The 59686-nt window shown below is 37.8% G+C and overlaps 6 protein-coding genes across 6 annotated transcripts; all 6 read right to left on the bottom strand.

The window, feature by feature from the left end:
* Positions 1 to 3977: 3977 nt before the first annotated feature.
* On the bottom strand, positions 3978 to 4904 carry LOC308258044 (olfactory receptor 4P4-like; the record flags this gene model as incomplete). Its single annotated transcript, XM_080688273.1, has 1 exon — positions 3978 to 4904. The coding sequence occupies one exon, from the start codon at positions 4902 to 4904 to the stop codon at positions 3978 to 3980; it is 927 nt and encodes a 308-aa protein (XP_080544399.1).
* A 7281-nt stretch (positions 4905 to 12185) lies between these two features.
* On the bottom strand, positions 12186 to 33915 carry LOC308233767 (uncharacterized protein; the record flags this gene model as incomplete). The annotated part of the gene is made up of 3 exons (XM_080640712.1): positions 12186 to 13157; positions 14165 to 14263; positions 32944 to 33915. The coding sequence occupies 3 exons, from the start codon at positions 33913 to 33915 to the stop codon at positions 12186 to 12188; spliced, it is 2043 nt and encodes a 680-aa protein (XP_080496838.1).
* Positions 23469 to 24380, bottom strand: LOC308258056 (olfactory receptor 4C11-like; the record flags this gene model as incomplete). Its single annotated transcript, XM_080688304.1, has 1 exon — positions 23469 to 24380. The coding sequence occupies one exon, from the start codon at positions 24378 to 24380 to the stop codon at positions 23469 to 23471; it is 912 nt and encodes a 303-aa protein (XP_080544430.1).
* Positions 33916 to 43039: 9124 nt separating the features above from the next.
* On the bottom strand, positions 43040 to 43966 carry LOC308258042 (olfactory receptor 4C3D-like; the record flags this gene model as incomplete). Its single annotated transcript, XM_080688271.1, has 1 exon — positions 43040 to 43966. The coding sequence occupies one exon, from the start codon at positions 43964 to 43966 to the stop codon at positions 43040 to 43042; it is 927 nt and encodes a 308-aa protein (XP_080544397.1).
* Positions 43967 to 49587: 5621 nt separating this feature from the next.
* On the bottom strand, positions 49588 to 50541 carry LOC308233768 (olfactory receptor 4A15-like; the record flags this gene model as incomplete). The annotated part of the gene is made up of 1 exon (XM_080640713.1): positions 49588 to 50541. One exon carries the CDS (start codon positions 50539 to 50541, stop codon positions 49588 to 49590), a length of 954 nt encoding a protein of 317 aa, XP_080496839.1.
* Positions 50542 to 58089: 7548 nt separating this feature from the next.
* LOC308258059 (olfactory receptor 4A16-like) lies at positions 58090 to 59001 on the bottom strand (the record flags this gene model as incomplete). Its single annotated transcript, XM_080688309.1, has 1 exon — positions 58090 to 59001. The coding sequence occupies one exon, from the start codon at positions 58999 to 59001 to the stop codon at positions 58090 to 58092; it is 912 nt and encodes a 303-aa protein (XP_080544435.1).
* Between the last annotated feature and the right edge of the window lie 685 nt (positions 59002 to 59686).

Raw genomic sequence — 59686 nt, forward strand, 5'->3', positions numbered from 1 at the left:
ATTCATAAAATTAAAGATTAAAAAAAAAAAGATCAAAAGGCAGTCAATCCCAATCAGAGGAGCCCAGAGTCTCCTCTTGGTTCCTTGGAAAAAGATGACCAAGAATTGTGAGAACTCAGACTCTGCACAGTTTCAGTGGGGTTGAGTCTGGTCAACAACACCATTTTATTTCATAGAAATATGATCACAACATTGACTACCAGCTTTGCAGTTTTAAAATCTTGTTGTTACAAGATGGAAGAGGTGACTTTGATTAGAGTCTTCACTGATGAAAATAAATGACCTTTCTCATTTTCTAGATGAATAAATTAGCTTATGCATAGTAGAAAAATTAAAGCTGTGTCTCCATGTATCTTCTAATCAGTGATTGTAGCATAAAATATTTTCAACATGTTTCCATGCACTGCTCAATTTAATATGTAAAGAGAACTTTGATGTGCATGTCTTCATATGGCATCCCTTTGCTCATTTAAACATATTCAGGAAGTTAAAACATTTATCACATGTCAGAGTCACCAGAATGTCACCATTTATATAGTATCTGAGAGGGAAAGCCTCATTTTGACAATGTGCTGATGTGTTTAGCTCCTGCATGGGGACCAACTGTTTTTTTGGATTTTTGTTTGTTTGTTTGTTTTGTGTAATGGCACCTCATCACTTTAATCAAATCTTCAAAATAGTCTTTATTCTACAGTTTTAGTATAAAAAAATCTGCAAGTCGAGTATACAGCATAGAGAGATACAACACTGAACTTCCATAATAGTCAATGGTATAGAACATGTACAGAACACAGAATCTCAATTTCAGCAGAGACTAAGATAACACTTCTATTTTCCATGTGAAAATAAGAGCCACATGGAGTACATTGGAACCTACCCTGCGGTCTGCAATTAAGCCTAGTCAAGCACAACCTAGATCAGCTAAACCCCAGCTTCCCCAACGACACAGGAGCAAGAATTAAATGCTTGTTGTATAAGCCAGAAGTTTTGAAATGGCTTGCTACATGGCATTATTGAGCTGGCTGATCCAAGAATACGATCAAACTATAGAAGTGGAAATTGGCACAAGTGGAATGAGACACATTCTTCAATTAGTAAAACCTCCAGTATATTTAGTGTTGGGTATTTTGAAAGGAGCAGTAGAAAAAGCCAGCGTAGAGGGAGTGGACATGGAAGAGGACACTTAACCTTGGTTATGTACATAAAGCACAAATTCGAAATACCTTTACACAGCCAATCTCCATCCCACTATTTTGTCCATGGAAAACACATGGGAAAAGAAGACACAATATCAACCACCCTTAGATAGATTCCTGTTCACCCCTCCTTTGTTGATAAATTATAAGAAGAGAGTTAACAAAAGATTAATATGAGCCATGTTCAAAAGGCCTGTCTTCTTTGGGGAGAAACCAAATAGCAAATTTGTCACAATAAGCCAACTTAATTCATTATGTGGACATTTAATTGATTATGTGGATGAAAAGGGGCCACATGCTAACCTGACTAGTTCAGGGAATGCCTGCGTGGCAGCCTTGCAAACTCTAGAGACCTAAAGTAACCACAAAGGATGGTCTGAAATTAAAACTTTTTTTAACTAAAAGCAGTTAATGGCAGATAGACATGTCCTAGACAACTAACCCTGTCTGTTGTCTTTTGCATCTATGATAGCATATCATTGGAATGTCAGGGTAACTTGTAACTTCCCTTTTTCCAGACCCCTCAGGGCACAACCAATGCACCAGGGCACCAGTATGGAGACCACAAATTTCTTCATTGTTATTGTTATCATGTTAATTGTTGACTGTTATCTATCCTGTACCTACCTATGTAAAAGAAGCATGTGTCTATCATTTTACTTTTTTATCCAATCCCAGAGGTTTCCCTGCTTTGCTTTCTCCCGCCTCCCTAATCTATCACAAGTGGATTTCATGTAACCCACTTATGTCTCCTCCTTTGATTATGATGTATAAAAATAAGTGAGAGAAAAAAAAAACAACATTCTCCTGAACATTATCTCCATATGTTGGGATTCTGCTTCCCAGCAATTATCGACAGTTTGGCTCAAATAAACTCAGAAAAATTCTTTACAGGTTTGAAAGTTTCTTATGTTAACAACTAGAGGCCCAGTGCACAAAATTCATGCATGGGTAGGGTCCCTAGGCCTGGCTGGCAATCAAGGCCAATCAGGTTCCCCGTCTCCCCGCCTACCCGACTACTCCTTCCCTTGCTCCCTCAGTGCCCTGCCGCCATCTCTTGTCAACCACCATGTTTTGCGCCACCCCCTGGTGGTCAGCACAAATCATAGCAAGCGATCAAACTCCCAGTCTCCTGGTTGAACTCCTGAGGGGACACTTTGCATATTAGCCTTTTATATACATAAGTTACTATAGAATGTGGCCTAAATACACATCAATAATGGGTTTATTAAAATAAGCACCAGAAGAAGACACCTGCCCATGCAGCTATAGACATTTCTGCTCATCTTCACCTTTCTGAATTGGATAATTCCACCAGGAGGTATTTGCCACAAGGTCAACATCAAAATTAAACCTTGACTTGATCTGCTTTTATCTTTATCTCCTTCTCAATATACTTCATTATTTAATTATTTTTCTTCCTCCTCTTTGGCTCTAAGCTCCCTAATTTTTCAGGCAGTACACATGTCAGGGTCCTTTGGGGAGAAACTATTGTTAAAATCTTCATCAACCTATGGCTAAGCTCTGCAAATGCAATCCTCGCCTGAAAACTTGGATTCCTGTTGCACAGAGGACAATAATACATTAAGTATATACAATACAGTTCCTTAGTGGGGACTGTGGTGAAGAGGACGAGCATGATAATATATAAGGTCTGTGTCTCTCATATTTGAAATCTTGGTGCCCCCACCCCCTAGGCTGAGTTCCTCAGGTGTACATTGTCCTAATGGATGACCCTAGTTAAAGTCAGAAGTTCATTCCAATTCACAAAGCTGGAGGATTCTTGCTTAAATTAAGGAACCACATCAATGTACCAAAAAATGATCTTGGCCTACTCCTGTTTTCAGTTGGCTATACCTGCTTCTTAGTTCAATCTTCTTTATTTCTTCCTAGTATCAGGGCCTGCCTGAGTGGAAAGGAGACAGATTTGCATTGTTTTAGAAAATTTCAGCATATTCTATTTGCATAAGGAGCACCGAGGATTAACAAAATGCACCCAGGAATGTTCATCCCTTTAGCATCATGCCTTCTTAAGCTCAAGGCCTTACACAGGATGGAACATTTTTCATGTTGCTCATTTATAAAGAGCATCAATTTGTACACTTGTGGAGAATTTTTAAAATGAGGTTATAAATACAGTCATAGAATTACATCTGTAGGATTGAAAATAGATGTTCATCATCCCACTTGAAATTCCCGATTACAGGCCTACACCGCTGATAGGGTACTAAGAGTTAATTACAATTACTTCTGTAAGTATAGTGCAAATAGTATAATTACATTGCATTGCACCATTTTAGAAGTGTGATTTGTTAATGTAAGGAGTTAATTTCACAGCAACAAGTGAAAATATTTTTATTTCAATGGAAACTCAAAAAAAAAGTGTTTAGGACCTCTGTCTATCTGTGAGAGGTGTTGCAGTCAAGATAATCTGTTTCTGGAAGCAGTGCACAACTACCAAACCATGCAGTCTTTACAATTTTCCCTGATAAAAGTGTTGTCATGCTCACTATGTCTGAGATTATGATGGGCAGAATATTCCAATTGCCCAACATAAATTCCAGAATGTCAGAGCTGCAGGGGACCTGGAGATTGCCTGATCCACTCCATTGAATTCAGGCTTATAAAGGTAAAGGAAGAGGAGAGTGGCTGAGGGACTTGTCTCTTCAAGCCTGCAACCTTTGACGGCAGCATACCAGCTCTGGGTACCTGCTGTATTTGCTGACATTAACAATTCTGTACATACAAGGAGGTCTGCAATGGGCTCACACACCACAGGATTCATTTTCTTTCCAATAATTTGTCTCGGCACCATACTTTCCTCATGGCATTCTTCATGTCCGTGTTTCTCAGCGTGTAGATAAGAGGGTTAAACATAGGGGCGATCATGGTGTAAAACAAGGCAAAGACCTTGTCATTACTGACGGAATCGGCTGTGGGGACATAGGTGAAGAGGATGGGCAGGAAGAACATGAACACGACAGTGATGTGCGAGCCACAGGTGGAGAGGGCTTTGCGGCAGCCCTCGGAGGAGCGTGTCCTCAGGGTGGACAGGATGATGATGTAAGAAATTACCAAGGCAACAAAGGTCAGAATGGACAGCAACCCGGTGGTGGTAATGATCACAATAATCAACAGGCTCGTGTCGGTGCAGGCCAGCTTCAACAGGGGGAATACATCACAGAAATAGTGGTCTATCTGATTGGGGCCACAGAAGGGAAGTTGGACAATAATCAATACATGCAGGATTGAATGGATAAATGCCCCGATAATAGAGGCGATCACAAGGACATAGCACGCCTTTCTGCTCATGATGACCATGTAGTGAAGGGGTCTGCAGATGGCTACATATCGGTCATACGCCATGGCCACCAAGATGAAGATCTCAATGGCACCAAAAAAGTGTGCATAAAACATCTGGGCCATGCAGCTGTTGTAGGAGATGGTCCTCCGCTGGGCCAGTAAGTCTGTGATCAGTTTGGGGGCCACCGTGGAGGTGAAGCAGACATCCATGGAGGACAGGTAGTTGAGGAAAAAGTACATGGGCTTTTCACTGAGGCAGCTGCCCCTGATGGTAACAAGAATGAGCAGGTTTCCTGAGAGAACAGCAATATAGCACAGTGAGAAGAGCACAAAGCAGGCAACCTTTGCATTCTCACCACTAAAAAGTCCCAGGAGGATAAATTCTGTGATGTTGTCCTGTCCCATGGCTTCTGTGGATTTGACCAGATAGAGGGAGGAAGTTAATATACCTGAAACACTCAACTTTCTGAAATTATTGACTTAAAAGTCACTGATCTAGCCAATAAATATGCATTGATCACTTATTATGATGCAATCACTATAATTGGTGCTAAGGGTAAGCAGTGTACAAAATATGATTTCTATCTATGAGTGCAGTTTACTAGGACAAACAGATGGTAACAATAAAAGAACAAATAACCAATTAATTGCAATCATGATAAATCCAAAATCCCACATGTACCATGAACAACACAATAAATACTTAAAAGATGAAAAGTCCTTTTTCTGGAAAATTTTGAGATGCAATTTTAGTATTATTCCTTAAGAGTGATTTTTAAATCTGTTCTTCAAGGGCTATGAAATCACTATAATTCTCAGTTCTTTCCAAGGACTAAATCTGCTAACTCCTGAAAGTTCAATATTGTCCTTAGACTTCAGTGAACTAATAATTTTAAATATTGGACATCTGGGTGACAATTTCAGAAAGTGCATATAGAACCTTTACACATTTTTCGAGGTGAAGGCCTTAAGCAAAGAAAAAGAAAAACCTCATAGACACAGACAACAATGTGGTGATTACCAGAGGGAAAGTGGGGTGGAGGGAGGTAGAAGAAGGTAAAAGGAGGATAAATGGGGATAGACGGAGATTTGACTTTGGGTGGTGAACACACAATACAATATACAGATGACACATATGTAGAATTGTACATCTGAAACCTATATAATCTTATTAACCAATGTCAACCCAATAAATTCAATAAAAGTGTTTTTAAAAATAACCTTTTCATTTTTTTAAGTGGAGAGACAAAAAGAGCAACAAGCAGGTCTTTGGGGGGAAGTGTTGCTGCATTGTAGGGACTTTTAGTGCATTTACGGCTTCCTGAAATTGACCTATTTCCCAGTTCACTTTCCAGTCTAACCCAGGAGTTCTCACCATTTTTGTCCTTCAGTCACCCTTTCTGATGCTTGCTTTTAAGACACACTCTTGGAGGAGCAAATGCATCCAGAAATCCTTTTTCACTCCATCTGTTTCACTATCCTGCAGCTCCTTGAATTGAACCACTTTTTTTCCTTACCAGGCTTACTGCACACTCATTGGCCCAAACCCTGGAATATTTTAGTTACAAGGAAGTATTCCTTTGGTGCAAAATATTATACAACATCTCTTACATCCTCTCTGCAACCTGATCTGAAATGTATCACAAAATTGCTAAACTCAAAGCTCAGTTTTACAAAAAATAATCCTACACATTGATTAGCCTGTTTATGAAGGGTTATAATGTTAATTGAACAATGTCTTTTACTTCATCTGAGTCCTATGAAATTGTTTTAGAAAAATGAACATTTGGCATACAAAGAGAATTTTAATAGGATTTTAGGGAGTTCATGGATTTTTTTATTTGAATTCCATCCCTCAACCCCAATACCCTGTGATCTAATTTCTTGCAAAATCTCTGGAACTATCACAAAACTCCAATTGCAATTATCCTGAGCTGTAGTACAATTTTTTAAAAATAAACAATTAGCCAAAACCGGTTTGGTTCAGTGGATAGAGCGTCAGCCTGCGGACTGAAAGGTCCCAGGTTCGATTCCGGTCAAGGGCATGTAACTTGGTTGCGGGCACATCCCCAGTAGGAGGTGTGCAGGAGGCAGCTGATCGATGTTTCTCTCTCATCGATGTTTCTGACTATCTATCACTCTTCCTTCCTCTCTGTAAAAAATCAATAAAATATATTTTAAAAAAATAAACAATTAAAAGTTATTTTTAACTGTGAGTTACCTATTCTAGCCTGAAAAATAGAATCTCTTATTTGAATATAGAATTATATTTAAGTATATAAAAAGATTGCAACTGTTAAAAGATATACCAGGTTTATGGCTAAGGAATAGCAATATAAAAAGATGTCAATTCTTTCTAAATTAACCAATACAGTCAACAATTAAAACAAAAATTCTGACAAAATTTTTTGTAAAATTTGAAAAGTTGGTTCCAAAATTCAGAAACAGTTCATATCCAGAAGAGTTAAGCTAACTTTTTAAAGGAAGACAGAGAAGGTAGACATCCCTTCTCAGAACAGAAATATATTATCAAGCTATGGCAACAAAAGAGTTGTTGGTAAAGACACAACAGTGGACTTAAAGGCAGTCAATAAATAAACACATAAATATACTGGAATTTATTACATGTTTAAGTTGGGATTTCAAACTGATGTGAAATAATGTACTTATTGGTAACTGATGTTAGGACTTGGAATCTCCCTATAGAAGAAACAAATATATTTTTCAGAAGGCACACACAAAATTATGTTCTAGATGGCTGAAGATGCAAATGTATCAAATAAAATGAGAAAATATTTAAGAAAAATTTAGAATGGGTTTATATCTTAAGTAGGAACATTTCTTTAAACAAAGCACAAAAGGCAAATTTGTAAAATATATGTAATACGTCTAAAATTTCTGTATGACAAATTCCATTTGAATCAAAAATTTTAAAAGTGGCAAAATGGGGGTAAGTATTTATGAATCCTGCAAATCAATAATATATAAGTAAGTAACCTGTTTTTCTAGAACAGCAAAACCTTTGACTAAGCAATATACAGAAAGGAAATTCCAACTGGCCAAAAGCATATATAAAAATATTCAGGAAAATGCAAATCAAACAGTAATGAAATACTATTCTCACTCATCAACTTCATAAAAGTACAATTTTAAGTTTGTTCATATAAAACTTTATGAGCAACTGAGCAAAACTATCCAGAAAGCATTCAGAAATGTGTTTATTGCAGACTCATTTAAATTTGGAAGATAGAAGTGATCTAAATACCTGACAATAGAACAGAAATAAGATGTGGTATGTTCTTGTTATGGAAAAGTAGACAGAAATTTAAATGTTGGCTCCATATGACATATCTACCATGATACAAATCACTGAGATCTATTTTGAGTGTGAAAACAGATTTAGTCACAGGAAAGGACTGAAAATTATAGTGCCCTCATCACCCTGAAGAACAGATGACCTCAGTGCTATTTTATAGAAACATGGATATCTATTTCCTCTCCAGGAAATAAGAACGTTAGTATTCGTGGATTCTTCCAGTTGCAAATAACTAATGTTTTTAAATCAAGTGATTTACTAAATTATTTATTAGTTAATTTATCAAAGTCATCAATTAATTTTCCATGTTCTTACAATATTTATTCTTTGTATTATTGCTGTCTTTGTCAATTATGTGGTCATTTTTTCAAACTTTTATAGTTTTGTATCATTGCTTTTCTATCTGGAGTACAAAACACCACTATTTCTCATAGCCTCCTGTCCTAGCATCTAACAATCTCAAGTTTCAAGCCAGATTTCAAGAGAGCATTCCCCTTGTTCATTTCCTGTTAAAACAGACCTCTTAAAATTATCTTGTAAACTATTAAAATGCCAATTTTGACATGAATTAGGAGCCCATAAAAGTTATAAAAGAAATAGTTACCAAGGAGATGCATTTTTAGAACACATACTAGTATTTATGGAAAATATAATTTCCTAAGAAAAGAAGCAGATAAGGATAGATTATTCCATAGCTACTCAAAGAACTAACTTTACATAGACTCAGGCATGCAAAAGCAAAAAAAGGAAGAAAAAAAGATGGAAAAGGAAAAGAAAAAATAAGAACTCACATATTGAACATCAGTTAATTCCGGTCAATATCTGAAGGGAAATCCTTGTCTTCTTGAACTCATGACAACAGACCAAAAAAAAAAAAAAAAAAAAAAAATCTATTCTAAATCAAATAGATCTCTTAGGGGAGAAAGGCAATGAAAAAAGTCTCATGCTTTGTATCCAGCTTTCAAATTATATTTAAAATAAATATATTTTGAAAATTAACTTTCTGTATACACATAAAAGGAATGAGCATTATATCACAAACTGCAGGGGAAACACCCAAAGCTCTCATCTTTTTTTCCCTCCAACGCAGTAATGAGCAGCAAGATCCAGCTCCCTCAATGCACGGGGCTTGGAGGCACCTAGGGAAGCTGCAGTCAGGAGTATTTAAGGGCATGAGAGGACCTGGGTGCCATCTCACAGGCAATCCCCGTGGTGATTCTTGGACAAGACCAGTAAAAATAAACTGGTGATTTTAATTTGCTCTTGCTTCGACTTTTCAGGTGTGCTGTCAAATAAATCCTTTTAAATTGCTTCAAATATGTGATGTTAAATATTAAATGTAAGTTTTATGGTCAGTGACCAAATGGTCTTAAAAGTAGCTTTATTACTTTCTATACAGGGATAAACTCTAATACATTTATTATAGTTCTTAAGAGCCTCCCTCTGCTTCCATGTCCAAGGCTAATATTTATTAACTAGAAATTCATGCACTGAGTAGGTGGTCCCTCAGCCCAGCCTGCGCCATCACACAGTCCAGGAGTCCTCAGGGGATGTCCTACTGATGGCTTAAGTCCACTCCCACAGTCTGGCCTCCCTCTCGGGAGGCAAGGACAGGGGATCATGGGACAGTGCCACCCCCATCACCCCACCGTTGCCACCTGGCCTCCATCTGTGGGAGGCAACCAGCCTGCCCAATCAGGGCACGGTGATGCCCCGCCCCCATGGCCCCTCCGCCGCCTCTGGTCACTGCCCCCCCATCTCCTTTCCCTCCCTCTGGCACTGGCACACACCTTGCCTGACCTGGCGCTGCCTGCTCGCTGGCCCCACCCTCCTGCCAATTGGTCTTTCTGCCGTTCGGTCTTTTTGCACAGTATGCTTTTATTATATAGGATGTTGACGGTGCTAAGCTTTTTCTTAACATACTTAAGATCAGACTTAAATGTCCCTATTTCCACAAGCCTTTCCTCATTATGTTGCTTTCCTATAACCAAATTTCATACCCCAAGTTATCCCAGTACCTAAATGACCCTGCTTTCCATTTTCACAGCTTTCTACTCCTACACAGAGAAATTATTATCTTTTTCTCATGGTAAAGAAGTTCTAAAGTTCCTGGTATGACAAATTTAACACAGATTTAGTAACCTCAATATAATTTAGTAATTTATAAGTAGAACTAGAAGTTCAAAATTTAAAACAAATAGGCTGACTTTTCTATATAGATAAAAATGCAGGTAGGAAAACATTGAAATCAGAAAAATTCTTAGTGATCATGTAATTAGAGACAACAGATACTGACAGATAGTGACAAAATGTTGTATCCCTCTCCATTGCATTAATATATTTTTCATCCAAATATCTCAGTCTCTCTGAAGTCACTGTCTTTTCTGGATTCTATTAAAACTCGCTAAAAATAATTCATACCTGTGATGTAACTATTCTGCTTTCAAAGCCTAGAAATCCTCCTCTGGTTATAACATTTTTTTGTCTTTAATTGGTTATTATTTTTAAATTCCCTACCATCAATTACTGTCTCCTTTACTTCTAACTCACATAAATATATCTATCTTAATTTGGGCCATTATGTGCCAATCATAATAACTTAATGTTATAAACAAATTATCATAATTGGTATGATTCAAGAGAAAACTTAGCACTTCCCCAAACTTCAAAGGGATCATTTTTGGAGGAAATAAAAGTATTTTTTAGAAAAATAATAATGAATGCAACCTCAATAGTCAAAAGCTTAAAAAAAAAAAAAAAAAAAAAAAAAAAAAAAAAAAAAAAAAAAAAAAAAAAAAACTCCTTCAGAAATGTGAACTTTCTCACCATGTTCTGACACTATACTAGAAGGATCTAGGTAAACATGAGAAAATTTTAAAGTACTATCCCAAGAAATAGAAGGGAGATTAACTAGATTATATACATTGTCCCTTAAAACATGAAGATCCTACTATTATTATAATATGATGCTTTCATCTGAGTCAGGAAGAACAAGCAAGTTGAAGGTCTATGCTTAGACATTCAGAACACAGTGTTTAATAAATGAGACACTGGAAGGAGAGCCTGATAAACAATGGAAGGAGAGCCTGATAAACAATGGACATAAGTACATAATGTGTAAGTATAAACAGAGAACACTACAAGCCAACATGAAGCAGGACAGGGAAAAAACCAGGTCAAAATCACAGTGACAGTAGGCAGGCCAGAGCGGCAGAGACACAGCAGGGAACAGTGATGGCTCTTTGTTCCTGGGCTGTATCTTCTACTTAAAATTTACTGGAGTCCTAGCTGGATAGCTCAGTTGGGTGAAGGTCATCCCCATACTGTAAGGTTATGGGTTTGATACTCAGTCAGGGTACATAAAATAATCAACCAATGGCCCAGCCAGCATGGTTCAGTGGTTGAGCATCACTGTTCAATTCTCATTCAGGGCACATGCCTAGGTTGTGGTCTTGACCCTCAGTGTGGGGCATGCAGGAGGCAATCGATCGATGATTCTCTCATCATTGATGTTTCTATCTTTTTCTCCCTCTCCCGTCCTCTCAAATGAATAAAAATATGTATTTTTCAAAAGAATCAACCAATGAATGCATAAATAAATGGAACAATAAATCAGTTTCCTCTCTCTCTTTTACTCTTTCTCTAAATCAATAAATAAAAATAAAAATCTCTACTAATAATATAGGAATATGCAAATTGTCCAGGACACCATCACAGTAACAGTAATAACCAGCAGGCTGCCTGGGGCGACAAGGCCGGCAGGGGGGTTAGTGAGGGACGACCAAATGACTGAGCAGCAGGCTGCGTGGAGCAACGAGGCCAGCAGGGGGGAGTAGTTGGGGGCGACCAGGCTGGCAGGGGGGCAATTGGGGGTGACCAGGCCAGCAGGGGGGCAGTTAGGGGCAACCAGGCCAGCAGAGGGGGCAGTTGGGGGCAACCAGGCCAGCAGGCAGAGGTGGTTAGGGGTGATCAGGCTGGCAGGGGGCAGTTAGGGGTGATCAGGCAGGCAGGCAGGTGAGCAGTTAGGAACCAGCGGTCCTGGATTGTGAGAGGGATGTCCAACTGCCGGGATCGGGCCTAAACCGGTAGTCGGACATCCCCCGAGGAGTCCCAGATTAGAGAGAGTGCAGGCTGGGCTGAGGGGACCCCCCCATGCACGAATTTTGTGCACTGGGCCTCTAGTATATTAATAAATATAACTGACTTGACACCACCCGGTATATGTGTGCACATTGCCTTTCTTCCTGAAGAAACTAATTCTAATGCCCCAAGTTAGCATTATATTAACTCCACAATAAGAAGATAATATTCTCTATGTGCTTCTTCTAGATCAGTCCAAACTATGAAGAAAAATATGCAAGTTCCATTCATCATTTGTCATCCGAGATGAGCTTGTTGCTCCAGAACTTCCTCATGGCATTTTTCACCTCTGCATTCCTCAGTGTATATATCAAAGGGTTGAGCAAAGGTGTTCCAAGTGTATAAAACACAGCTATCATCTTATCTATGGGGTAAGTGGTCGCAGGGCGAGTGTATATAAAAATGCAAGGACCAAAGAATAAGACGACCACGATGATGTGGGAGACGCAGGTGGAGAGGGCTTTTCTCCTCCCTTCAGCACTGTGGTTTCTCAGAGAATGCAAGATGATCACATAGGAGAACATCAGCATGACAAAACTTACTGTACAAATGGCCCCACTGTTGGACACCAAGAGAAGATTGATCACATAAGTGTCTGTACAAGCAAGTTGCAACAAGGGCTGCAAGTCACATAAATAGTGATCAATTACATTGGAACCACAGAAAGGTAAACTCAAGGCCAGAAAAACCTGAGCTAAAGAATGCACACAGGACCCCACCCAGGCCACAGCCACCAACACGCCACAGACCCGCGGACTCATGATGGTCATGTAGTGCAGGGGCTTGCAGATAGCCACATAGCGGTCAAGGGCCATGAGGATCAGGATGAAGATCTCCAGGCAGCCAAAGAAATGGAATGAAAAGACTTGGACTATGCACTCATTGAAGGAGATAGTAGTATTCTTTAAAAGGGCGTCCACAATCATTCTAGGGGCTATGGAGGTAGAGAAGCAGGTATCAGATAAGGACAAGTGGAAAAGGAAGAAGAACATTGGACTCTCAAGTGTCCGGCTGGTCTTGATAGTAGTAATAATCAGAAAGTTCCCCAGCAACGTCCCCAAATAGAAAAGCAAGAAAGTGGCAAACACTATTTTCTTCCTAACAGGATCCTGGGTCAATCCAAGCAGAATGAATTCAGTCACATTATTATTCAGCTGCATGATTTCATGAAAGAGTACAAGGGTGAGTGTAAAATATTTTATCTGCAAAAATAATAATGATAAAGGAATTAATTCATGACATAATATGTGATTTTATGAAATATCTTAAGAAAAATAAATATTCCTCATCATGGACATTGTAGCTGTGGTTTCTTATTATGTCATCTCAACTCTTTGATCCTGAATTTGTATGACTACTTTATAGGGTCCTTATGAGTCTCAAATAAGCTTGTGAATTTTGTACCTTCGTACAGTACCCTTCAAATACAACTCTCCAGCGGCAGCCTTTGGTGATCATTTTGTGAAAAAGGGAATTCTCTCTCCAGTTCTCTAAAGGTTCACTTTGCAGCTTTTCTTATATTATTACATACTATGCTGAAATTCAGTTATATGTGTAATTCCTTTAGCTTCCTTTTTGGAATAAGAATCTTTGGAAACTACATATTCTCAGAATTATATTCTCCATCATGCCAAACCCAATGTCTTGTGCCATGTAGGTGCTTAGAGTGTTTTTACATTGAACTTTCTCTATTACCTCTTAAAATATCATATCTGATTGTTCTGGTACTATTATAATTACAAAACACATCCATATCATTAATCTAATGTGGCCTCCTTCTACCTATTATGTATAGTAGACAGATAAACATGCTCCCAACTTATAAATAATTTTTTTTAAAAAAAACCTGAGATCAACTTTAAATAAGTTAGTAAGTCAGCTCCACACCCTGGAGAAGAATAGCCCACACAGCCAAGTAAGACTTGGGGATTTGGACACCCAGAGAAAGGATTACCTTAAGCATTTGACGTTGTTTACATAAATCCTTGGCCTTGAAAGAATGCAAGGAGAGCTTTGACACTGTTCCTATCTTCCCGACACTGATGTTCGTTTTAGGGCTTGTCTTTGTGGATGACCACATTGACTATTTCCAGAGGTGCATTAACACCTTTCATCATTGGGTTCTGAAAGGAACTTGTAACAAAAATGGGTAACAATGATCTGGAGGCAACACCGCACTAGCAAAATAGCACATCTTCTAATAACTTACCTGAACTTTCCAAGCAAGTTTAGCCAACTTTAGAATAACTAAGTATGTTGAAACTATGATAAAAAGACCACCTGTTGGGTTGGAGATAATGAGGAAGAGCTTAAAGTAAATAAGTGGGAAAAGGTGGAGAATAGATGAGGGTGGAACACAGAGTGGTAAGTGGATCTTTTCATCCTAAAAGTCCATTTTTATTGCAGAGGCCACAGTGAGAATCAGTATTTTCCTTAAAGACTCTCTCTTAAACTACTCAACCCACCCTGACTCAGTTCTACTGAACTTCTATCTTAGGGAGAAACCCATACTCATTTTATTTCTATGAAAAATTTAGCATTCTCTGTGGGAAAATTAATAGATTGTACCAAAATTCTTTATCCCTCAAAATCCCAGATTAAAGAATGACAAAGTCTCCCTCCCATGCATATGACACATTACTTTTCACCTTCATTATAGTTTTTAACCTTCACATTGTCCTGGTTTCTCTAAACTTTCCATGAGAAGCAGTTGTTCAGCTTTTCAAACTAAATCCCAAATGCACATCAACTGCAAATATGTTCTTATGATACCGTATTAGCAGCATGCGAAGCATAATAATTCCAGACTGTGATTTACAATCTTCCATTTAAAGGAGATGGAAGAGGTAGCATTCTCTAGCAGCTATGTCAGGCCCCTACCTCTATTAACAGTTTCTCTAACTTCTAACTAGACATATTATCCTCTAACTTGTAATACCCGTAATGATGACATATCTTGCTCAGCTACTGAACATGAAAAGCATTGTAAACTGTTCTGCACTCTGCCATCTCAAGAAACTTTAATAAACCTTAAGGCACGGAATTCATTTTTTTCTCCCCACACAATGATGGCTTTTCACAGACTTAGTGCTCATAAAACATTTGTTGCATTCAAAAGGTTGTTTTATACCAAAACTTATTTTCATCCTACTTATTTACTACATTAACAATAAACTTTTTAAAACATTTTTTTTCTTTTCCTGTCTCAGAGGAAGTAGGAGCAGTATAAGACATATAAAAATAAATTTTCAAATCATGTTGGATTGTTCTGTAATAATACTCCCCTGACTATAAAGATGTCAATCATCTGTCACTTACCTGTTAGAACACTCTAAATCAGTGTCAAGTATGTTCATCCCCTTTGGAAAGCAGGAATAAGAAACAACAGTGTCTTAGGTGAAAGAGGAAGTAGAACGTCAAGAAACTACTCTGCTCCCATCGAGTGCCCTTAGCTGTTGCTCCATGCATTAGGAGACAAAAACTCTTCTTGTTCTTATCATTTATTTGCACATATAATCCAGGGAAGGTGGTGTGGTGCCTGAAGCCAGAGGTTCAATTCTTACCCAATTTATCTGTATTATATTTGAAGAAAACTTTAGAACACTAAAATAGACTGGTGTCCTGTGAGAAGAAGAGAGTTTCTTTAAAGCAGAAAGACTTTCCCTTATGCATTTAATAGTATTAAAATATGTGACCTAGAAAGTTAGGTTTGAGGTACATGATTATGCCTCTATTAAAAAGAAGTATACTTATAATAATGTTTCCATCTATATCTACATACCTATGTTAATTAAAGGTGACTTTCAGAGGTTAGGAGAGCCATGAAAATAAAGGATCTTAGCGTATTACATGATATCATAAAGTTCTTCGTTCCCCAAAGTTTAGCCTGAGCTCAAAAGTCTAGCCAAGTAAAATAAGATCTTCTGTTTGGAAAGTGATCATGAGATGTATCATCTTTACTCTCTTATTGATTTGTTACCCCCCTATATATAGAGATGAACTTCCAGAATCTTGAGCCCCAAGTGGATGTTATCTTCCAATGGCAGACCTTGTCTGCAGGTACTTTTGCCTATAAGAAATTACTTAGAAGTGAAGAACTGAAAAAAGATGGCCTAATTAAAGATAGATTTACCTTAACCCTATATTGTAATTTAATAACCCAATATGAACATGTGGGGGGAGGGGAGATGAATAGGTGAGCACAGAGGATTCTTAGGGCAGTGAAACTACTCTGTATGACACTATAATGATGGATGCGTGTCATTATATACTAGTATTTGTCCAAACCCATAGAATGTATAGCACCAAGAGAGACCTCTAAGGTAAACTATGGACTTGGATGATCATGAGGTGCCAATGTGGGTTCACTGAGGGTAACTAATGTACCACTCTGATAGGGGACATTGATGATGGGGGGAGGCTATTCAGATGGGGGGGCCACAGGGTATATGGAAAATCTATGTACCTCCTGCTCAATTTTGCTGCTCAACCTAAAAATGCTCTAAAACATAAAGACTTCCATTTAAAAAATACAATGATTTATTAGCTGATGTATAGACTTTTACACACATATGACAAATATTTCTCTAAGGTGTAATTTTGGGGGGTCATAGCTATATTGAGGTGATGACAATGATGTATTCTTTAGGTCAGCCTTAGTTACAGATGCCTTGGACTCCAGCTCTGCCTTTGGCTCATGAAGCAGGGATGGGAAAAGTGTATTCCCTGATGTACATGGGAAACTGTGGTCAGCATCACCTTCCAACATGGTCTCTTGGTCTCTGAGGCTGATGCAATGTTTTAATTATGTAGAATGCTTGGTGCCAAAACCACTTCCACACTAACAGGTACTTTTGTCTATCCACTCCCCAGTGATAACTTCTAGCAGCCAATGGTTCTTGGCAAGAAGCTTTGGCAATAAATCTTACCATTGAGCTACTGAAAATGGCTCCTACTAGCAGACACAATTCCTCAACATAGTGAGACAATTCTCTAAAGACATTACATCAGCCACCTTGAATGGCATCTTTGTCCAGTACCCTGTCCATCACAAACTGTGGCTGAGGCCTCTTTCCTTTTCTCTCCATCTATGAGTGCATGCCAACACTCTGCCCTCACACAGAGCATCTTCCTAAGATCACGCTCCACACCCTTCCGCATTCTGAGGATGAGCACAGCACCAGCTTCACATTCAAAACCTGTGGGTCCCTTTGAAGTTTCCATTGTTTATATACATGGCACATAAGAGTACCTTGTCAATGTGTGGACAGTTGTTTCTCAAATTTGAGTATCTTGCAGAAGCTTTTAATAAAAATGCTGTGAAGGTCACCTTTGACTTGGTGTTCATCCAAAATTATGTATCAGCCTAAACTTCAGCATTTAAAAGACTGAAGAGCCCAATGCCTACATTAGTGTCATTTCTGACATCTCTGCCTATCAGGGATATGATGGCATAGGTTACAGTCACATCCCATCTGCAATTCCACAGTCCACGTATCTTGTTCTAAAGTTAATAAAAGATGATTAGGGTGGTTAGTGATAAAGGACCACATGTGCTAGAGGACTATTTCCACCTTTTGTTTTCTCTTTAAAATCCCAATACCTTCTTCTCTTTCCTCATTCTCGACCAATCTCTTTCTACTTCACAAAGACACCTTGAAGCAATCAGAAAAGAATTTCTACAAACTTGCATCACATTCTTTGCCCACCCTCCAGCATTTGTTGCTTCATATTCAGACTCTCTACCTGTTGTGGTAGAATCTTGATCCCTATAAGCTAGCTGTTCTGTGACCTAAAAGCAACACTCCTCTTGGAAAAGTTGCTATGGAGAGAATTTTCCTCTCTCTGCAGAGGAGAGATTATTTAACTTGAGCACCACCTCATTGGAAGATGAACTACTTTTTCCATTTACTTTTCCCCTTGATAGTAAAGTATGTTGGAAGAATTTCACATTTTCTCTTATTTATTATACTAGAGGCCTGGTGCACGAATTTGTGCACATGTAAGGTCCCTCATCCTGGCCTGCGGGATCAGGCAAAACTGGCTCTCTGACATCCCCCGAGGAGTCCTGGATTTCGAGAGGTTGCAGGCCAGGCTGAGGGACCCCACTGGTGCACAATTGGGGGGAGGGGGGACACGGGAGGTTGGCCAGCTGGGGAGGGATTGCGGGAGGGCTCCAAGGCATGTCCAGCCTGTCTCAATCAGCCAGACCCTAGCACCAAACTAACCTACCAATCATAGCATCTACCCCCTGGTGGTCAGTGCACATCACAGCAACTGGCTGACTGGTCGACTGTCTGCTCCCCGGTGGTCAGTGCACATCATAGTGGTTGAGTGGCCTTAGGATATCATTAGCATATTACATTTTGATTGTTTGAACGAATGACCAGACGATGGGAAACTTAGCATATTAGGCTTTTATTACATAGGATTATTTTTCAATTATCGTTTGTATTCAACATTATGTTGTATTAGTTTCAGGTGCACAGGACAGCAGATAGGCATTTATATAGGTTACAAAGAGTTCCCTCCTATAACCCAAGTACCCAATGTGGGTAGGTCCTAGCATCATAGGTAGTTACTACAATATTGATCCCCTGCCCATTCAAGGTTCCTTTCCTCCCAGTCCATCTAAACCAATACCAGGCAGGTTTCTCCAACATTCCACCTTAACAAACTTCCTGTGAATATTGCAAATGACCTCTACATTACTAAATCCAATGGCCAGTTCTCAGCCATCATCTTACTAGATCAGTATTAGATTTACATATCATTCCTACTTTCTGGACATTCTTTATTCACTCAGCTTCCAACTTACCTTAGCCTCTTGGTTTTCCGCCTATTTCACAGGTCACTCCTTATTCTCCTTTCTTAGTTCAGGTTCTCCTCTCTGACTTGTTAAGATTGTTCTACACCAGTATCAGTCCTAGGTTCTCTTCTTTTCCTCTGTCCATGCATATTGCCTCAGTAAATGCATCCAAATCACTTGACCTTAAATGGTGGGGAACTGCTGAAGACCTACAAATGTATATCTGCATCCCAGACCATGCTCCCTAACTCCAGACTCATATAACTAACTGCCTGTCCAAATATACACTTTGTTGTCTAATCAACATCTCAAATTCAGAATATATAAAAAACTGAACACCTGATTATAACCCCTCAACCTTCACACAACCATGACCACCATGCTCCTTTCTCAGTTCATGGCAATTCCATCCTGTCCATTTCTGAGACCAAAAATCCTTTTAAGTCTCTCTTTACTTCTTTCCTCACACAATCTGACACTAAATTCTGCTGGTTCTCCCTTGAAAATACATCCAGAAGCCAGCACTCCTTGCTAGTTTTACCAACACCAAATAGTTTTTACCTAGAGCATTGAAATTCACCTATAACATTCAGCAAAATGTTCCTCTGTGAAAATGCAATGTAAATACTTGTCAGAGAAACATGTATATATTCTCTAAGTGGGATATTTTATGCTAAATTCTTACTATACCACTCTTTTTCCCAAAAGCTCTGCATGTCTCCCACCTCCCTCCCAACTCTGAATCTGTTGCAGGTTTGTTAATGCTAAAGTGGGACACTGCTGGGTGACTGCAGTCCTAAGAATTACTTTGCTTGTCAGCTTTTTGAGCTATTACACTTGCTTCCAAGAATTCCAATTTCTGCAGAATATTATAATCAATACTTAAACTATTTAAAATGACAAAAGCTGAGTTATTGCCGAAAATGAGAAGTAGCAGGAATTAGAATCCTATATAATAAAAGGCTAATATGTAAATAGACCGAATGGTGGAACAACCGAACTACCAGTCACTATGACATGTGCTGACCACCAGGGGGCGTGCGTGGAACATGGCAGGTGTCGGCTGCGGTGGGATGGTGGAGCAGGTGAGTGGGGACTCCAGACCAAGGCGGGGTGCTGGTCACTGTCATCAGGACGAGCCTCTGGTGGTTACTGAATATTCTTTGCTCCCGTGTGCCGTGGTTCCACCACCCCCTGGCGCTTGCACCTCATGCCAGTGCCAGCCCTGCTCACACCCGCTACCAGCGATGGCCCCGCTCGCACCTGCTGCCGGCACCAGAGCCTCCACTCTCACCCACTGCCGATGTCTGGCACCGGTCCCGATAACTCAGCACCATCAGTGGGTGCAAGCGATGACTCCCAGCCCCGATCTCCCCTGAGGGCTTCTCCACTTACCCCTGCTCCTGAGGCAGCAGTCACCACTCACACCCGCTGCTGGTGCCTGCCCCAATCGTTCCACACTGTCAGCGGGTGCGAGCAAGGCTGGCGCCATCAGCACATGGGAGCAGCGACAGCAGGAGCGGGGCTGCCGGCAGAGAGGGGACCAGGGGCACAGAGGATGGGCCGAGACCTACCCTTATGCCCACCACAGCCTCGTGGCCCACAGTTCCTTTCAAGGTGCACAAATTCGTGCACTGGGCCCCTAGTGAGAATATAAGATTCCTGGCTTCTTTTCATCATCTGAAAGTCATGTACTGCCTACGAGGCTTTAAAGTTTTCTCTGACCACAAGATAAGGTTAAAATGTAAAAACTTTGGTCCATAAATGTGTGTGTTTTTATTTCTACTTTTATTTTTATTTATCTTTATTGCTGAAAATATTACAGATGTCCCCCTTTTTCCCTTATTGACCCCCTCCACCCCACTCACACTCCCCCCATTAAATGTCTTTTATGTGAGTAGAAACAAATGTTTCTCAAATCAGAATAATATACAATCCCTTTCTAAATAAAAGTAATCTTGAAGTCCAGCATCAACACAAATTATTTATGAATTAACATTTCTTATATAACAAGCTGTCAAAGCTAAAATTTTGACTAAATACAATAGCTGTGAAGTTACAAAATGTGTCCAAATCATGTGTGCCTATCTCCAAACCAAAGGAAATGATAAACATAAGTATCCTACAAAGGATATATACCTGGTCAGAGTATAAAGTGGGAGAGTGGTTTTGATAACAGCTTAGGGGAAATCACCCCAAACTCTGTGTGTGTGTGTGTGTGTGTGTGTGTGTGTGTGTGTGTGTGTGATGGAGGGGGATTTCAGAGTGTTATTCTGAGAACTTAGCATGTTCCTCCATATTGCTCAGCCCAAGGAACTGAAAATCAATGCAGGAAGAGAGACTGGCTGACTTACAGGTGGATTTAGGTGAGGGTGGCTAGTGGATATCAGCCTACATCAACAGTGTTTCTACATTAATAGCATTCCTAGGGCAGAGATACATGATCCTTTCCCTGTGGAATGCCACAGAGGAGCCATAGGAGGTCTTCTAGGAACCAGCCCAATAGGGCCACTTGAAATTCCAAGTACAGTATTTTGAAGATAACCACTGGCTTTCTAAGGACTAAGAATCATAATAGACATTTTCCAACTATGTCAATGGTACTAGAATTTAAAAACCTACAAAAAGTCCCCAAAAGGAAGGGGAATACAAAGCTTTCAACATTTGCCAGGCAGCCCAGTAACAGTAAGCCGCTTGTTAAGATACTGGGTCAAGTAAGACCTTTATGTCCCCTGACTGCTCCTCCCACCTTCTCTAATTGAGCCCATATCTAAAATCTAAGAGAGTCTGGGCTCTGTATTACCTAATAATGAGAAGAAAATTTCTGAAGCTTTCTGAGTTTTCATTTAGGCACAGATAAATATTTCCTTACACCATAATAAATTTGAAGGAATAATGAGAGATAAAAATTAAATTATTTTGAGTATGTCTTGGTTACTTAAGAACCAATTGCACTTAAGTATAATTTCATACGAACAGATTCAAATGCTTTCAAAACAGAACTATAAGACATAAAATTAGGAAAATTGTTCACTCGGAAGAAGTATGAAATTAAGTTGTCACTTGTGAATATGGTATTGAGAGCTCTGACAAATGTCCCATTTGGGACTCAAATATTTATTCTGCCACTGCTTGTCTAAACCAGGGCTATTGGGAAGCTTTGGTGAACATAACATTTTGTCCTCAATTGATGGAAATGCTTTACAGATTTATGAATTCATTGTGTTCCTTTCTCATTAGCCCATATAACTAAAAATAATACTTTCTGGTGCCAATTGGATGGTAATTATAAACTTGAGTGCTGAAATGGCATGGCAGTACTTGATTATGAGATTAGAAGGTGGAGGTGGAGGTGGTAGTGGTGGTGGTGAGTGTGAATTATACATATAGATTATGTTCTCAAAAATGAAAACACACATTTTATTTTTTAATTTCAATTAATGTTATATCTTTTTAAACATATTTTTATTGATTTCAGAGAGGAAGGAAGAGGGAGAGAGAGATAGAAACATCAATGATGAGAGATAATCATTGATCAGCTGCCTCCTGCACACCCCCTACTAAGATTGAGCCTGCAACCTGGGCATGTGCTCTTGATCAGTATTGAACCCGGGACTCTTCAGTCACAGGCTGACGCTCTGAGCCAAACTGGCTAGGGTGAAAATACACGTTTTAAAACATTCTTATAGAAAACTAAAAGATCAAAGTTAAGAAATAGTAGACCTGACTTTTGATCCCAGATTCTTCCAAAAAATCTGATTTTTTTAGTTTTGAGATAGAAGAAGAAAAAAGCTTATTTCCTGTCTTTCCTGGTACCCAAATAAACTTAACAGCCCACGAAGATCAATGATAGAGGAATATCTTGTGTTTTCAGTTTTTCTTCAAATGTTCACATACTCAAAAAATGATGCTCGAGAAGTAAGGAAGATAAAGCTCCTTCTCTTCCATCTGGACAAAATCTCCACTTTCCTTTATTCTTTTCTCTCTCCTCATCATGCATTGCTCTCTGTCCTCCCTTCCCCCCTGTACCCTTCTTCTGCATATTCCTGCTGCCAAACTCTCTTACTGTCTCTTTCCCTCCTTTGTGAAGACCCCAAAGAGCAACTGACTGGCTGGTATTGCCTATCTCATCCAAATATAACATTACTTCTTGCTCACCACTCACAAAATTAACTTTGAGAGATTTCCCAGGGACAGTCTAGAATGTTTCTAGCTTTCATTGGAGTTAGAGGGTTCACCAATATAGATACCCCCAGGGAAGTAGGCTCAGGCACAGATTTCCAGAGCAGCATTTTCTCAGACATGTTCTCAAATCTTCAGGTTGTCAAGACAGAAATCTTGACTCTGCAAGTGTCCAGACATTCATTAGCACAAGAATGAAACCTATAAAAAAATGGTGCATACACACACAGACTTACTATATCATTAACCAGTACTTTTCTTTCTGAATAAAAATTTGTATACAAAGCCAAATTACCTACTGAGTACGGGCAGATGTTGATAGAATTCAACTAAGGATCATCATAGATTGTTCAAAATAATTATGGACTTTAAGTAGTAATCATATTCTAATGCAATTTTCTCAGATTCCTTAATTGTTTGTTTCCCAACAAGAATATTTTGCCTTTCTTATCCATGAAACAAAACTAAGCTGTTAAGGCAATATACATTAGAATCCCCATACATCATTTATCAACTGGAGTCATCATTTGCTACACCATAATTTTTTCATGGCGTTTTTCACTTCTGCATTCCTCAATGTATAGATCAGAGGGTTGAGCAAGGGTGTCCCAATTGTATAAAACACAGCCACCATCTTGTCTATTGGAAATGTGGTTAGTGGGCGTGTGTATATGAATATACATGGGCCAAAAAATATGACAACCACAATAAAGTGGGAGGTACATGTGGAAAGGGCTTTGTGCCTTCCTTCTGCGCTGTGGTTTCTCAGAGAGTACAAGATGACACCATAGGAGATAAGCAGGATTACAAAACTCACCATGCAAATGGCCCCACTATTAGAAACAACTAGCAAATTTATCACATAAGTGTCCATGCAGGCAAGTTTCAACAAGGGCTGCAAGTCACAGAAATAGTGGTCAATCACATTGGGGCCACAGAAAGGCAATTGCAAAGCTAGTACTATCTGTGCTGAAGAGTGGATACAAGATCCCACCCAAGCGAGAATCACCAGTACACCACAGATGCGCTGGCTCATGATGGTGGTGTACCGCAAAGGCTTACAAATGGCGACATAGCGATCAAAGGCAATGAGGAGGAGCACAAAGATCTCCATGCAGCCAAAGAAATGGGCTGCAAAGACCTGAGTCATGCACTCATTGTAGGAGATGGTCTTCTTCTGAGAAAGGGCGTTCACAATCAATCTGGGGGCTGTGGTTGTAGAGAAGCAGGCATCAGCAAAGGACAGATAGAACAGGAAGAAATACATGGGACTGTCAAGGGTCCTGCTTGTTTTAATAGTCACTACAATGAGAAAGTTCCCCATCAGTGTCGCAAGGTAAAGCATCAGGAAGACCCCAAATATTGCTTTCTGCTTTCCTGCATCCTGTGTCAACCCAAACAAAATGAACTCAATCACACTGTTATTCATCACCATACTAGTAGCTGAAGAAGGTAAGCTGCAGTTGACAAAAGTTTAATCTGCAGAGAGAAGAAAAGAAGTGTCATGTTGAGAAGATAAGTGAGCTGAACTCTGAATTCCTTGTTTCTGCTCTATCCTGTTACCTCCAACAGCCTTTAATCCCCCATAAATCTTTGTAAATCTGTGATGTCCAAGCCTCTCCCAGATCTACCTGTTGTTCAGAAACTTATCACATTGGACCAAAGTAGCTGAATTTGGGGGATAAAACAAATAAATGTCCTTTAAAAAGTTTGATTCCTACCAAGACTGAGAACTGCACAATTTGTACTTTCCTTGGGCAAGTGACTTAGTTACCTCTTTGAAATTTAGCCTTCCTGTGAAAAACATAGAGGGCAAATACTTGTCCTGCCTTATTCCAAGTTTTCCTAAAATTTAAAATATATATATAAACATATATATAATATACCCATACATATGCACACACATCCACATTTCATGTATTATACCAGTATATCTTATCTATGAGTTTTGAAATCTGATCAACTATTCCAATATAATTATCATTCAGTTCACTCATTTTTGTGTCCATTATCCCAGAACTCTTCGGGACACTGGTGAAATGTGCTTTATTTTAAGTCTTTTACCGATGCCTCTTGTGTAGAAGATGCCAGCTTCATTGACTGTCTTGATATAACAAATGTCTTGACAATTCTCTGAAGTTGGTATAATTTGGAAAACCTTTTTTTCCTGCTTTTTCTTTTCTTCTGTTAATCCTCACCTTAGGATATTTTTTCCATTGATTTTTAAAGAGACTGGAAGGGAGGAGGAGAGATACAGAGAGAAAAAACATCAATGTGAGAGAGACACACATCCTGACCAGGGCCAGGGATCCAGCCTGTAACCTAGGTAGCAAACTAAGCACATGCCCTTGACCGTAATAGAACCCAGGACCCTTCAGTCCACAGGCCGGTGCTCTATCCACTGAGCCAAACCAGCTAGGGTGGGGAACTACTCTTTATTTACTCTACTTTGAAACTTATCCCTTTAGAATATTGAGCCTTTCTGCTGATGAATTTGACCTGACATAAAATTTCTAATATGCCTATAATCTAAGTAGTGTTTTTACTTTTACATATTCCTCTTTACTCTGAATTCCCTTTGATAAAGAGTCCAGCCCTAACTGGTTTGGCTCAGTGGATAGAGCTTTCGTCTGCAGACCAAAAGGTTCTGGTTCAATTCCCATCAAGGGCACGTACCTCAGTTGCAGGCTACTTCCCAGCCTGGTCCCCTGGTCAGAGGGCATGCAAGAGGCAACCAATCAATGTGTTTCTCTCACATCAATACTTCTCTCTGTCTTCCCCTCCCTCTTCCACTCTCTTTAAAAATCAATAAGAAAATATCCTTGGGCAAGGACTAAAAAAAGAAGAAGAAAGAAGATTCCATAATCCCAATATACAATTTTATGATTTTTTTATTTCAGGTCCTTATTCATCACATATATAGTTTGTATGATTAAAATCATCATATAATATCATTTTGTGTTTTCATGTTGGCTTAGAATTGTTTTAATATTTCTTACCATGCTATTATATTTTCCACAGTTAATTGTCAATTTAATGATGTTAAAATGTATAAATTTGTCCATTGAGATACTTATGTTGCTTCCAGTTGTCACTCATAAATAACAATTTTATAAACAACTTTAGAATAATTTCCCCAGTATGATATTGCTGCCCCAAATGCTAGAGACTATCATTGCTATTCATAAGAATTAAATTTTTCAGTATTTTATACCCTTTTATTAACTATATTTTTACTATAGAATAATCCATGACGATGATAAAATATTTAAAGAAGAAGAATGTAAAAAGAAAAGATTAAAATCTCTCCCAAAATTATTTGAATCTATAATCTTAGTCTCCAGAAATAACTCCTTTTGGGTTTTTGTATGTCTTTCAGAAAATTTCTGTAAAGTTATTTGCATGTGTTTATTTATATGTCCTTTTTTTTATATGCAAGTATGGCCACTATTTGATATTGATTATTTTGTAGAAAAGCTAGTGGTGCACAAGCAAAAATAAATAAATAAACAAAACAAAAGCAGGTTATCTCGTATCTTGTGACATTATCTTATTATCTGACTGACTTGGTTAATAGACATTTTTACTATATTTATATAAATTTTTATTAGCAGACATGTTTAGTTTTTAATCCTTTTTCCTTTGAAGGATGTTTTTACCTTTTGTCGGCTCACCTTTTGTGATCTTGATATTTTACCTGGTATAGATATTAATCTATAAAAATCACTTATTTCTTTGCCTGCGGGCATCCCAAAGATGATGGCACAGTGGCTCTGACTTGTCACCTCTTTTCTTAAAGAAGTATCAGAGTGCTCGCTCCCAATTAGTTTCATAAGGGCACAGCAAAATTATACATCCCCCCTCAATAGGGTCATCTTCTGTCATCATCAGTGCTGTTAAGGCTTCATATTTTAGAGCAGTTTTAGGTTCACAGCAAAATTGAGAGAAAGCTACAGAGATTACCCATATGGTCCCTGCCTCCATACACGCATGACCCCCAAGTACACACCACTAACAACATCCCCACCAGAGTGCTATAATTGATGGATCTACAATGACACATCACAATCACCCAAAATCCATAGCTTATCTTGGGCCTCACCAGACTCTCCATTCTGAGTCTGGATAAATGTGTAATGATATGGGTCCATCATTATAAAAACCTATAGGGTATTTTCACTGTCCTAAAAACAGAGCCATTTTTATATTCACAGAACATAGAACATAATTCCTTTCACACAACACCTAATACTGGTACTCGATAAATTCTAAATAAAATATCTCACACAAGTTAGTAGAAGGAAATAACACTTTGAGTGAGCTATCTGTGTGAGTTTTCAATGTTAGATTTATTAGCTCATACATACCAGACAGTCAGACTGGTATTTCATAAATGTCAGTATTACTAATGGCCAATCCTAGAATTCTTTAAGTGAATCCTCACATGCATCCTCTCTCTTTCTAAAGAGAAAAAGACACAGAAAAGACACAGTTTCAGATATGCCCTCTTCTCCTCACTCTTCCTGTCCTCTCCTTCTTCTCACCTCCTCATCACCTCTTGAAAATAAAACGCTTTAAAAATATAATGAATCATAAATGTAATAAAATGGTTACTATGGTTTTCAAATGCAGTGGCTGAAATACTGACCATGGCTTTCAGAGCCTTCTAACTCTTGCCATCTATTGCTTCCCCCTTTTCTTCCCCAGTATTTCTCCTTATGCATGTTTCAGCCACGCCTGACACTGCCCAGACCATCTGTTCTCTGAATTTTCTATTTCCCACAGTGGCTAGCGGACCTTCCACACATATAACCTCCCTCTCCATCGCTACCTGTATGCAGAGTGCCTAGCTGAAATGCCATCTTCTCAGAAAAAAACATTTCCTGGTTTTACCAGTTGAATCACTTTCTTGCTAATGGCCTTGCAATGTTAAATGTGTGTGTGTGTGTGTGTGTGTGTGTGTGTGTGTGTTGAATCATGAGATTCTAATTGTAGCCCTTCTCTCACTTTTGCTTTAATGTCTTTTGTTCATTTGATTTTACAATATCTCATAAGGCAAGCTCACGTTGTCCTATTTTGTGAACTTTGGGCTAAGCTGGGAGGCAGAGGTTAGCAGACAGCAGACAGCAGTCAGAAAGAAGCCAGGATCAGAACTCAAGCCTCTGTGCTCCATGACAATTCGCTGACAACCTGCAAACTTCAGGATGGGGCACAGAAATCAGCATTTAATATATATATGTGAAAACCGATAGTGAGGAGGAGGGGATAGAGAGGTTAGAGAATGATGGCAGGAATCAGAGCCAAAGGGGGAAATGTGCATGTGGGGAAATGAAGGAGGAAGGGGCAATTAAGGGCTGAGACAGAGGAAAGAAAACCCGCTGTGCAACGTGAGCATAAACCATGTTAGAGATAAAGAGAAATTTGCCCTAGGATTTCACTGGACAATTTTGCTTTGTTCTCTCCCACTCCTCATATTACCCCTTCCTCCCACCCCATGAAGAGGATGTGATTTGGGGCTGTAAGTGGGGTGACAGTGGGTCCTAGACAGCCAACGTTATTAACATTAATATTAGAACAATTGACATCATGGTATTATAGAATCAGAGTATCGATCAGTATCAGTGCATACTGATTGCCTATTATCAGTATGAACCTCTATTATTTTCCTGTCCCTACGCTTTGCAAGTCAGAAATCTGCAGGTATAAGATACTATACCTCTACTCCCTTCGATGTACTCTGTTTGCAGTAAGAATCGGGCCTAAGACAGTGCTGCCTCAAGCAGCAGCCAGAGAAAGCTGGGGAGCCCTGGTGTGTCAGAATCTTCTAATCACCATCGGGAACATATTCCTGGAACTCCAGGTTTTTCAGGAGACAGGACTGCAGGATAGCAACTGCCCTAAAACCCAGTCCTGAGTGGGAGGCAAGAAAAGGGAAATGGTGCAGTGCGGCTTGAAGGCTCACCTTTAAAAAAAGAGATGATATCCAACAGAGGGCTCATAGTTTTCACTCTTCCAGTTCTAATCTATTTTACATGTGTTTGCAACATGTAAATTGTACTTCAAATGGATCCGCTTGGCTTTCTGCTGCAGGATCTATGGGGAAGGGATGTACTCCATGATGGCCAACCCTTCCTAAAAACGTGAATTAGACTCTCCAAAAGGGTCTGGAACTCCAGCAGAAAGTTTCTTACTTCTACTCTTGGAATTTCCTAGAATAAAAAGGAAATATCCCTTCTATTCTGTGGTAGAAACTTTTCTAAAGCCAGATCTAGTACTCCAAAACATTCCCCTGCAGAGCACATGAATTAAAGAATTCTTTTTCTTCCACCGGATATTTATAGGGATTTCATTAAAATTCACAAATGCCCAGCCTTTGGAGAGAGGAGGACTCCACCCTTCCCACCCAAACCTGATCGATTGGCTCAGCGAGTTAATCAGCTCAATTAATCCTGGATCACAGCAAACCATGAGGCCAGTTCATCCCAAACAAGGCTGTCCTCAGAGCTCCCCTCCCCTCCTACTCTGCCCTAAGGGACTCTTCCCATTTCAGTTATCAAATGCTCCACCCATGCACCCTGCTCTATGGAAAAACCATGCTTTCTAAGTCACATGGAGGCAAAGACTACTAAAAGTTACCCAAAGGCTCTGTCCTTCAAGTCAAATCTTTTCTGATGGCAGACAAAGCTCTGAGCCTAGGTGAAGGTTCAAACAGATGAGATATAATTGACTTCTAGCTCCATCATTTGTTTCTTGACTTTAGTCAAGTTTCTTCTCCTAGTTTCCTATTCTAGAAAATGTTATCATTAGATATAATAATTATGACAAATCATAATGATATTGATAAAATATAATGTGAATAATTACAATGAAAACTATTAATTAAAAGTTCTATCATTTCTAAAATAATGTGAAGTAAGTAAATCAGTAGGTAAAGGAAGGAAGAAGAAAGAGAAAATTATAAAAACCTTTTTTACATATTTTTATTTATAAATTGATTTCTTAAGTATAATTTATATACAATAGATACACTATTTTAAAACAATACGAAATGAGTTTAGACAAATGTATACACATGTATAACTGTCACCACACGGTAGGAGTTTATCGATTTCATTCTTCTATTCAAAGAAGCAGATTTTAGCTTTTTGTGTTCTCTTCATATTTATATATTTGTTTGTCTTCTGCTCTTTATTATTTGGTTTTATTTTTTAATAGTCAAGGTTTTTATTTAGCAGAATGCTAGTAGTTGCCATCTTACCTGTTTTCTGTTTTCTTAATTAAATTTATGGGGGTGACATTGGTTAATAAGGTTATATAGGTTTCTTTTTTTTTATAGACACATTAATTTTTTTAACCAAATAAGTGGCATAGTGAATTTTTATTTTTTTATTTTTTATTAAATTTATTGGGGTGACATTGGTCAATGTGATCATATAGGTTTCAGGTGTGGAGTTCTCTAAATAAGATTATATAGGTTTCAAGTGTACATTTCTATGACACATCATCTGTATATCACATTCTGTGCCCACCAATCAAAGCCAAATCATCTGTCACTATATATTTGACCTCCTTTACCCTTTACTACCCCTGACCCCCTACCCTCTACTCTGGTAGCCTCCATACTGTTGTTTGTGTCTATGAGTTTCAGTTTTATATCCCACATGTGTGTGAAATCATATGGTTCTTAACTTTTTCTGTCTTATTTCACAGCATGATATTCCCAAGGTCCATCCATGTAAATGGCGGTATTTCATCTTTTCATTTGGTTTTATTACACAGTTCCTTCTGAGGACATGAAGGCAGTCTGTTCCAAGCCTCCCAAGCTTCTGGTGGTATGCTGGCAACCCCTGGAGTTCCATGGCTTGTAGATTCATCACCCCAATTTCCACCTTCATCTTCAAATGGCATTCCCTTGTGTGCTTGTGTCTCTGTGTCCAAATTTCCCCGTTTATAAAGACACCAGTCATATTGGATTAGGGCTCATCCCAATGACCTTATCGTAAATTGATGGTCACATTCACAGCCATTGGGAGTTGGACTTCAACATCTTTTGCAGGGATGCAATTCAATCTATAGTAAAAAGCACTCTTCAAAAATTCATAATTTCCCAATCCCGCACTCCAGAGGTACCTGTTAGTCCCTTACATATTCTTCCAGGGTTTCCTATTTAAAAAACCAGATCATTTTCCATCATTTCTAAAATTACAGCAATATAGCACAGATTTTGAATAAAATTCTAAATTGGAGCATTATCCAATTTACTTAGTTAATAAATTTAAAATTATGATGTACTTTTATTACTAATTTAGTACAATGTTCTTTTATATTTTTACTTCTTACACATCATCTGTTTGAATTATGTGTGATGAACTAGAGATGTTATAATAATTACAAGCTCTGATTGGCAGTTCCAGTTATCTATGATGACTATAAAATGAATAATGAAGTAATTATTAATTTCAATAGCTTAGGGTCCTAACAAAAGACAAACAACAAAAGGAAGGAGCTTTTTGCTATGAAGACAGGAGTTAGGTCAGAAGAGTGAGCAAAATATCATAAGAGGAAAAACATGTATCGGTTCAGGGAAACATGGAGATGATCTCCATAAAAATTACACTATTATTAGATCAAAAAGTTGTAAGAGGTAAAATTATGGACATATATTGGGCAACCATGAAGACCAGGTCATGCAATTCTATTTTGTTTTATTTTGGATAAGCAAAGAGAAGACTTGGGAACATGAAAAAGCAGGAAAGCAGGTCTTGACAAAATATATGTATTGGGTCAGATCAACACTACCTCGGAGTTTTATCATTGAATTCAATCATTATTTCCTAACACTCTTGGACTATCCTAACTCTCTCATCTGAGTGATATCCCAGTAATAGAGAATGCTATTTTCCCTTCTTTAATTCTTACTTTTACCTGCTGAAATCTAAAACAGTTCAAATATATTCAATACTAAAAATCTTCCCTTTTTTTCCAAGATAGATATCTCCCTCTATTTCCTATTCACCTATATTACTGTGTGTTATTAAATAAATATTTAATTGAATAACACAATTCTAGATTACATATTATTCTTGTATAATCTTATTATTCAAACAATTTTCACTTTTGTTATTTCAGTTGACCTGCACATTATTTTGCAAGGTAAGTATACCTTGTTCTTTCAATGTACAAAATTTGACTTGTGATACAGAAGGTTTTTCTAAGCATTCTAAAATTAGAGTGGGATGCTACTAGATAGCCTCTATCCCTAGCATTCACCATTCATGTCACATAAAACATCAAACCCTGATCACATAGATTGCACCATAGAAAAGATAAATTCTGAGCCCTACTAGGAGGATGCCAATGGATGCCTAAATTTTCTGTTCTCACTCCAAAATCAATTCTGTAAACTGCATAGTGAGGCAAATATCAAAGCAGAAAATAGATACCTAAATGACTAATAGTGAAGAAAGGAAAGAGAAGAGAAAGACACTGAAGTTAGAGCAGGCGAGAGGAGAGTGAGAGTGAGCAGGCCCAAGGAAATAAGAGTCAGGGAGTAAAATACAGAAAGACAGAGAGAGGGGAGAAGAGGAATATATATATTAGGGAGAATAGTTTGATCCAAAATTTCACCACAGAATTCAGCTTCTTTCTCCATGTCCCATTATAATATCACTAACCCAAAACCAAAGAAGGGCTATAGCAAGGGTTCCCAAAGATCTTGAAAACCCAGCTGTGGAAAAAGTACTGCCTTGTCTTATACTCTGCCCAGAATCTCTTCAAGTGAGGGGGCTTCCCCCAAGACAGAAACTCTGCCAAGCTGGCCTCAATGCCATGTACAGTTTATTGGCCCTTCTGTGAGCAGAAATGCTTTTGAGAGTGCTGAGGCCAGGAAAGACTTAGGGACCCAGGACCACTCTAATCCTTCATTGCTGGAAACACTCTCAGCAGCTCCATTCCACCTGCAAGTCACACTGAGTGTAGATGCCATCAGATCAGTCTTATCTTTCATTACAAACCACCATTATTCTATTCCACACTTTCCCCATGGCATTTTTCACTTCCTTATTTCTGAAGGTATAAATCAAAGGATTGAGCAAGGGCGTTAGGATGGTGTAAAAAATTGCCACCATTTTGTCAAAGGAGAAAGCGGATGGAGGTCGGGCATACACAAATATGCATGGGACAAAGAACAAAACCACAACAGCAATGTGAGATCCGCAGGTGGAGAGACCTTTCCACTGCCCTTCAGCACTGTAGGTTCTCAGCGAGAACAAGATGACACCATAGGATATAAGCAACAAAGAGAAGATGATGACGCAGATAAACCCACTGTTGGCCACCACCAAAAGGCCGAAAACATGAGTGTCAGTGCAGGCCAGCTCTAGTAATGGGTACAAGTCACACATGAAATGATCGATAACATTGGGGCCACAGAAGGGCAGCTGTAAAGTAAAGAGAATTTGTATCGTGGAATGCAGCAAGCCCCCTGTCCAGGCCACCCCCATCAGAATGCTGCACAGCCTCCAGTTCATGATAGAAGAGTAATGCAAGGGCTTGCAGATGGCCACATAGCGGTCATAGGCCATGACTATGAGGACAATCACCTCCACTCCAGCAAAGAAGTGTTCAGCAAAGAGCTGGGCCATGCAGCCTTCAAAGGAGATGGTCTTTCTCTCATAGAGAGAGTCCACAATCATCTTTGGGGCAATGACGGTGGAGAAGCAGGCATCCAGGAAAGCCAGGAAAGCCAAGAAGAAGTACATGGGGGAGCCCAGGAGTGCTGGGCTGCTGCTGATGGTCACCACAATTAGCAGGTTGCCCCCAACAGTTGCAATGTAGCTGAACAAAAATATAACAAATACCATTTTCTGAACATTGGGATTCTGTGAAAGCCCCAGGAGGACGAACTCAGTTACAAAGCTTTGGTTTTGCATGATTTCCAAGGAAAAGCTAAATGTTACCACAGTGAGCATATAAAATCTGCAATTATGAGAAAAAGAAAAGTTCACCTGGGACCAGTTTATGATACCATCATAGCACAGTCATCAAGTTGCCGCATCCATATGAAAAGCTGATTATGTGCTTCTGACGTAATTGGGAACACAAAATTAGAAATTTGTTAAAGGTGGTAGTGGGAGGTCAGACAGAATTCAGCAGGAGATAAAGTATTAAATACTTCAAAATGGCCAGAGCTTTAATATAAGAGAAGGGAAGTATTCACATATGGTAGGGATGAAACACAGTTTTTATCTCAACTGCCAACTCTGGTCATTTAGAAGTGGTTTCCCGGAGTGAATTGTTGAGGAAGATTCTGAAGCCACATCCAAATTCTGAGGATGAAGAACTGTAACTTATTGGCCATCAGGGATGACTTGCATGCCTCCCCTGATCAAGAAAGATAAGTATCACATGATTTCACTCATATGTGAAATATAATGAACAACATAAACTGATGAACAAAAACAGATCCAGAGACAGAGATGCATCGATCAGACCATCAAAACTCAGAGGGAAGGTAGGGGAGGGAGGGGGTAAGGAGGAGAGATCAACCAAAGGACTTGTATGCATGCATATAAGCCTAACCAGTGGACACAGACACCAGGGGGGGTGAGGGCATGAGTGGGGGTAGGGGGATAATGGGAGGATAAGGACACATATGTAATACCTTAATCAATAAAGAAAAAAAAAGAAACTACCTTACCTACAAAGAGAAGAAATAACCCCCAGTTTACAAGGCACTTGAAAAAATCATAGCTACGTTTCCAATTATTTTTTTATTTCTTTTCATTGTTGAGACTATTACAGATGTCTTGGGCCTTTAAGATGAATTAATTCATTCCCTAGGAAAAAAAAAAAAAGATCTATGTAAAAGTGCCTACTCTATACTTACACGTAACAAGTAAGCATGTATTGGGTTGTGTTCTTTCTTTATTCATCATTTAAAATAAGAACAGATGTTTATGATAAATAATAATACCTACTGAAGATTATTGTCATAGTGACTAAGTTAAATAATGTAAAGAAAGCAACTATTTAGGAAATAGTGCTTTGGACAGTTCATGTTATATCTTATTATCACTATTTTACTGGTAGGCAATTCACACTTAAAGAGTAAAGGTCAAACAAATTACAGATGCTGAATCTGGAATTTAAACAGAATCTCTGGCTCCAACACTTAAGTATTCCTAATGGATCAACAGAGAAAGGAGCAGTGAGTTTTCTTTTTAGCAAGAACTTAGCAGGGCTGGCCTTTCTACTGTCTCCATCCACCCGTAAAAATCAAAGCCTTCTGATTCCTTTATCCATGTTTGAATGAGGACTCCTGATGAAGGACACAGAGTAAATGATATAGATTCAGAAAGTAATGGTCCAATTACTACAGATACAAACTGGAAACAACCACATAGGTAAGGAATAGAAACAGTATGTTGAATACAGCTAGAGTCTTGAGACTTTTTAATTATTTACTAATTATAAATACCGTGTGGCCCAATCTGATCAAGTACAATTTGCCATTTACATGACTTTATTGTAAGGATGTTCATCTATAACCTACCTGTTCATCTCACAGGATTATGATGAGAGTCAAATTGGCAAAATGTAACAATTGCTTATAATAAATGCCTTCACCAATTGTAGTCACTATTCTCTCACTTAGCAAATCATCCACCTTACCCAGTGAGTCATCCAGATAATTACTCCAACTTTTGACTTTGTTTTCCATAGCCAGACAACAGTTTCCAAAAATGATTGTGTCCTTATCTATACATATAACAGAAATTTGTCAAATGTGTATGTATATATACATATAATCTGTTAAACAGGTGAGTAAAATAATAATGTTTACTGTGAGAATTAAAAATAATCTGATTTTGGTGAAATCCACTTAGAGCTAACAAAAACAATTTACAATAAACATACAATTGTGTATGCTAATATGCATCTTTATACTTACTTTTAAATGACCATCTCCATTATATTCCCAGTGTACTAGACATTCTTAAACAGAGCCTGCACTATGAACACCATATTCAGCTACAAGTTGTCACCAAGAAAACAAGAGTATAAAGCAAACCTATAAGGTCATTGGATCAGCCAACAACCATTAAAAAGTAAAGAATATCAATATATGACCCAGCAGTTATCAGCTTATCTTAGAGTCAAAACCGGAGAGACAATAAAATGGAATGAGTAAAAACACCAGTTCCAATACACAAAACAGAAATAGACTCTTAGATATAGAGAATGAACTGAGGGTTGCCAGATAGGAGGGGAGCTGGGGACTGAGTGAAAAAGGCAAAGGGATTAAGAGGTACAAACTGGCAGTTATATAATAGTCATGGGAATGTAAAGTATAGCATAGGGAATACAGTCAATAATGTTGTAATAACGCCCTAGCTGGATGGGTAGAGCATTGGCCCAAGGACTGAAGGGTCCAAAGTTCGATTCCAGTCAAGGGCAGGTAACTCAGTTGCAGGTTTGATCCTTCGCCTGCAGAGGCGACCAATCAATGTGTCTCTCTCACATTGATGCTTCTCTCTTTCTGGCTCTCCCTCTCCTTCCCACTCTCAAAAAAGAAAGAAAGAAAGAAAGAAAGAAAGAAAGAAAGAAAGAAAGAAAGAAAGAAAGAAAGAAAGAAAGAAAGGAAGGAAGGAAGGAAGGAAGGAAGGAAGGAAGGAAGGAAGGAAGGAAGGAAGGAAGGAAGGAAGAAACCTCAAAGGCTATAATGCGATCATATCAAAATAATATTAATAATGTTGTAATAACTATGTATGGTGCCAGCTGCGGGATCACTTCATAAGTTACATCAATGTCTAACCACTGTGCCCTAGCTGGTTGGCTCAGTGGATACAGTGTCAGTCTGCAGACTGAAGGGTCCCAGGTTCAATTCTGGTCCAGGGTACATGCCTGGTTTGCAAGCTGAATCCCTAGTAGGAGGCATGCAGGAAGCAGCTAGTCAATGATTCTCTCTCATCATTGATGTTTCTATCTCTCTCTCCCGCTCCCTTTCTCTCTTAAATCAATTAAAAAATATATTTAAAAGTAATAATAATAATAAAGAAATATCTAATCACTATGTAGTACAAAAATAAAATAATATTGAATGTCAATTGTGATCAAAAAATTTTTTTTAATTTCAAAAATAAAAGAAGAACATCAGTTCCAGATTAGTACAGACATAGGTTCAAATCCAGGCTCTTCTACTTAGTTATATTGGGATGGAAAAGTTACTTAAACTTCTCAAAGATGCTAATTCTACTTCTGTAACTGGGTAAAATAACAATGCAAGGGTTCCTATGAGAATCAGATAAGGCAATACACATAAAAACCATTGATGCAATTAGAAGCACAAGAGAAAAATCACAATAGTGAGAACAGGCTCCTAAAGACATTGACACAACCAGAAATGACAATTGATATTTCCTCTTAATTCCTGCTTTACCATGACCAAGGCTGATAAGTATTTTTAACTCATCCTCTTATTTATTTACAAGTATAAAATATTTTTGGTAACAGTGTAGATGTGGTATTGTTTCAATGTGCAACACTTTTCAGTGACCTTAATAATCCCTGAATAAATTATTGTGGCCCTCAGACCCAATTTTTCTCAGGTAGCTTCACTGAACAAAGAAAACCCAGTAGGGTGAGGAAGTAGAGAGGAAGACCAAGGCTCTATATTAATCTAATAAGTAATTCGTAGGCTCCCCACTTCCCTTATCTGGGGAGTTTCTAAGAGTAATACCCATTTAGAATTAAAACGTTTCTTAGATATAAACAAATCAACCCCCTCTTTTTTCAGATAAAAGGGATTTCCAAAGTTTGTGTTAAAACTTTGACAAAAGAGCCCTAGACCATTTGGCTCACTGGATAGAGCATTGGCCTGTGGACCAAAGGGTCCCGGGTTTGATTCCAGTCAAGGACATGTACTGGTTGAATATCTCACATCGATATTTCTCTCTGTTTTTCCCTCCCTCTTCCACTCTCTCTAAAAATCAATAAATAATATCCTCAGTGAGGATTTAAAAATAATACTAATAAACTTTGACAAAAGAGAATACAATATATCCTCACAGTTTATCATAACAAAATTCATGATTTTAAGTAATTTAAAAGGTAACTATCCTAAATGTAATGTGTTGCCTGGACTGAACCTTAGAACAGAAAAGAGACAGTAGTAGAAAAATTAGTGACATCTAAATATGATGTTTCATAAAAAGTAATATATCAATATTCATTTAATTGTTTTGACAAATATACTTATGGTAATGTAAGATGATATTACTAGAGGAAAACTAAGTGAGGAGTGTACAGGAACTCTTTACTGTCTTGGAAACTTTTCTATTAATCTAAAATTTTGCCAAAATGAAATTTTAATTAAAAATAATACAACAATTGCTTAGTTTCTGCCTTTGAAAAGCTAGCAATTACAGCCTCATCATTTACTAGCCATGTGTCATTGGAGAAGCCACTGAGCCTCAGCATCCTCTCCCATCAAACAGATATAACAACCCTTGTTCAAGCTGCCTGGCCCACAAGAGTCAAATCAAACAATTATGAGTGTGCTTTACAACATATAATTCAAAAAGACTATGTGAAATATTAATAGTAGCATTATTTTAAAACAGTGTCTACACATACACAAAGAACTGGAAACTTGAATCCATGATAAAGATAAAATGTTTTAAAATCACGCTTTTTTAAATTATACTAGAGGCCCAGTGCATGAAAATTCATGCACTGGAGGGGGGTCCCTCAGCCCGGCCTGCCCCCTCTCACGGGAGCCCTCAGGGGCAGGAGGCGACCCGGCGATCAGGGGAAGGCGATGCCCCCCTCACACCTCTACTGCTGCCACTGCCGGCAGCGCAAGCCTCGGCCGGCCCTGGTTACCTGAGCCTCGGGTGGCCCTGGGCAGCTGGGGGGCTGAGGGGACTGGGAGACTCTGGAGGCATGTGCGCAGAGTAGCCGGACCTGCCTGGGAGTGGGCCTGGCCATGGCGAGCCTGCTGCCCCAGCGGGATGAGGGGACTGAGCACCACCATCTTGTGACTGTGGGCACTGCCATCTTTGTGAGGGCATGACAGTCAATTAGAATAGTCCCTCTTTATTAGATAGGATTAATTCTAAAATTGCAATTAAACTACTTCATGTAATCCTTTTGGAAATATTTTAGCAAATATTTTCAGGATCGGAAACATGTCTCTATTCCTTTTTCTAGAACCCAACACTAAAAAATTATTCTAAAAGTGAAATGAGGTATTGTCATTTTATAATGGAAGATGATGCATGTATTTTATGATAGTAAAAGTTTAGAAATATCTACAACGTTCAATAATAGGAAGATGTTTATGTAAATCAGACTACTACAAATTAAGATGCTGTGAATAAAATACTATAAATGATAGGACATAGATGGTAAAACACATTTATAATATATTAGATGAGAAAAAATTATAATAATGCTGTTTATTTGCAAAACATTTTAATATAATTTTAAAATCTAGAAAAGAATATATGAAAATAGACTTATTTTCAATATGTATCTTGATATGATTATGAGTCAACATTAAAAATCAAGGTTAGAACCCACAACACCATATTTTCCTTTATTAAAACAGTTTTTTTTAGAAGGAATATGGGCTTTGAGGATAATTTTATTATCTCCAGTATAACTAATTTTCATAAGTGTAACCAACAAGCTAACATAACATAAACTTTTGTCCTAAAAATTGTAAACTAATGTAAATCTTTCATAAATAGCCATATCATTGGCCCAGCCCCTGCCATCCTTTATACTCATTTTGATATCCATTTGAAATTCATATACTCTTAGGGCTCGGCTCGGCTCTTGGGGATAGCTCAGCCCTTCCGGATTAGGCTCCTCTCTTCAGGGCTGGCTCAGGCCTTTGGGACCAGGCTCAGCATTTCGGGGCTAGGCTGGGCTCTTCAGAACTAGGGCCAGCCCTTCGGACTGGGCTCGCTCTTTGGGATTAGGTTCGGCTCTTAGTGGTAGGCTCGGCTATTCAGGACTAGTCTCTGCTCTTCAGAACTATTCCAGCCCTTCCGGTTAGGCTGGGCTCTTCGGAATTAGGGTCAGTCCTTGGGGACTAGCTTGGGCTCTTTAGGGCTTTGTTGGGATCTTTGGAGCTAGACTCAGGTCTTGAGGATCTGAGATTCGCATCTAAGGCTCCACGGCTAGGCAGGCTTGAGGCTAGCATCAGTCTTTAATAATGTCACACTGCACATTGATACATCACAGGCTTTTTGCTTCTGTTGGCAGTAGCAAATTACAATGAGTCTACTCTAAAGGGTCTGCGCCCCAGACTGGCCTGCAGGGAAAGACACTCATTCTAACCAACCCCCCACCCACACCCCATTCCTTCTGCATCCCATCATGAGCCTGTTCCCATACACTAAAAGGTTACAGGTTTGATTCCCAGTCAGGGCACTTGTGGAAAGCAACCAATCGATGTTTCCTCCTCACATCTCTCTCTCTCTCTCTCTCTCTCTCTCTCTCTCTCTCTCTCTCTCTCTCTTTCTCTCTCTCTCTCTCTTTCTCTCTCTCTCTCTCTCTCTCTCTCTCTTTCTCTCTCTCTCTCAAACATATCCTCGAGTAAGGATTAAAAAATAATAATAATAAGATATTTTCATCCTCCAAGCAACCATTTTTATCTACTTGGAGGAGATAATGTCCCCATTTCAAATGCATGCGTTAGAATAACCTACTTATTTTTTAAAAGGGAGATAATGTAGTTATTTAAACTTAGACCTAACTAAAATTCTATCTGTGTGCTAAACAACTACACAAATCTATATCCTATTCTTCTCTTCTAAATCACCCAATTAATAAAAAGATTTTCATAATACTCATTGCTAACAAAATCATATTTTCCATTGATTTGTTTATTGCCCATCTATTCCTCATTGGATTTAAGCTCCAGACAAAATATAACCCTTGTTTATATTATTTCCTATTGTGTACCCAGCTCCCAGAACTCCCTGGCACATTATAGGCAATAAACAGTATTTTTCAGTAAAGGAAATAAGTCAAAATTTCTTAAACTTAATTGATCAAGGAGCCATTTTGTAAGTAATAAGTATGTACTAATACAATATTAACACTATAGTGCTAATCAATATTAACACTATGCGATAACAGTGGGAAAAGTCCTATCAAGACAACATTGAGCTCTTCAAGGTGTTATCCTCAATCATGCCCAAGAAGTATCAGTCTTCTCAGTGATCAAGTTGCTTATTTTTTTCTCAAAACATCTCTCACTTACATGTCACCTTCTTTAAAATTCAACCATTTGAACTTCTTTTCTTGAGCTCATTACATCCCACATTTTATGAGGCCCATCAAGGGAAATACATCTATGGAAATGAGATCATCAGATGACTTTTCCCTAACATGAGAGGAATTAAGACAGTGCAAGTAACCTAGGAAGCAGAGGTCAAGGGAGAGCTGAAAGGAATAATGTGGCCCCCAAAATAAGGAGTGAAAGACTCAAGGACAATCTTCAAAATGTGGCCAGTGATCAGTTCTGTGTTTTGATATGTTCACATCATGCTAGCAAGGACTATTGTTTAGTGGGAAGAATAGAGGAGGCAGAGTCTAAAAGAATGACTTTATTGCTTAGTTTTATTGAGGCTCACTTTTTTTCTGTATAAAATAAAGACCTATCTAATAAAAGTTGTTTCTTCATTAAGAGAGTGAAAGTATGTTTGCCTCATAGTTGGCCTTGAGCAATAGTTAGCTCACTCCCCTCACTTAATGCTTTCACTGAGTAAAAAGTCAAAATTATACACCAATAATGAACTATCAGAAAAAGAAACTAAGAAAGCAATTCCATTTACTGTTGCCAACAACAACAACATAATAAAGTACCTAGGAATAAATTTAACCAAGGAGGTAAAAGACTTATACTTGGAAAACTATAAGACATTGAAAAAAGCAATTGAGGAAGATGCAAATAAGTAGAAACATATATCATGTTCATGGATTGGAATAACTGACATAATTAAAATGTCCATACTACCAAAAGTTATCTATAGATTCAACACAATTCCTACTAAAATACCAATGACATATTTCACAGATCTAATACAAATATTCCAAAAATTTATATGAAACAAAAGAAGACCCCAAATAGCCTTAGCAATCTTGAGAAAGAAGAACAAAGTTAGATGTGTCACAATATCTGATATGAAACTATATTACAAGGCCATTGTAATCAAAACAGCCTGATATTGGCATAAGAACAAGCATATAGATTAATGGAACAGAACAGAGAGCCCAGAAGTAAACCAAGGCATGTATGGTCAATTAATATTGTCTAGGCTTTTTGCTGGGTGCTTTTGATAACTTTTAATGTACTTTACTGAGGCCTCAATGCTCATGTACATAGATCCAGGATATGAAATGGAAAGAACAGTGATAAATCCCTAAATTGATGATTCTAGAGTATTTTTCTCCAGAGTCTCACTGTTACTTTTCTAAAGTCTTCGTACATGTGTTACTTGAATGAAATTGGCTTTTCCATAGGACTTTGATCTCAGAACTTCTTTTATTTATTTATTTATTCATTTATTCATTTTTGTTGTTGTTGTTAATCCTCACCTGAGGATATTTTTTTCCATTGATTTTTAGGGAGAGGAGGAAAGGGGAGAGAAAGAGAGAGAAACATCAATCTGACAAAGATACATCAATTGGTTGCCTCCCGCAAGTGCCCCAACTAGGGCCAGGGATTGAACCTGCAACTCAGGAACATGCCCTTAACCAGGAATAGAAGTGGTGACCCTTCAGTGCCAGGGCCGACACTCTAACTACTTAGCAACACCTGCCAGGGCAGGAATTCTTTTATTTTTGCTTAGCTTCTTAGATGGAATATATGGGGAAGAGGACAGTTGATGAGTGAGAGAATCACTGCTGATTTTTTTCCCTTTTTTGGCACTATGTATCTACCAAAAGCAAAAAGAAATACCCCCCCCTTTTTTTCTATCAATGCTCTGCAAAATTTGTTAATTTTCTTTCATAATTTACAATAGATAAAAGCCTCCCTATTTATATACATCATCATGTTCTTGACATTTGAACATCCTAAGTTACTCTCCTCTTCAACAAACTCCTCATGGCATTTTTCACCTCTGTGTTTCTCACTGTGTAAATGATAGGATTAAACATGGGAGTGAGGATTGCAAAAAACACAGTCACCAACTTGTCCACAGGGTAGGTGACCACAGGACGCATGTAGGTGAATATGCAAGGCACAAAAAAGAGTACAACTACGGTAAAGTGGGAGCCACATGTAGAGAGGGCTTTGCGCCGTCCTTCAGAGCCGTGGGATTTCAGGGAGCACAGGATGACTATGTAGGACATGAGCAGCATGGAAAAAATAAGCAAGCACATGGCCCCACTGTTGGCTGCCACTACCATTCCGAGCCTATAGGTGTCGCTGCAGGCAAGTTTCAGCAGTGGAAAGAGATCGCACATGAAGTGGTCAATGACGTTGGCACCACAGAAGGGCAAGTTGACCATGAATAGAATCTGCACAGTGGCGTGCAGTATCCCCCCGAGCCATGCCACCATGACCAGGAGGCGGCAGAGCCCCTGCCGCATGATGGTCATGTAGTGAAGGGGCTTGCAGATGGCCACATAGCGGTCATAGGCCATGACGATAAGGAGAATGATCTCTGATCCTCCCAGGAAGTGTTCCACAAAGAGCTGAGTCAGGCAGCTACCCAAAGAGATGGTTCTCCTCTGGTACAGCAGATCCATGATCATTTTGGGGGTGGTGACAGAGGTGTAGGAGGCATCTATGAAAGACAAGTAAGTGAGGAAGAAGTACATAGGAGCTGAAAGTGTAGGGCTGAGGGAGATGGTAATGACAATAAACAGATTGGCCAGCACGGTAAATAGGAAAATGAACAGAAAGACAATGATGAGTATTTTCTGCAAGTGTGGATTCTGCGTGAGTCCCAAGAGAATAAATTCAGTCACATTGTTGGTACGTGTAAGGCGATCCATTCATAAATTACCTACAAAGAGATAAAGAATGATGCCTATTAATCTTCATAGGACAGAAACAGGGTAGTTACTGTTATGGTGGAGCATGCCCTTGGCACCCCTCACCCTACTAATTGTTTCAGTTCTTTCTCACTTCCTCCATAATGCTTTCTCTCTTCAGACACCTAGTACCTGTCACCTAAAAAGTATCTATAGGGCAACATTGGATGTGTAATTTACTGAGAAAATAATGGGCTCTATACGTGCAATCTGGATTCTCCTCTGGTTCCAACTCAATGTGATTTTGCTAAGTCAGTTCAGTGCCCCATGCTTCTCAGTCTTCCTCTATGTCTGTGAACTTACAAATTGTAACTCTCAGGTGTATTTCACAAGCTGTAAAGTGCTGCACATAAGTAAAGAATTATTTTCTCTTTTAGAATTTATATTTGAACCCAAAGTTCTAACTATAGGGGAAAAAATAGGGTCAATAAGCATCTTATCACAAACAGGCAGTTTGGTGGAATGTATAAATGGCTGGAAGATACACCCTCCCTGGTATCAGAAATTACACATATACTATTCATGTGTGTTTTCGCATTGTGCCTGTATAGTGCCTGGCATAATTTCTGCCTGGCATGATACCTATTGGATGATGAACAGATGCTTGGTAAATTGCCACCTTCTTTCTTCTCCACATGTAAGAATATGCATGCTCCCTGAGCACAGAAACCTAGGAATTCAAGGGCTCCCATTCCCTGCTCTGTTTACCATTGCTCTCTACTTTATGAGAAACCTAAATAAGCGTTCTAAAGAAAGCTGCAGTCCAGCTTAACAGTTTCTGGTTCATTTCATAAAGTAAGAATGAAAATATTGCCTCTGGGAAGGAGTATATCCCTGTGTCATTTTACCTTCAAGATAATTATAGTGTTTGCTAATTAAATTTTTATTCTTTAAAACTCTGTTTACATATAATTTTAACATAGTCACATTCAATATATTTGTGGCTTCAGTAGACTTGGAAAAAAAATCCCTTGGATAGGTGTTCAATATATAGGATCTATCAGCAAAAAAAAAGCCCTTATTTTCAAAGTAAAAAACAAACAACAAAAAACAGAAATTTAACACAAAGAATAGAAATAGTCTGCTGGCTAAGACGAAGTATTATATGTACATATACACTCACAAGCATATAAAATCTATTATTTACTGTAAATACCTAATACACTTTTACTCATTCAACAAATATTTATTAGACAGTTACTATTACATATCAATGTATGTTCATTTGTTCACACATAAAAGTGTCCCTGTCACATGCCTTTGGTAATCCCTCCCAACATTTCATTACCAAACAGCAGCAGAATATCCATCCATTATATGAATGATTCTCCATACTCCTTTAAGCTTCTGTCATATGCATTCTCATGCTTTATTCTCCCATCCTCCCATAACACCCATCACCCCTCATCCCTGGTCACAGGAAGATATACCATTACTAATTGAACGAGGAAATCTGGGAACATAAATTTCCCAAAAGAAAGAAAGTAGAAAATATAATAAAATGTGCTCTGCAAGTATATATACATATATATATACACATATATATGTATATATACATACACATATATATATAAATATATATATATATGCAGATGCCCAAGATGGCGTAGCACTGGACCAAGTTCATTCACCCACTGATTTATTTGCTTTATGTCCATATATATATTCCTTTCCTTTTAAAGGGAAATGGATAAAGAGCCTTATTTTTTTTAATTACCCAAAATGAAAATCTTATACATATGTGAAACAAAGTACAGTAGCCTCATTGAATTCCCTTATTCTGAGATGGACTCCCCAACAGATCAGAAAAGAGTATAGTGCACATAGTAAAAATAGATATAATTAATAAAAGTGATTTAGAAATAACTATGAAGAAATAGAAATTACTGTCTCTTTTTTATTTACTCTTACAATATTCTTTCTATGAATAAACCCTAAAAGAAAGTATTTTAAAGAGAAAAATCATTCAGTACAAATATGTTCAACACAATTATTAAGAGCTATAGAAAATTAGAAACTGCATGGAACATCCAACATTAGAGAAAGAATAAGTAAAATATAGTACATCTCTTTGAATATTGTATAGTTTTCAAAAGACATGTTTTTAATTGTGCAATATCATAGGAAAATTCCTAGGTTGTAACATTAAGTGGGGAAAATTTTAGGTGAAATTTTGAATATATGATGTGATTCTAAGTAACTTAAATATATATCAATTTTTAAAAAATATTTTTAGTTCTAAATTGGTCATATTGTACTTACTTATATCTTTCCTGATGCCTGACATGCTGAAAAATATATTTAAACCTCATATTTGGTGAGGATAGGGGTGAGTATATGATTTCTAAGATCCATTTAAACCTGAAATTCTATAATTATGTGATTTTCGGGTGGGGAGGCAGAATCTCACCTATGAACTTGTCTGGCATAGCTCTGTGGCCAGGGCGTCAGGTAGCTGCTAGATCACCAAGAAAGAAGGAAAGATGTAAGCTTAACAATGCCAACTAGCTCAGCTACAGTAAGTGTCTCTGTTGACTTAATAATGACCTTTGGAGAAGACCTTCCTCTTGAGCCTCATAGGAGTGCTACCACACATCCTGTTTGTAGGCAAATTCTGTGACGTTTTAAGTGATGGCTAATTGGACCTCATGGGTATTTCACCATCACTAGCAGATCTTGCCAACAACCCAATTATTTTACATAACTTAAGTGACCTTTGAGAACTTTGATAGCATTCACCTTTAATGTGTATCACCATAGATGAAATAAGGCAATCCAATATTTTTTTAACCCAATGTTTTCTCTTTTGCAAACATGGTTGCTTTGGTCTCTGGCTTGCCCTTGCATTGATATCATCTAAACATTTTGGAGAATTAATAAAGAAGCTATCAATTTATGGTAAAGATTCCTTTATTAACTTTTGGTCGAGAATATGTTTGTATATTTTCAGAAAACAACTCCAAGACCATGTGGATTCCTGCAACAGAGAGGAATTGACAGGACTGCTCCAGCCATGAAGACAGCAGCTGTGCGTCGCTGCAGGTTACCCAGGACCAAACCAGAGAGGGTCAGACCTGCATTACCACCATTTGTCCACCATACAGAACTGAAATATCATTGCTGACATGTACACATAAGGAACTGTTTGACATTGAAATTGGGACTCAAAAGAACTGTTGGCCCAGAAAGAAACTCACTACAGTCTGATTCATTTGCCTCTCAGCATAACCATTATTGCTTGTCTCATTTTCGGTTCTTATAAGTGTATTTCTAGTATCACATGATCTCACTCATCTAGGGGAAATAATGAACAACATAAACTGATGAACAAAAATAGACCCGGAGACAGGGAAGCATCGATCAGACTGTCAAATCTCAGAGGGAAGGTAGGGAAGGGTGGGGGTAAGGGGGAGAGATCAACCAAAGGACTTGTATGCATGCATAGAAGCCTAACCAGTGGTCACGGACAACAGGGGGGTGGGGGCATGCGTGGGGAGGGGTTTGGGATGGGAATAGGGGGATGAGGACAAATATGTGATACCTTAATCAATAAAGAAATTAATTTTTAAAAAAGAAGCTATCAAATAAGGTATAGTTGTAGTATTATCACAACCAGGTAAAATCCACTTGTTCCTTTTATAAAAATTACTCCCTTATTTCTCAGAACCCTTTATTTGTTCATTTATCCACTGATTTATTTGCTTTATGTCCAAACCTCCATTGATTTCCCTGCTAATTCAATAACTACTTCTCTTTTAAAAAACATATTTTATTGATTTTAGAGACGGAGAGAGAGAGAAACATCAATAATGAGAGAATCATTGATTGGCTGCCTCCCATATGCCCCACACTGGGGATTGAGCCTGCAACCTGGGCATATGCCTTGACCAGGAATTAAACCGTGACCTCCTGGTTCATAGGTTGACGCTCAACTACTAAGCCACAGAGGCTGGGCTCAATAATCATTTCTTAAGCCTCTAATTTGTGGGAGGGGCTGGAATGGGTTCTCCAAGGAAGGATGCAGAGATATTGGCCTGCTCTCAAAGACCTCCTTGTATATGATATGAACAACCAACATTCTAAGGAAAAAGAGAAGATTTTAACAGTGTCAGAGAGATGCTCTCAAAGTATGTAGAGAGGCCACATAACCAAATGCAGATGCCCAGGATGGTGTAGCACTGCACCATGTCCTTGGTACCGGCATGCTGACTTAGGCACTTCAACATTTTGCATGGAAGATAAAATGAACACAGAGATTAGTATTCTAAATGCCTAATCTTGAAAGAGCCACCTGAGTTTCCTATCACTGTTGGAAGCAAAAGACTATCTCTGTGTAAAGAGATCAAGACTTTGGAAGCAATGAGGCTCCAATTACTTTCTATGTTTTATCAAGTAAGATCATCGCCACACTTGGAGAGAGAGAGCTCCTTTAGGTTTGATTGCTCTCAAATGTGATGCCAGAAGCCACAACTTCTACCAATAACCATATTTACAGAAAATCAGAAATGCATTCATTATGTAAAATTAAACAATTTATTCCCAAAATGTTTAACAGTTATTGTACTTTTTTAAAGTGTACCCAGAGAGTTAATTTAATGTAGACAGACTCTGGGGCTCACTGTGATACAAGTGACTTAAATCTGCATTTCAACCATTGGGGGAGCATAATTTATCTAGAGGTACAGAATGGGATTCAACAATTTTATTTTTCAGTCCAAAATTTGATCATAATATACAAAATCAACCATATGCTACCAACGTAGTGTGAAATTAACAAAGTTAATTTCTATAGATTTAGCCTCAGCTATGAATACATGCTTAAATTTTTACTTTTTTATTAAATTTATTGGGATGACATTGGTTAATAAAATTATATAGTTTTCAAGTGCACATTTCTATAATATAATCATCTGAATATTGCACTGTATACCCACCATCCAAAGTCAAATCTTCTCTCATCACCATGAGCTCTCTTTATCCTTTACTCTCCCCCACCCCCCTTCTTCCTGCTCAGTATGGTTACCACCATACTGTTATCTGTGTCTATGAGGTTTTTATTCGTTTGTTTTTCATTTGTTCATTTGTTGCTTTCAGTTTTATATCCCACATATGAGTAGAATCATATATGGTTCTTAACTTTTTCTGTTTGACTTTTTTCACTAGCATGCTCTGAAATTTTAAAGTAATTAATTTGGCCAACACATTTATTTTTACTGTTATATTATCAATTTTTTAACTATCTGAATTTTTCCTTTTTAAATTTTACTCTCCTGGACTAAAAGGGACCAAGTTTTAAGAGGTCATATTTCTATGTAGCATGGAGGTACCATATTCCACAAACAAGAACCTAAAATAAAGCAAAACAAACCAAATAAAAATGTTGTCCACTAAAGAATCTTATGGGATTAATTCTCTTATGCAATTCTCTTGCTCTCTAAGGGCTATAACATATTCCACTTAGATAAAGATTAATATATATGACTGTTTCAAAATAATTAGGCTGAATAACTCAAAGGAAATAATTTCTTTAAATGTAACCACTGATAATGAAAGTATTCCTTGATTCTGTGAAAGAATAAACATCATGTTCTGTATGAGGGACACAGTCCACTTCCAACTAAGGCCACATAGTTACTCCAAACTTTCCTCATGGCATTTTTCATTTCTGCATTTCTCAGGGTATAGATTATGGGGTTCAACATGGGAGTTATGAAAGTTAGAACCACAGTCATGGATTTATCAATGGGAAAGGTGGAATTGGGCCTTGCATACAGGAAGATACAAGGGACAAAGAATAAAATGACCACGGTTATATGGGATGCACAGGTGTAGAAGGCTTTGCGTTTTCCTTCCAAACCATGTGTCTTAAGGGAGTGTAATATGACCCCATAGGAAATTAAGAGAAAGAAGAAGGTGACAGTGCAGATTGCTCCTCCGTTAGCTATCATAGAAAGTCCAGCGAGGTAGGTATTGGTGCAAGCGAGTTTCAATAAGGGATACACATCACACACAAAGTTGTCAATGACATTGGGGCCACAGAAAGGGAGCTGATAAATAAAGAGAAATTGAACCAACGAGTGAAGAAAGCCTCCAGTCCAGGCCATCAACAGCATGAGCACACAAACTCGCCGATTCATGATGATCAAATAATGAAGAGGTTTGCATATGGCTACATATCGGTCATAGGCCATCACCACCAGAAGAATGACTTCAGCACCAGCAAAGAAATGATCTATAAAGACTTGAGTCATACAAGCCTGGAAGGAAATAGTTTTTTTCTCATAGAGCAAGTCTACAATCATTTTGGGAGCAATGGCAGTAGAATAGACAGTATCTATAAATGACAAGTAAGCCAAGAAAAAGTACATGGGGGAACCCAGCGATGGGCTGGACATGATGGTCACCATGATAAGCAGATTGCCCATTACTGTCACAATGTAGATGAGTAAGAATGCAACAAATAGAACTTTTTGCCCCTCAGGGCTTTGTGTGAGCCCCAGGAGAATAAACTCAGTCACATTGTTCCTACTTCCCATGTGTTCTTCTGAAGATGTGGACCTCAGGTGTCAGAGGCTGCAAAGAAAAGGACCAATAATGAATTTAAGAGGATCACAAGCTTTATGTCAAAAAATGGAATGCCTTATTCAACAATTTTTGTTCCACGGGGCCTCACACAGGGTAACTCTTTAGAAAATGAGAGTTTGGAGTCTCCTCCCACAATTATTCCATTCATTTTCACTTCAACTACATTTCATTTCTTGCTTCAACTACGATGATGAGAATTCAGAATTCTAACTTGCAGGCAAATGTGCATGGGCATATCAGTGAGATGATCTAATGAACAATGGGAAAGTTGCTTTCTTCAGAATATTTCTCACAAAGACTGAATTTATGACATCATATTTCATGTCCTGTTTCCATGAATGCTTCTTGACATTCTGAGATCTTCCATGAAAACAATCTCATCTCTAATAACTTTACTTATGTACTTACATAAAGTAATACCTAGTATTGGAGCATAAAATTATAGGCTGACATTTAGATAACTGCCTTTCTGAGTTACTTTACTTTTCACGGCAGTGAAAGAACCAGGCACATCATGAGTGCTTATCAAATGTTTATTAAACTTCATTTTATTACACTGAATTTTAAAACTCATAAAAGAGCAATATTCAATATAAGTATTAAATTATTGCCAACCAAGAAAGTATAATGAAAGCAATGTTGTTGTTGTTTTTTTTGAGAACACACTCGCCACACACACACACACACACACACACACACACACACACACACAAACTGAATTGACATTTATTATAACGTAGGTTATTGGAGGAGGAAAATGGATAATACAAATCTAAGTGCATGGCTACTACATTGACATTTTTCTTTATAAAATTATTTATAATTTATTATCTCTAACCACAGCTCAATTCAGAGATTTTAGGTAGAATCATGGTATAGTAGAAATAATTCTATGCTAAAAATCTGGAAATACTATTTGATTTTGCTCAGTCATCTTGGAAAAATCATGTCCTACTCTTTCCAGATGTATGCATTTCTGAATTCTTGTCATTGACACTTTTATCCTAAAAGACATGCTAACACTTTTGCTAGTTGACCATCTTTATATTAATCAGATGAATTAGTAGATGTTAAAGGTTATTTGATTATTGAAGTAGTTATTTTGTTCATATTGCTAGTTCTTGGTTATCTAAGTCTGTGTGGAATATAATGCATTTATTCTCATTGAGGAAAATAAATCACTTGCTGGGCCTTTCAAATATGATCCAGAGCCAATTTTCTTGTAATGTGTGCAACTTCGTTTTGGCAGAATTATTTTAAGTGTGCTCTGCTTCAGTGTCTACATTTGCAGACTATTTGTGAAGGGCAGGAGATTATTCTAGGAGATTTTGCTTCTGGGCAAGCCAATTTGTATTCAAATATCAGAAGGAGAATAAAAGTGTAGAAAAGAGAAAATAAGAGATAACTCAGAAAAGACAGGTAGAAACCAGCGAAGACCATAAACTGAATGAAATATGCTTTGAAATTGGTAAATGATTTGGTTTGAGGAGGCCTGAATGAGTTCAGAGTAGAGGAATATCAGGTTTCCTGAGCTGTCAGTCCAGAGGTGAATTGGAGCATAACTTAGCATCAGTATCACAGCTGCCTCAAGGAATCTTCATATTTTCGAATCAAAGAAAAAGGAAAAAATCAAATTCTAAACTTTAAGATATATTAGTAAGAGACTAGCTGCCTAAAGGTATTCCATCTTCAGAGCTTCTTGAAGTTCATTGCATATAATTAAATAACTTATCACAGTAATGAAGCTATAGCTGCATTGGTAATGGAAAATAAGTACTCACAGTTCATAGGAGTTGTCTGAGCATCCAGGAGATCAACTTCCAGTAGAAGGGTCTGACACCTTCACCTGTTGAGTACTTATAACACTTACTTGTTTAGAGCTGTGCTTCCCAGTCATCTGTTGGGTCTGTCAGGATAGTAAACATATCTTATTAGTAACTGTATCTACAGAACCTTTGATTGTCCCTTACACACTTTAAGCAATCAATAAACATTTGACTATCGACAATGTTCTTATGAGCATGTAATTAACATTCTAAACCATTGAAAGCTATTAATTTGTTCAGAATGATATAAAATTCTATGCTTTATCAATGTTGTATTTTATTAAATATACATGTATCTGCTTCAAACATTTGTGAGATTCTTCAAATCTCTTAACATTTTCAATGAGAACAAATAAATCATTAAGGAATGCTCAACAATGTAAATCCATGATAACTATCCCACAATGACAATTAAAACAAGGTAAGTAGATCTATACTATGCCAAATTCAACAACATAAGGCAGAAAAAATGAACCACTTACATGCTATGCAAGGCATAAAATACTGGGAAGCACTTTCAACCAGCAAGATATTAAAAAATGTAGATTCTGAAATTTTGAGTTTCAGTCCAGATCTTTTTAAAACATAGGATCACAACCCATGCCTAAATGTTTCTATTTAACTGTCTGAGATCTGTTTCCCAATTAAGAAATAGGTTTTTTAAATGATTGAGCAAGTGACCAAAAAAATGATGCAACAAAAATGTTGAGGTCCTATTAAACACCTACTCAGCTTATCAGATTTTTAATAAATATCTATTTTAATGAAATATCACATTTTCCAAGTCAATTTCTTCATAGTAAAAGGGGGAAAACTACCTATAAAGCCTGAGTGTGGCTGAACAGACTTTAGGGGCAAATAAAGAACAACACTCTGAGAGGGTAAATTACTCAATATCATCTGTATAATGAGACTTATAATAGCATCTAACATGTAGGATGGTTTTAAGGATTAAATAGCACAACACAAAGCTCTCTGAAGAAATGGATAGTAGTGATAAATGCACAACAATGTGCTATGTCTATTTTACAAAACAAAAAAATACCCACAGAAATAAAATACCCACACAGAACCAGAACATTTAAAGATACTAATACAAGATGACAATTATAAAGAGCTACAGTAATCCTTACAATCAGCAATATATTAAAATACAAAACATATAATGGTTGGATTCTCCACATAAAGCAATCTACATAATTATTGCGAAGACCATACATGTCCACTTATATTGTTGCGTTATTTATGTTATGCTATGTGTTCTCTCCATTTCAGCATGCATTTAAACATCTCTAATACAAAATATTGGAGAAAATTATTATCATTGTATTTGTTCCATAATAGTTTACAAAATGGATAAAGTGCGTGCACTTTCTTATTCTGGAGCTTCTGTCATAAAACATTTGAGATCAAATGGTAAAACCTGCTTCTTTAAAATATACATAATTCATTCAAAGTAAGTCCATCTATCCCTATTCTCAGAGCAGTGAAGAGCGTTTGTGAATATGTTACCTGAGTTTTCTCTTTCCCCTTTTGTTCCCTGTTTCAAATCCAGGCTTCTGCAATTCTGTCTTTGGTTCTGGAAGGTGAAGTTTAGTGTGATGCAGGTAAGTCAGGATTGCCACCACATCAACCCAGGTGTGACTGCAGAGAACAGATCGGGGTATGCCTCGTCATTGCAGCTGGAAATGCTTGTCACATCCAGATATAGCTCTCTTTGCCTGTACAAAGTATGACCGTCTTCTTCAGCTTTCATAAAGATTTTACCATTTGGGTTATGGCATTATCCAAAGCTTGGCTTTAAGAAGACACATTTGATATCATGGATGAATCACCATACTTGAAAGTTGTCATTGAGAATATGTATTAATAATCAAATTTAAAACCTAATTATTATGTTTAACTGACCAAATAAATTTACCAAACTTTTAATAGCATATTTAGTCAATAATGCAGAGAGCTAGATATTCAAAGAAATGGGTTTGTTTTTAATATTTTTAAAATAGCCATATGACTGTTTTAATATGGTTCATGTCTAGCAAAGTAATCGCTTTTATTTTACATCTTGACAGTAGCATTAATACCCAAGGAGAAATCTCCTCCCAGTAAAGGAAGATATGACTAAGCACTTAATCAACAATGAATAACAAATCACTTTACTGAGTTGTTAAAACAGTTTGTCCCCAAGGCTGTTTGTTCAAAAATAAATTCACTGAGGAATTGTGCTCTAGAGAACTGAGACCTTCTGCATGATTCTTCCAGTGCATTCTATGTTTTCAGAGGCTTCTCCTGGCCATTCACCACAGGGAATTAAGTGAAAAAATAGCAATAGAACATCAAAGAGCAAATCACTTATTAATAACAAAATAATAAGATTGCATGAACAGCCTTTAAACACCCAGGAACCTGAACCAGAGAGGGAGGAGCTTTGACATCATTATGTACTGGTTCCTCTGACTGGATAATCACAGTGACCTATCTTCAACTTCACTGATTCCTTTTTCTATTTGCTCAGATCTGCAGTTGAGCCACCTTAGTGATTTTTTTTCCAATTATTGTACTTTCAACTCCAGAATTTATTTTTGTTCTTTTTCATAATTTTCATCTGTTTATTGATATAAATCATTTAGTGTTGAGACAATGTTTTATAGTTCTTTAACTCCTGAGGCATGGTTTTCTTTAGTTCTTTGAATATTTTAACATAACTAGTCTTTGTCACTGATCTGACAAGTTTCCCAATTACTTGGAAGCATTTGACAAAATAAAATGATGACATGGAGGCAACCAATCATGTTTCTTCCACATGGATGTTTCTCTCTCCCCTCTCTTCTCTCTTCTCTTTCTCTCTCTCTCTTTCCCTTACTCTTCTCTCTAAAAATCAATAAATATAACCTCAACTGAGGATTTTAAAAAATTCTTTAATCTTGCAAGCTCTTTGTAAATAGTTTTCAATTGTTCCTTTGAGGAGTGATATCTGTTCCTTTCAGGATAGTGATATACAGGTGGAGATTATCTTTTTTAATGAATACATTTTTTATGGGGAAACACTGAAGGCATCCCCATTAATGCTAAGAGTGAGTCAAGGTGTCCTTTATTCACAATTATTATACCACTTTTTCCTCTATTAAGTGACATAATAATATAAAAATGAGAAATACGATATGAAATATTTGAAAGATATTAAAAAGCAAAATCATTAATGAAATCATTATCACTCAGCAGTAGTCTAAAAGAGTTAACTGAATCTTAAAGACCTAAATAAATAGAGATTTTTCCTGTTCTCGGATAGGATGATTCAATGTGATAAAGATATCAATTCTTCTCTAATTAGTTAGACATTTAATATACTGTCTTCAAAATCTTAGTAAGTTTCTAAGATCTCCAAAATTATTCTAATACTTATATGGAAAAGAATTTTTTTAAACAGAATTTATTGTTTTTAATAAGACTATTGTGCGGTAGGCCTCTTATCAGATATCAAAATATACTTACATGACCTAAAATAATGTGGTATTGGCTTGGGAATAATTAACCAATCAAAGGAAAATAGTCTAGAAACAGATACACAAGTATTTGAACTTTAAATAGAGTAAATATGACATTAGATTAGGAAATTAGGTTGGTATATAAGGTAAGGAATATAAAACTCTAATCTCTACAACTTGAGGATACATACACGTGTAGTTAAACAATTTTTAACTATGATTAACAAAAATTTCAGCATAGGGATTACCTCTGGAAAGAGGCAGAGGAATGGTATGCCCGGGTAATTTTAATATCGATCATATTCTAGGTAGGAGGCTACAAAATCTAGAAATAAATTGCATATATTATTGGTATGCATGAAAAAATACATAATAAAATTTTAAAATATTTTTATTGATTTTAAAGAGAGGGGATGGGAGAGGGAAAGAGAGAGAAACATCAATCAACTGCCCCCTGCTCAGCCCCTACTTGGGACCAAGCCTGCAATCCAGGCATGTCCCCTGACTGGGAATCGAACTGGCAACCTTTTGGTGCATGGGACAACACTCATCCAATTGAGGCACACCAGCCAGGGCAAGTAAAATTTTAAAATAAGAAAATGTCTTTTTTTTTAGTTAGAAAAGAAAACTCTTACAAAACATAGATGATATTCCTATAATACAGTGAAAGCAATTCCATCTTCTTCCTAGTTCATGATGTTCCAGTATGGGTTACAATTGAGAAAAAAAAAACTGGTTGTTGTTGTTTTTTATATAAAATTTAAAAACAAAATTTTTATACCAAAATAATCTTTATTAAGTCTATAATTTAAATTATTTAAGTTGAATACAATTTTTAAGGAACACATTGCTGTGCAAAATAATACATTTCTCTACCCAATCTTCAGTATCATTAAGACAAAATAACTTTTATGTACTCTTTGAAGAATGGCAAAAATGCACATAATATTTGATTAGGAAAGGCATGAAAATATGTTTATGACTTGAATGAAAATGGTTCTCTATCCTCTAATCAAGAACTAGAATCTGTTTTCATTGTCGGTCATCCCGCACAGGTTCATGTCAACCTATGAACAGCTCTAATATCCCATCTAACAAAACTGCTCACTGATGGTGTCTTTAACCAAATATGGGACCATCTCCCATCTAAACATCCTGAACTTCAAATGCATAGACATCAACCTAAAGAACAGAAGTAATCTTTTTTAATATATTTTTTATTTATTTCAGAGAGGAAGGGAGAGGGAAAGATAGAAACATCAATGATACAGAGTGGATCCAGAGACATAAAAAGCATGGAACAGAGTGAGGGATCTCAGAGGGAAGGTGGAGAGGGTGGATGAGTGGGAAGTAATCAACCAAAGACCCTGTATGCATATATGCATAACCCCTGGACACAGACAGTAGGGTGGTAAGGGCCTGGGGTGGGGTTTGGGGGTTGGTTGGAGGGGATCGATGGCGGAAAATGGGGGACATATATAACACTTTCAACAATAAATATTTTTTTAAAAAAAGAAAAGAAACATCAATGACAGAAAGAAGCATTGATCGGCTACCTCCTACACATACACACACACACCCCACAAGGGATCAAGCCCCCAACCTGGGCATGTGCTCTGACTGGGAATCAAACCATGACCTCCTGGTTCATAGGTGGACTCTCAACCACTGAGCCACACTGGTCAGGCTGAAAGTAATCTTAAAGATAAAATGCATAAGGCAGCTACAGAAAGCTGCTATGTGGATAGGATAACAAATGTTAACTGTTTGACCCCAGAAATTTGTTCTAAACATTAGATGAATTGTTTTCTCATTATTTAGGGTAAAAGCAAATTTCCAAAGGTAGCTTATTTTTCAATTTTCAAAGGAAAAAAAAAGCCTCTTTCTTCTAAAGTCCCATTTTAAGGTAAATAAAAAGTTACAAGGTGAACTTAGTGTACCTTTCCTTGTATAGGACAAATACCTGTGCCTTTTATTCAACCTGCAGAATTTCTCTATTAGATTGATTCTAACCTCAAAGGACAACTTATTCTACCTTTTTATGCCTTTGTGTAAATGAAGAAAAGCATCCCTAGAAACCCATTGAGTTGACTAAGTATCCATTGTTACAATGGACTGCCTGTTTGTGCTTCAGAATTAGTAACAAATGCATTCAGTATGAGTGACACATGCTCATTCTATCTATAGTTCACTTTTTATGCCAGAGCTTTTTCACAGCATGTTTCATTTCTGAATTTCTCAAAGTGTATATTAAAGGATTCAACATGGGAGTGACAACAGTATAGACCACAGCTATGGATTTATCAATGGGGAAGTTCAAAACAGGTCTAACATACTGGAAAATACAGGGAACGAAAAAGAGGACAACCACCGTGATGTGGGAACTGCAGGTAGACAGGGCTTTGCGCCTCCCTTCCTCACTGTGAGCTTTAAGGGAATTCAGGATGACTCCGTAGGAGACTAATAGAAAAATAAAGATGACCATACAGATAGTTCCGCCATTGGCAACCACAGTGAAGCCTACAACATAGGTGTCAGTGCAGGCAAGTTCCAACAGAGGGTACACGTCACAGATGAAGTGGTCAATGATATTGGGGCCACAAAAGGGGAGGCTGTACACAAAGAGGAGTTGGACCAAAGAATGCACAAAACCTCCAACCCCAGCCACCACCAACAACAGAATGCAAACCTGTCTATTCATGATGGTTATGTAGTGCAATGGCTTACAGATGGCCACATAGCGATCATAGGCCAACACCACCAGAAGAAAGACTTCAGCACCTCCAAATAAGTGTTCCAGAAAGAGCTGTCCCATGCAAGCTGAGAAGGAAATTGTCTTATGACAACGGAGTAAGTCTATGATCAATTTGGGTGAAATGGCAGTGGAATAAGCCGCATCCATGAGTGACAGATAGGCAAGGAAGAAGTACATGGGGGAGGCCAGAGAGGGGCTGGCAAGAACAGTCACCACAATGAGCAGGTTGCCCACCATTGTCATAATGTAGATGAGTAAAAATATGGCAAATAATGCTTTTTGGCCCTCTAGATCCTGAGTGAGGCCCAGGAAAACAAATTCTGTCACATTGTTACTATGTCCCATTTAGTCTTCTCTAAAGCCTGTTTCAGTGATGAGAGGTCAGGAGAATGGGACCTGTAATTAAATTGTGAACACAACTATGAATACATTATGTTTTGAAGTACATCTTCATTATTATACCTTTACAGAGGTTTACATACAATAAACGTTTAGTAAATATCTATGAATTCTTCTTCCCATAACACATTATACCTTCCCTTGACAATTCTATTTCTCCACAGATGATTTTGTTTGGGCTACAAGTAAGAGGTTCCATCTCTAAGTGGCTTGTTTATAGAAAAGAGCATCAAAGGCCCAACAGTCAGTCATTCATTTAATAGAGCCTATTTAAACTGTCAGTCCTGGGCACAGAGGCAGCAATGACTTACTGTCTAGTGGTGATTAAAAAAAAAAAACAACTCTGAACATATTGGCATAGCATCAGTCTTCCAAGTTTATAGTATTTTTGGTGAGTACCTTTATAATATGATCTATTTCACACCAAAAATAATGCCTCTTTTGGAATAACTCACTAATACGATGATAATCCACTATTAGATATTCAGTCCTTTGTGTCTCAAAGGATGTTCAGTCTTCATGGATCGCTCATTAAATTTCAAGAGACTGGACTTTGCACTGTATCAAACTACAAAATTCTTTAAGCACATTGTTCTCTATAGCAATTACTTGGTTTGACTCTGCCTGTTGG

The sequence above is a fragment of the Plecotus auritus genome, assembly GCF_963455305.1.
Source record: "Plecotus auritus genome assembly, chromosome: 9".
Classification (NCBI taxonomy): Eukaryota; Metazoa; Chordata; class Mammalia; order Chiroptera; family Vespertilionidae; genus Plecotus; species Plecotus auritus.